We start from the raw sequence: 72089 nt of genomic DNA, 5'->3' as shown, positions 1-72089 counted from the left end.
ACTCTTGGAGTTGCCATCTGCTCCCCTGGATGTCCTTTCTCTCCCGGCCCGTACTCTGTCAGGTATAACGGAGAAGTTACAGAGCTGAAAGACTAAAAGCCTCATTTCATCCCTATTTTATTTCTTATCTATTTTAGATTATACCTTTTTCCCCCGCTGCATTTGAGAGGGACATTTTGCACTTTACTTCTTTCGACTGCAAAGAAAAGAATTTAAAAAAATAAATAAATTTAAAAAAAAAGGCTGTTGTTTGTTCAATGTGTTTTTCTCAGTCTAACCGCTGAATATAAGTTGTAATAATTTGTATATTTAAATTAATATTTCTCATAAATTTCTTTGGATACAATATAATCAGCCTTACATACATTGAGCCAATGTCAAATATGGCGTGTGATTGATTACTTCAATTTTATAATGACATTTCTTTTCAATATTGGTAAGTTTTTACATCATTTAATCAAACATACAGCAGCTACGATGTCATAGTTAAACACGTGCATCTGACATATTCAACAAAAATGTCATGATCACGCATCAAATAAGAAGGGCTACCTAGAACTGTCAGTGCCATAATATTCGTTCTGTTAATATTTAGAAAAGTGTGTTTCTAAGATGCTGCAAAACACTGCTGAGTCTTCTGGAGCTGTTGCTTTATTTAAAAAAATTTAAAAAAATTAAAAACACTGGCGAATGAAAGGAAGTGTCCTCTGGCTTATCAAAAGTGATAAATGAAAGTTAGAGCAGGTAAGAAGTAATTAGTGCCTTTGTTATGGTCCTGGAGGTTTACGAGGTTTATTTGAAATGCAAAACATGATGTGGACGTGTCCGTTTCTTTTTGTTGTCCTGTTAGTCAAGTTCAGCAACTGACAAGGAGGCGCAGCAGAGCTCGAACAATACCCTGCTGCGAATATTGTCGGAGCCCGTCCTGTAATGCTGCAACCACCCTAACACCACTCCCTAACTTTCTGACTGAGCTCCTGCAGGAGCTCCACTGTAAGCCTCCATCCCGAGTCACAGTTACAGGCCGACACCAGCGAGTAAAACAGGAATGTCTCTGTACTCTTCTGGCCTGATAGAGTGGCCACCGTTTAACTGTGATAACATCAGGCACCAGGGTCTGCACAGCCACAGGCCTCTGAGACACTTTTACGACTTAAGTATCTGGGACTGATATCTGCAGCCATCAGCTCAAAACACCCTCATCACATACTTATAGATACTCAGACACTCTATCACTGTCTTCCAGATGCACACGCACACACATGTACACAACCTCACTCTATTTATTGTACTTACCATTATTTGTGTGCAGAAACAGCCACGTGCACATCTGAGTTTGTATAATCTGTAAACAAATTCAATCTTCAGTCAATTTGCATTTCATGCAAACTGTGAAATTACTTCAAATCCTCACTGCTTAACCCTAACATAGTAACTTCAATTTAATCATCAACCAAACCCTAACTCCAATGATCAACTCTAATTTTAATCGCATTTAAACCCACTAACCCTAAAATGGACCAAAAAACTAAGCGAATCAAGTCCTCATATGCGTTTTTTCTACGTCTTATTATAATTGTAAAGATATTTGGTCGTCACATTGATAACATACAAGAGTAAACGCAGACACCTGCGTGTCAGAGCCACATCACCAGGACACGCGCAAGAAAAACAGCACACATTTTCATAAAATCACCAGTGACAATGATGCAGATGTGGGTTCATATATCAACCGGGTTAAAGGTGATTTGGCTGATTTTTCCATGTGTAATGGGATTTCCAGATGCATCGCATGTTGGCAGTCGTAGCATCCAAATAGGAGGCAAAGATTAAAGTCAGAATGTCTGAATTATGTCTTGAGTGGATTTGGGTTAAATGGACTTCATAAAACAGCGGCCATAAGAATGTCTATAAAGATAACTTTGAAGACTTTCATCTTGTACACAACTTTGACAAATGTATTGCATGATTGTGATTTCAGAATAGACTTTGCTTTTAGGAGTACAAGTAAAAGAGCAACCGGACTCCAGAAAACAAGCTGGTGTAAAGCCCACATTAAGGATTCTAATGGACTGGATGAAGTTATTTAAATGCCTTATTTGCCTTCCATGTGCACTTTTGTTGACAGATAACAAAATTACTGGAACCCATAATTAAGAATTACCTGTAAGAACCTACTTACTGCTACTTACACATCTTCAAGTGCTGTAAATTATTCTGCCAGTCAAAGGTTTTTCAGCTACACGATATTCTTCACACAATATGTGAACTTTCCTCTTTCACTGACATGTGTTACTGAATAATATTGTGCTTTCAAAAGCTGTTATTTTTGTGCTCTAGATTTATTGTGTGTGGCTGTGAAGATTTCTCAACTTTTAAAAATTGTTCTCCTTTGATCATTTTTATTTACATTTGTTTTACACCTCACATTAAATCTTAGAACAGTTGAATTACAACGTAAAAGAGCAAATAAAAACAAAAACAAAAAAAAACGTCTTTGTTGAGAAGTGAAGCTGTAAAATAAGTTGTCTTAAAAAAGCGTTTCATCCCGTTAGTAAGAGTTGTCTAAACCAGCACCGTCACCTCCGTCAGAGTGAGGAGACACCACAGATAGCCTTCACTCCTCTTTGACCCGGGGAAAGGCGGCGTGTGCCTTCGTGATGGACAGCACCACTTCACTCTCTCACACTGATGGTCAGTCACACAAACAAAAAGAGGGATGAGATGAGTTTCTCAGGGGAGTGAGGATAATAAAATCAGGGTGTCTGTGTGTCCTGAGAGGGGGCGATATTTGATGCTCTAACAGAATGAAGGTCTTTGGCGGCCCGGCCTGGCAGTCTTTTAGCTAAAGCAAGCAGATTTCTTTGAAGCCTGGCCACCTTGGCTGAAGAGCCATTACTCCCGGGCTTTTCTATACATTAACCATGCTACAGCAGCACAAGTGCATTACAGGCTGCCGCCCCAGCAGGGCCCAATTGTACTCCCTCTTGTTAAATATTACCCCAGCAGAGCTTTTGATTTTATTTTCATTTTTTTCTCCCCATGTCTCTTATCCTCCTCCCCTCCCCCGATCAGATTAGGATCGATTGCTGCGTGGCAGAGCTGGCCCAGACACGAGGACCAGAACAACGCTCCAGCGTGATTGTGCTCCTCAGGCCCCGCCTTGGAGACTATTCAGGCGACTAAATAGAATGATTTGCCCTTAGATGTCAAATTTCCTCCGAGACAAGGATGTCAATACCAATTAGATTGTCTGCAGTTGCCGTAGTTACGCCAGCCTGCCCCACACCACCCCAACCTCTTTCCCTCCAAAGATACACTCGCTCTCTTTTAACATCTCACTCACATCTCTTTTTTGGAGGCAGAGTGGTGGTCTCGGCACCAAGCCTTTAGCCTCAAATCAGTTTTATGACTGGCGCTGTGCAGACATTAGGCTAACTCCATTAGCCTCTCTGAAGGAGATGGCCTGAGGGGATACTGAGGGGCCAAGATGGGACTCTGTGTGTGTGTGTGTGTGTGTGTGTGTGTGTGTGTGTGTGTGTGTGTGTGTGTGTGTGTGTGTGTGTGTGTGTGTGTGTGTGTGTGTGTGTGTGTGTGTGTGTGTGTGTGTGTGTATTTGGTGAAAGGGTGAAGGGGTAACATTGTCTTACAGAGTCTTCTGGCATCTCTTTAAAGGTCACTGTCTGCTGGTCGGAGGAGGCAAAAGCCCACTGGAGCAAGAACATAAACAAGAAAGAGAAGTGGGCAGAAAATGGATTAATGAACAAATGTAATTAGGAGAAAGGGTGGATGGAGAGAGTGGGAGAGAGGACTCTGTCTCCACTTAGTATCGTGGCTCCTGCAGGCGCTTAAGTGCTAACATGACAAACAGATGTGGCCATGGCAGACCAGACATGGGACTGCACACTCGCACACTCACTCACATACATTTACATATGTTCAAACACCGGCTGTCTCTTTCTCAGTCTCCAAAAAATAAATGCACGAAATGAATACAAATATTATTTCATTAATGTACATTAATTGTTCTTTAGAATAGAAAGTGAGCAGAGGGATAGACAATATATATACTTGGCAAAACGCAAATAAGCAGCAGTGCAAAAGTTAACTAGATGGACTCGGAGACCTCCCCCAAAGGCAATAATCCACTCGTCTATGATATGCAAATCTGCAACTGCAACCAATATATACACCAAATCTGGATACTTACAATCATTGTTACAACTGTGCTGGTTCCGGTTCTCCTCTATGAAACGACCACAGAGGAGAGCAGCCATCGCGGCGGCTTGCTGTATTAAGTTTGAGCCACTTCATGTGTATCCGGGCGGGTTATTGATACCAGTGAATGTGAATCGTAATACAAAGTTATCGTATTTCTAAAAGTTGCCTGTTCTGTCTCTATTCAACTTTACTGCCATCTACTGGATTTTAAGTTGCATTGCATTTAGTCGGCCAAATATTCTATCTCGCAACTTTAATGACGGTGAAGAAAAAATGTGTGGATCTGCTCCAAAATTTAATGGGTTCTTCTTTGGCCTGTTTTAAGACCTTTCATGAAGTTTCATTAAAATCGGGCTGTATTTTTCCTTAATCCTGCTGACAGACAAACTTCACCAAAAACAGAACTTCGAAAACATAACATAACCTGGCAGAGGAAGTTCAGCCAGAACCGCTCTGGGATGTCATCTTAGGGATCACTTGAGACAACAGAATGACGTTACTATAGATATTTTTCCAGCCCTTGATCAGTCCGTCCAATGACAACTTCATTGTGTCATTGAATCAGCTGTCTATTAAACTTTTATGTGTTTCTGTGAAGTCATCTTGTCTGGATTCCAGAAGAAAAAGCTGCTGCTGATAATGTTTTCAAGACCATAAGAGGTACATCCTCAGTTGATAAAGTGCTATTTGCTTCAATTAAAATGAATTTGCAGATATTTTCTCGCAGCAATTTGTACATCAAATATTTATGTTCATTTCTGCATTAAATCATTCATATGTGTAGAACTTTCTCCTGTTTCATTTACATTGTATTTGTAACAGGAATATGAAACCTTATACTTTGTTTTCCAGGTTTCAATTAGCATCTACAGGCACTGTTGACTACTGTAATTTACTAAATCAATACCTTCCCAGAAAGCACCCGAAGCAGCTTGAGAAACATATCGTGCTCTTTTTTCAGTTCTCTATTGGTATTTTCCATCGGCCGTAAACGTGAGGGAACCTTTTGGAGCATATGTGATAGTATATCTAGCCAGAATTTAAACATTTACGTCTATCATAAGATTTACAGGAATATACTTGAACCACTGGTGGATGTTTTTGAGGTTCACAGTAAAAATGACTTCACCATTTGTAATGCAGCCCAGTATTCTCAAAGCAATGCAGATTCTATCCCTCGCTTTTTAACGTCAAAAGCACACTGTGCACAACCAGCAGACACTTGCAGACTAATGCCTGCCATGACCATTATTGCAAATCCCCTTCTTTCAATGCTTTTTTTTCTTTTCCTCTCCGAGCACTACGCTATCAACTGAGCAGCGAGGAATGGAAACAGGGCTTACATTTTGAAGTTGGTTTAACCTTGCGGTGACACCTATTGCAGATGGTTTAAAATGGTTGAGAAGAATAGTTTCCGCATGGTGGAATCTGCAATTAGGCAGTACATCTGCAGCAGCGGCAGCAGCACCCTCGCATGCCCCCCCAACCTCCCAAATCTGGCATTCTCTCCGAGCTTGGTGTTGGTTGGCAGCCAACACAAACAGTTCCCACTATACATAACTGTGAATAATTTTATGAGATGGATTTCAACTGGACAATTAGATGGATTTCAACTGTAAATATTTCAATAGCGCCACACGGTTCACTGTCCAATCAATAAAGAAGGGACAGATCAAGTGAGCAAGAGACACGTGGTTACAAGTTGCAGGAAGAGGAAGAGGAAGAGGTTGAGCGAAGTGAAGAGACAAAGAAGGATAAACAGCATGAAGGATAAAAGAAGCAGGAGAAGACGCAGCGACAGCCATGAGACAGGAATTTACAACCAGATCATCAGTTAACCACTCCAATCACAATGGATCAAGCCATTAAATGAAAAAAAAAATGTCCAAACGAGTTCCCGACTGACAGTAACTACAGATCATGAGCTCGTATTGAAGGCTGGTGGAACTCTACACAGTCCTCAAAGTCTGAGAAGTTCACTGTTTGTCAGTTAATTCGGCACATGTAGTCCGGAGCAAAACAAATGCCTGTCCTCTCAACTTACGTACGTCTCATTAAATGCAATCCAGTTATTTCAGGCTACAAGACTAATGCCTCCTGCTCTCAAGTTGGCATGTTTACCTTGCTCTCGTTTTTCTTGTGCTGAATAAGCACAGAATGTGACCATTAAATATATTGCTGATGGAGAGACAAGGAGAGGGAAACATCAATATTAAAGTGAACTGGAGTTACGGCCGTCTGTGTTACGTGACAGGCTGTCCATGGGTGACATCATCACCAGGTTAGATGAAGAATATGCAACGAATCTACACTTATAAATATGAATCAGAAACAGGTTAATTGACAAAAGAGGGTTTTCCGTTTTTGGGGGTTTTTTTTTGGTGTTGTGGTAAATAACAGACAAGAACAATCTAGAAGAAAAAAACAAGTCAGGAATCATTCATGTAAAATAGAAATTTACAATATTTTGAATATATGATTTTTTACTTTTGCTTTGCGTATTTTGTTATTCTTGTTAAATTCAAAAGATGAAACTGAGTATGGGATTCAACAACGTTTCTGTAACTAATGCTGACTTATATCAGAATCCACTAATGCTCCGTGAGATCAGATCGGTTGATTCGTGCACACATGAACTTATCTCCCAAAATCTGTTGAAAATCAGGAAAAAAAACAACACGTATTTACTTCCCCATTATCAATGCAATTAGCTTCTGTGTAATGAAAAGAACATGTGAAACAAAAGCACCTTAGACGTAGCATACTCCATAAAATCCTACTTTCAGCACCTCTGAAATTAGACCTAAAGTCCCCCAGAGACGCTATTAGATGACAAATCCTTGCTATTGACCAGGTTCTGGCCTCTTCTTGCTCATGACTGACGTCCCAACCTCTTTCATGTCCCTCGCCACAACAACACCAGCTCCACTTCCTCTTCTCTAGAAAGACCAAAGGTAAGTTTCCCCCTTTTAGGACACTCAAAAAGGAGAAAGTCTGAGGGGAGCAGAGGGGACCCACAACATTCAAAATAAGCCAGATGTTTGGGTCCCTCGCATGTGGAGACATGCGCTTTGCCGTGGGCCTGCATTAATGAAGGTAGAGATCCATCTGGGGGTGCTGATAGGCAACGGGATGCGGTGTGATAGGCCACGGCACATACACACACTCACCCGGTCACATGTGCTAGCAATAAGTTAGCGTCGCTGTCAGTCTGCTCAGACAAACAGATGCAGCAGGGCTGAGGAACGTTTACTGACATGGGAAGTAGAAGCATACTCTACTGAAATGCTGCACACGTTTTAATATCCCAGCTAACTCCATCAGCAAAAGAGCATATTAAAGTTATATATTTGTTAAAAATAAACATATAAAATCTGTGAAAGTTATTGTCATTCATTGCTGTAAAACAGTTGGTGAGGTGACAAACCTTTTTATATGTTGTATGTAACTTTAAAAAGGAAATGCAGGGTAGTGACGGGGCTTATTTAATCTGGGCATTGGTACTTTTGAGTTGAAAAAAGTTACACTGTGAACTTTCCTAAATTCTTTAGGTTAGTTTAGAAATAATTAATGTAATTTTACAAATGCAGTTTCTCATCAAAGTGGCAAAATGAGAACAAAATAAAATGAATTCGCAAATTGAAGCTTCTTCTGTCAATAAAACTTCTAATACAACAGAATAATATCATTGTACAAGAGCAGAACTTAATTTGTCTTCATATAATTCAGACATACATTTCGGGTATACAGTGAGGGATTCACTTTTTGAATGGTGGAGCAATACAGTGACGGATAGTTCAAGGTTAATATTTAACTTACTCCTGCTGCCTATTCAATCATAATGCTATTTCTGTGGACATTAATTATGCTCATTTAAAATTTATTCTGCTATCTAAACCAAAAGAAAAGTGCCATCTCAGCAAAAGAATTGTTCCATTTCAGCCAAGAGAAAGACTTTGTATGTGACACGGCGCACAAAATAGCAAATCAGTACAATATTAACTACAAATTACAAAACAATTTTTATTATTGTTGTTAGAATTATTTCCAAACTATTTAATATTGAGTACCTTTCACTTTCTTGCTGAGATAAGTAAAGAAATAACTGTGAGTGATAAGTAGTATTAAAAAAAAAAAAGAGCCTATGATGAAAGGTGAGAGTGAGAGAGTGAGTGAGAGAGAGAGAGAGAGAGAGAGAGAGAGAGAGAGAGAGAGTGAGTGAGTGAGTGAGTGTGAGGATGAATGAAAATGTAAAGATTGCATGGAATGCTCTTGCATGAACTGTAAATGAACCCCTGAACCTCCATCTCCACCTGACAAAATCGGTTCTTTGCCCTGACACACAACCACAAAGGGCTCGCAACCAGCATGCAGGAATGTCACATTAAGATCTTTATAGGCTTTAAAAATAAAGATTTCCTTCACACGTAAGTTTGCAGAAATTTGGCCCCTCTTTAGTCGGTATTTCACTATTCTTCTTTTTATGTTTGTTCGACATCCACTGAGGGAAGCGTTGACAGTTTGAGATTAGTTCAGCATATTTTGGAAAACAAAGAGATGTCAAACACATCACAAAAGAACAAAGACATAATAATTACCCCACTGGGATATTCCTCAAAAACATTTTGTGATTGTCTGACATGCTGGAGTTTAACAGCTCTGAGATGTGTGAGCACATCATTGGCTTTCTGATCCCTCATCAGCTGTCATCAGTGACTCATCACATTAGGCTGCGACTGAACTGAGCTAATGATAACCACAGATCCAACACTATTTAAGAAGCCTAATGCTCTGTTTGTTTTCCTTCCTCTCTCAGAGGTGCTGCAGCTCAGCCAGTGTTGTGATTGGTTGTTTTTTGTCTGTACTTTCAGAGACACTCCCTCTCCTTAGCTGGGCAGGCCTTTTCCCTCTCTCTCTCTCTCTCTCTCTCTCTGTGTGTGTGTGTGTGTGTGTGTGTGTGTGTGTGTGTGTGTGTGTGTGTGTGTGTGTGTGTGTGTGTGTGTGTGTGTGTGTGTGTGTGTGTGTGTGTGTGTGTGTGTGTGTGTGTGTGTCTCCCTCCTTCATCCAGTCACTCACTCTTTTCTTTCCTTTTCACTTCCCCTCTTTATGTCTGCATGTTTCCTCCTCCTCCTTTCTTCTGCCTCTCTCCTCCCACAAGAGCTGTGTGCATTCCTGCCAGGAGGGGCGGAGGTGTCTGCGATCGGGGCTCGATAAGGACCAGACCTCCCCTCCACGCTAACCCTCCCCTCGTGTTCCCCCTCACCCCCTCCCTGGGAAAATGGGTGCACCCTCCTCCCTGGCAGGGCACCGACTCCCCTTTGAGTGTGCTGCCAGCCATGGCAGCAGAGACTTAACATGATTTGTTTGTCTGCTGCTGCGTGTTTTCACCAAGCCCCTGCACCAACCCCCATTACTCCTGCTGGAGATCCAGAGGGCTGGTTTGCTGGTACAAATCTGAGGTGAGGCTGCTGGGGGGGCTGTGGGTGGAGGGTGAAGGGGGTGTTACAGCGGGTGAGGTAAGTATGTGTGTGTGTGTGGGGGGGGAAGGGGGTTCGATTAGGGGTTAAAATAAATATAAATTATAATCTACATGATGGAAACATTTCAAAGAAGTTCAGATGAAATGGGCCAGACTGGAGATAAAAAGAAAACATGCTCTCTCTCTCACACACACACACACACACACACACACACACACACACACACACACACACACACACACACACACACACACACACACACACACACTCCTAAAAGTATTTCACTAATCACTCAGTTTGCATTCACAACGATTGAGGGTTTTGTCATTCTTCCTTTTTTTGTTTTTTTTTCTGGTGTTTTGTAATTGGCCGGCTTCCTGGTGCAGTGGCAGACAGCAGGCACAGCAGCGGCTGCCCAGCCGGCCCATTGATCTTTCATCAGCCCATAGAGTTAAAGCTGAAGGCATGAGGGAAAGGCTGAAAAGGCAGCCCCTTTTTATGGCAGCCCGCTGGAGCCTGCCGAGGATTGTTCCCTGTTTCCTCAAATTGTTTTTCATTTAGTCAGGGAGCAGCGCTGTGCTGCTCTGAGGAGGTGAGGTGGAGTGTTGCAGACATTTAGGGGAGCACGTAACAGCTCCAGTCTGCATAGGTGGACACAATGGGAGAGCAGGGCTCAGGTCGGCTGATAACATTTTAGTTTTATGTGTGCGTGTTGGACTTTTTGGTTGCATGCTTTATTTTAAATGTGGGGCTGTGGGACATCTCGATTAACTGACCAGGATTATTGTAATAATTTCTTATGATCATTTTTAATATTTAGGAGAAATCAGGTGTTCCTACCCTGAAAGACTGGCAATGAACTCAGATGACAAACAGCAGTTCCAGTAATGTAGTGGAGGATAAACTGTTTCACTTGATATCATGAATCTTAGACTATTTATCAAAACCATTTTACACTTCGAAAAAGTAGTAAGAGCTCTTAACACAAATCCCATTTCACTTAAGGGGCTAAAATTACCTTGATCAATTTGCATGAAAGCCATGGTAGTGGTCAAGTCATCCATGTGATATCCAATCAGAGGGTCTAATCAGTGTGTGGGTGTGGTCCGTTGTATCCCCAACAGTATTCCATTGATCTGAGCTCCGGCCCTGAGCTTCAGCATGCATGTGGGCCTTAACTTGGTCATCTAACTGATATGTGATATTAGGATCCTTCTTCATGGCAGCTCCACGGGGATCTGGTTAGAGAGCGCGAGACAGAGAAGAGAGAGAGAAACAGACTTCAGATCAGCAGATCAATTTTCACTGGACTTTGAATATTTCATGTCGGGAGTCTTGCAGCAGACACACAGATGGGCTAAATAACAACAACCTCATCCAGTCCCTCGCATACATCTGATTGTGTATGCGTAAAGGATATGAAAATAAAAGTCATGCTTTCCATCTGATTTGAACATACAAAAGAGGAGTGGAGGTCAAATGTGGCCTCGCAGCACAAAAAACAAAGTCCTTCAAATGAACCTCCCCAACAAATAAAAAAAGGAAATAAACTACCACTTTAATGTTATTCATATCAAAGCAAATATATTACAACGATCAAAAACAAAAATATCTGTGAGAAGATGTTGCACAGACACACATACGCACATGGCCGCTTCACCCAAAGGGCCGGGTTAGGGGAATCGTGTCTGGATTATGTTTCTAGTCCTGGCGAACATGTGGTCGATGTAAATCTGTGATACTGACTCAGCCCTGGTCCTGAGAGCGGACACGAAGGACAACATGTTTAAAAAGCCCAAGATATAGATACACCAGATATGCCTGTTTTAAACATAAACTTTGTTGTTCATTTGGACATTTTGTGTATTCAGTTGATTTAGTCTTTGGTATTTAATCCCCACTAAATGGTGCAAGATGACAAAAATCTGGGACATAAATGTCGGATGTATCTGAAGGAATTCAAATTTAAATTGCACCCCATGTAAAACAGACTGTAAATCTATCCAGAATACCAGCAATAACAATACGACGGCACGACACGCTCTTGCAGCAATAACCCACACCTGACCCCTAAACCTTCGCCCACAGAAAGGATGTTGTTTCACCGACTGTCTTCAAATACTTTCCTCTCGGAAAGACATCGGTGAAACCAGAGCTTGTCAGGCTCTGTATTTGTTTATTAAGTATGCTCTTGCACTGGCTAACTCCCAGGATGGCTGTAACTGAGAGATTTGTTCATGTAGGCATTAAGGCTGGCTATCAGTGGTGAATTATTTATTGAAAAAAATCGTCCTTTCCTTGACGGATGAGAGAATATGTAGGACTGCTCACTGACTCTGCCACATATTAAGAGGATGATGAAAAATGGTTAAGTACTACACACTGATGCTGAACAGTTTTTGGCAGAATCTACTTCTGGACAACAATCCCCAAAATATTGAGGGTGAAAAGTGCAGTTAAAGAAATACACTGACATGACGTGGAGAAAGATAGAACTGGCAGTATGCCGGCCATAGTTTGTTGAATAGCCTGTTAAATTAACAGATTTATCATTCAGATTTTAATAACAGAAATTGATTGCTACATATTTTTGTTTGATTATTTAGTATGGTAAAGTTATCTAAGCAGTTGTGTTCTATACTTTCATTATTTCAAAACTCTCCCAAAGCTGTGTCAGCCTGTCAGTGCTTCGTTAAAATGTTTGACTGATGTATTTTTACAAACACTATCTTCCAGAATAAATACGATAAACCTCAGTGAATGCTGTTTATTCCCACTGACAGGACCGTCAGGAATTCCACACAGGAGAAGCTGTGGTTGCAAAATAAGTGCTCCGAGAACCTCACATTTTTGGTCACGATCAAATGTGAGCAAATAAAATGTCACAAATCTAACAAAATAGGACATCAAGACATTCGGTTGCTATCAATATCTCTTGTCAAAATTAAATCACAACTGATTTGTTCAAATCAGAATAAGTGGTAATTTTCTCTGTCCTCTTCACTACCTTAGTTTTTGCAGTCTGCAGCAGTGAAAGAAAAAGAGACAGGCAAAGGGGCCTGGCTATTGTCATTCAATGGCCGAGCCATTTTAGAAATCACCGCTCTCTGTTTGCTCCTGCTGCCTCCCACTCTGTATTCCCTTATGGCTGTAGATGGAAGGCTTCCTTTTATAATTTCCAAGTTGCACATACGCTGCCAGTCCGCCTCCGTCTCAGAAGACCAGACATGTAAAATGATTGAATGATGGGAGCAAAAACTTAGGAGGAAACTGTTTAAATGTATCCAATAACTTTCTGGAGACATCAGGATACATAAAGATATTTAATTTAACAACAAAATACAAGCTGGGTTCTCTCAGGATAGTTTACAGTTAGAGACCTCTACATATCTGCTGAAACCCCCTCTCTTACCAGAACGGACAAATAATCTCCCTCGTGATCTATGCCTATTCACTCAGCAAATAATCAATCATGCTTATTTAGTGCCTTTATAGTGGGATTATTCTAAGGATTTAACAAAAAGATCTCCAGGCTAACCATCATCTTAATCCTAATTTATGTGATGTTCAGGTAACGTGATCTGAAATACACTATATCGTTGGATCTAATTCTGGTTAATGGAATATGGGAGCTTTGTAAGCCTCAGACCTCATTTGAATAAAATTACTCTGGCCCTGTGACCCGGGCTCATCCAAACAGTCTCACATTGTTACACAAAGAGCCACTAAAAGGGGCCCGTGACCCATTTTGGGTCTTAGCCCATATTTCAAGAATAAAGTATGATGCAAACAGTGAGTCAGCATCCTGACTGAAAAAGGAAAAATTCAAATATATATATGGAAGAGCTGAACATGTGGATGCTGACAGTCTGCTGCCTGCAGGTTTTAGAACAACCTGCACGCTTTAGTTTGCACAAATCAGGCAGAACGTCCACACTTCCAATCTCACACCGAAGGGGATTCATTCTCATCGAGAGGGAATGAAATTCACTGGCGTGACTACTGGACACTCTGCCTGTTTGGAGGTCAGCAAAGTGACCACTGACCTTACACGCCAGTCTCTGCAGGTATGTTTGTAGATTGAGTATCAGTCAAAGAGAGAAAGAGGAGAGGAAGACAAAAAGAAAGGCTGGTGGTATTTGTGCTGATTTTAAAGTGAGTAGGGTTTTTTTTTTTTTTTATTTTTTTTTTTTACCTTTGCAAGTAAGAGGGGCTTTTAGGGAGTTTTAATTCTGTTTGAAATTGTGACAAACAAAATGAAATTGTAAATGTTGTGCCATCTAACTTAGTCATTTTTGGTCAATTGTTGAATATTATTTGCATATTTTCTGTTTATTTCCACAATTGAATTAAAGCTCAAAATCTGGCATCACACACTGTATTTTCAGAGTTACACTCATCACACTGTTATTTAGGTGCCTGCATGCAAACAGACACCAGGTGATACAAGAGGAGAGAATATAGACATGTCATCAGCCCTGTAAGGTGCCTAAAGGTGCTGCCAGGAATGCTGGAAGACAAGATGAAAAATTAAGATCTGATGAACTAACGATGACACAGCTTCTGCTGTAATGTGATGAATGGATTTCACCAAGTTGAAAGGTTTAGAAGCAGACATATGCATGCACACTATCACTCATGACAGGTCAACATGCTGTAACAACCATAGTCACCTCAGCATAGTTTCTAAGCCCACAGGATGACAACCATCATCTGTTATGAGGAGGAAGCAGCAACAGGTAAAACCGGGGTCAGAACTTGGTATTAATGTGTTTGTCTTCTATTTATAATGTCTTTGTAATCATCTTTTAAATTCTGGGTAGGACATGTCAGATATTGTTTAATCAAGCTGTTTAATTATCAGAGCATAAGGTACATCCTTAAATAAATGTCTATATCAGCATCCTGCTTAAATGAAGTGTTATATCGAGACTCTGGGGGTTTATGGCGAAATAACTCGTTATCTTTTTTCCAAATGTCCATCAGCGCTTCCCAGGAGTCTCTCAAACACGTAGCGATGACATCAAAGGCTCATCAGTATTTCCGTGACCGGGAAGTATCCAGAGAAGTGTGTGGAAATGAGTGAAAAGCCAAACAGTGCTGCTGCGGCTTCATCACAAGACTGCTGGATGCGTCTTGCCTCCAGCGTGGAGTTTGTGCGCCAGGCGCCGAGGAGAATAATCCGTTTACAGTGTGTGCGTTGATGGTCATTTTTTATGATGTTGTTTAATCCACAGTGGAGAGGGGGAGGAGGGATAGGAGGAGGGGGGGCTGTGTAGCAGAGCCCCAGACAAGCTGGCTCCAGTGGCCATCTCTGTAGGCTATAGGCTTCTCTATTTGAGCAGAGAGACAGGTGTAAATCTCTCCTGCGATCTTTACTCTGCACTCTGCGCGACACTCACCTGAAGGTAAATAAATGGTTTATGGCAAAGTAAATGAACCACCTCGCTGTTTTGTGGGTTTGTGCGCAGAAAGAGAACAGCCCCGGGGTAGATGTCATTGTCATGCACTGAGGTGCAGGGAAAATGGACAATATGGTCGATATAAACATGAATGTTTAAAGTTTAGATAAGATACTTAATATAATAGCAAAATGAAGTGAGAATTGCGCCAATTGATTAATAATGAATCTTTTTTTTTTTTTTTTTTTTTTAACAATTTACCCCAAGATACTTCAAAATATTACGAAAGTAAAAACAAAACAAAAATAGAGCTGCGTGTGCAGTTAAAAGCTTAGTTGTGGATATAGGCTATAGGCTGGCGTTATATAACTTCTTATAAATAAAAGCTGGTAAAAAAAAAAAAAAAATGCTTTAAATTAGAATTAACATAAATATAATTAGTTGTATTTAGTTTGCAGGCTGTCTGTATAATAACTGGAGGACATGCTTGAATATTTGAATATTTGAATACTCTCGCGGTAAATATTCTAAATGGATTGAAAGGTGATCTCACTATTCCAGGATCACTTGTCACATTGTCTACGTCACGCAAAGTGTGTGTGTGTGTGTGTGTGTGTGTGTGTGTGTGTGTGTGTGTGTGTGTGTGTGTGTGTGTGTGTGTGTGTGTGTGTGTGTGTGTGTGTGTGTGTGTGTGTGTGTGTGTGTGTGGGAGAGAGAGAGAGGGAGGGGAGTCGGGGGGGGGGGGGGGTATTATACCAAAGTTCTGCAAAGTAGGTCTGTGCCATTCTTGATTAGGCCTTGTTCCAAAAAGATGGTTGCAGACATGAGATAATGAGGTCCTGTGATAACGCGGGCCTCCTTTAAGTTTTTCCCATGAGTCGAGACTGTCGCCAGTCCACAAAACGACACTGTGCATCGGCACCACGCTACTCACTTCTCATTTGTTGAGCACAAAAGCTGATCCACCCCAAATCCGCGCTAACAAACCAGGGACCGGGAGCAAATCATATAATGTTCAATCGTATTCACTTCTCCACTAATTAACTGGAATCCCACCTTATTCCTAAATACAGTGACCAATTAAACTGACATGTATGCCAAAGGTCTCTGGGGCCACACTCGGTCGCCAGGAACATTTGTGAAGGTCTGCGGCTTCACTATAGGGAATGGATCTTATTAGGTGAATGACCTTAGCGAGGAAAGGTTACAGGCTTTTTCACTGCCCTCGCTTGGAAAACTAAGATGTTTCCTAATCGGATTTTAATTGGTTGGTTGGTTGGGTGGTTGGCTTATGTCCTCCGGTGTGTGCAATGGGATGAATCTGATGTTTGTATTTCACCGTGGATCCACAGAAATGTGGATAGCACGGGCTATATTGGATAAAAACGATGAAATAAAAATGTATATTTCATTAACTTTTCGTCCAACATGTGGTTTTATATGCAAAGGTAAAATCAACAGGTGTTAACAGAATCTATTCTATTGTAATTTTGACACCGTTTTAACGGTTACCTCTCAGAGCTGCAAAACTTTTACTGAAATACTCTGTCTTCTTTATAATGGGCTCCAAAGGTCTAAAGTTACCTAGAATAGTTATGAAGGCGGACAAAACCACAAATGACCATCCATCCAACACTCAGTCCCACTAAAGGAGGCACACACATTTTTTTTTTCTCCTGCAAATAAGAGCCATTTTCTTGCAACAGTTGCACGAATTCAGCCTCCCCGTGCTTCCTCGAGGTTACTGTAGAATCATATAAGTTAAGCCAACCAGGTTCAGTTTACGTTCAAATACTCCCTCCCTCATTACCCCAAAAAATGTCTTCATGCAAAACATGTGTAGGGACTTCAATAAATGAAAGCGCAGCTCCTAACCGCATCCTACTTATTTTGATTTTTCATGTGGTTTTCGTGTATTGTCTAACTCAGTAAATACGGCTAGGCTCGTATTTCAAATGTCACAAGTCTCTGACGACTTGCAATTTGAACATGAAAAAGCAGCAAAGGCAAACAGCTAGTAAAAAAAAAAAAAGAAAGAAGAAGGAAAGGGGAAAAAGGTGGCTCTGAAACTGTCTAACCTTAAGTCACATTTAACTTATAATAGATCGAAAGAAAGAAGGGGTTTTTTTTCGTGCCACGTCGGCAGACTACAGTCTACTGTTTTTATGTCAAATCTAATAGACAATTAGGATAACTGGTGGCTGTGTGAAGGAGGCGTTTTCAAAGCACACGCTCGTATCAGTGCGCACCATGCCAGACAACTGTTGATGCACGACAGCGGCTAGACCATAACAAAGACGGCTTAATTTGTATTAAGTGTGTTAAACATTATTTAAATGATCCAGATCATATTCTGAATATAGTCCATAAGACGCATTTAAGTAACAGCAGGGATAAAGTTGCAAATATAATAACGCTTTTAACTTTACATTTGTCAAAATGTTGGTCAAATGAGCTCCTAAAAATATGACGCGCTTTAAATATTAATATAGAACACGAACTCTTAGATAAATCTTAAATTTTATGTCGTTGCTGAGCTCTGATAAAAGAAAAAGAAAAAAAAATCAACTCCAAGCAATGTAAATGCAGAGCTCCACACTCAGAGGAGGTTTCCGCAAACATTTACGAGGCATTATAGCTTCAGCAGTTAGTGGAGGGATCCATCCATCTGCACAGAGAAGCATGTGGGAGATTCAATTGACCGCACTCAACTTTGCCGCCGCTTGAGCTTGCCGCATACACTTCAAATTGTTGTTCTCGCTACTGACAAAACCGTTAATTCACCCAGAAACGGGAGGTCAAGTTTCAGCAGGAGCAGAAAAAAAAAAAAGAAAGTGGCCGACAATTTACAGGAACATTTGTGTCAGACCGCAAAGGTTTCTGCACACAAAGAGCTCCCTGAGCTCCCCTAAAATATCCAGCGAACAGTACACACATTTAACACCTGTTGCTTTTATTTTTCTGTATTCTTGAAAAACTCAAAATCAGACGATGAAGTGTGGAAAAAAAATATCAAGAAAACATCTTTTTTTTTCTGTCACAAAACAGAAGAAAACGGGAGATAATCTGATGACAAATGGTCTTTCATTTAAAGGGCTACTTTTTTGTCATAAATATTTAAGAGTGCAAACTTAAATAGTGGATTTGTTGTGTACTGTATAGAGTGTGTTGTATGGCAAAGAAAATTGGAAGTTTTACATGTTAAGTTGAAACTCAGAGACATTTTGTTATTGAGGTCACAAGATTTTCCTCCCACACACTTGACAACCAGCACATTTGTCCACAATATGTGACAAAATAAAAACAAATGCTCGTTGCATAAGTCTATGCTGTTATACCTCTTCAGTTGCTGCTTCGCTTCAGCAGTGTAAAACAAAAGACCTAGTGGGATGAGGTGCAGCCAAATCTTCACTGAAAAGGGTGGATTATGGGCTCAGGCCTGCACACAGCACCTGTAGGGAGTGGCTGGACAATCCTGCCCCAAATAACCCAGTAAACTTATCCCGGCAGGTCTGCAACGAGGTTCAACAGGAAAAATGACAGACCACCTGAGGCACCAAACCAGGAAGACCTGGACTACCCTGAGGTGAACTGGCACCTAAATTAGTTTTTACAAGGTCATTTAGGGATGGGGTGTACTGCTGTTTATGTAGCATAACTGTGCTGCAAAATTCCTAAACTGCATTTAAAGATCTCCCTTGAAGCTACACTCACAGCTACGATGTGGTTTATTTCTGTGAGCATAAGCTCAATGCCTGACCCCTCCTTATTTCTTTCTATCACAGTACTTACTGTGGATTTACTTTAAAGATTGCACTTGATCCATTTACCTCAATCACCATTCTCTGTAACAAAATGTCTGATTGTGGGACAGAAAGACATAAAAGACATGCATTCAATCGTCCCGTCAGTGGAAATCAGTGCTGGTTTCTTTTACCGAGCCTTCCAGACTGCATGGCACTTGCTTTTCCGCCTATGGTTTTCCATTTCAAAGCCCTGTGTCTCCATGTAAATACCAAAACACAGTAATCCAATCTGACCCCATTGCAAATTTTCCAGAAACTATTGGGGGGTAGCGGGGTTGACATGAGCCACACACTTATCCCACTTAACCTCTAGAGAGAAGCCACCCTAGCCCCTCAGACCGAGGTTCCCCTGGTGGAGGAATGCACTGCTTTATACCACACTCCTGTTAGAAGCACTGTGTCTTGAGGTTATCCTCAGTGGCCAAACCCTATAACTTTGTGTGATTGTAAAGTCAAAGCGGCACAAAGTAGCTGCCAACAGTGGGGAAGCTAAATGGACAGCAGAGACCCACATTAGGGCACCTCCCTGCTCACTGCACTGCGCAAAACCAAATTCTTTTTGATTCAAACTCAAAATAGTTCCCAACCGATGTCTCTCATGAGCGTAGCAGGAACATACAGTATTTATACTGCGCTAACTTGATGACAAATAACCTGAGGATTTTTCTGTTTTTCATTTGCTATTGTTTGCTTTTTAGCGTGCAAAACTAGTTCCAGTAGGATTCCCAGTGCTCAGACTACAAGGAGGAGAGATGCTTATCTCCCACGTTGGCGAGTGGTGGCACGTAAGGCAAGCTAAAGACTTTTGACACATGGTCCACATCTGAGACATTTGCCACGGAGTGTCTTGATCACACAGCTTGTAGCTACGGAGAAAGCCTGACGGCTGTTTATGGGGCTGAGCAGACAAATCCCCTGCATTATGCTCTACAGGTGATGCATGCCACTGGACTGGTTTGTTCTAATAGGCCTGTGTACAATGTTCCTTCAAAACGCAGCTGTCAGTCCTTACTCTATAGCAACAAGCGATAATGAGCATAGCTTGTTTTATGTGAATAGGAACCATTAAGCACCCTTTTAGTGGGCTTCAAGCCAAACAATGCAAACTTATGTATAAACATGAAAAACTTTGATTCTGTCATTTTAATATTTACAGTGTGCACGAGAGAAAATTGCTTGGTAATATTTTAAAGGTATAGTTTGAGTCTGATGAATCCATCGTGACACTGCTCTCATATTTAACTTGCAAAATTATGAATGACTTGTTTTTAAAAAGAAGAAAAAAAAACCTTTAAGTCTTTCTGTTGTGTCTCCGGAACCTTTTAGCATCAATACTGTCATATATAGAAAATGGATGAAAGCCTACAGATTCCATTTTCATCTTTCAACCGCCTCCTTAACTATGTAGTAATAAGTTAAAAATGATGAGCCTGCCTCACTGTTGATGAACAACCACAGCCGGCAGCACACCACCATTTTCCTTGTCAATCTGTAGTCAATGAAATGCCATCAATAAGCACATCCCCTAATTAACTAAAATAGTATTTCATCAATACCCATAACTGGTCAGTGCAGGAATTGATGAGAGCAAGGGTTGACTTGACTAAAACTGCCTGCTGGGGGACATTTCATCGACAGGAAAGGGAGTTTATCATTCTTCCAGTCAATTGACTAAAACACGTGTGTGATTCTGGAAAGTGCATTTTACAGTCTGCACTCTTTTGGGGCAGTAGAGCCTGAACGGATCGATTCCAGCTCCACCTAAATCTTTCAGGTAAATGGTTTGCATTTAGAAAGTCATTACGCTGTCAATTGAACATCTCCCCCTCTTCCACTTCTTGTCGAGATGAACCTAACCAAGTTTGGAGTCATTATGGTCGTTGAATATACTAATCTTGTGATGTTTCCTTTCCCTATCATGTCATGTTAGGGCTGATGACTCTCACCAGACAATCTCCTCCATTCAGGAGCGGTGCCACCAAGTCTGTCCTTGCTTATCATTAACAATCTGCAAATAAACAGGACAGCATACATTACATCACTTGCAGCTCCGTGATCAATTCCAGGAATGTCTTTGAAGCTTTGCCTAATGAATCTACACAGCGTAGCTGTTGTGTAGTCATAGCAAGGAAGCTATACAATCCATGACCCTAATGCAGATTTTCTTCATCGATAATATTGTGAGGTTAAACAGGGATGTAAATAGTAACAGGAATATGCAATAAAACCACATTGTGGTTACAGTTTGAATTGAGGTCACTGCAGAAGCACGTGAAAGATTCTGCCTTTCCACTTCATTTTACTTTCCTACAGCGGATATTTTGTGCTAATTATATTGACAGTACAGCACAACGATTCTACATATCACAAAGGTTTCAAAACACAAGCATCCCCCCTCCGCCCTGCCAGAAATCTCCCACCCACGAGTGAGAAATTTTTAGAGGCTGTCCAGTCAAATATACTACCCCTTTTGATTTTGATATGCATGATCTCTGTAGATGTTTAAAGGGAAGCGCTGACAAAGTTGGCTTCATCAATCAGTAGTGTCAGCTCAGACCTTTTTATAGCTTCTCAAAGTCCCTCAGAGCCCTAACCCTGTAAAAGTTTATATAGTGTATTGACCATTCTCTACTTGCTTAGCTAATGAAGCCAGCTTGGCCACAGAGCCTGAAAGGCTGCCACAGTGTCAACACTGCTTCCTATTTGATGACACCTTCCACTAAATTGAAATGTGCTGCTAATGGGGGCGACTGTTTAAAGAAGAATAAGCCCCAGTAATTGACACAGACCTGACCTCACTTAGACAAAGAGAAGACAGCGAGGTCCCGTGCAGGCCGGGAGAAAGCAGCACCGTAACGTCGGGGCCGATACTCAGTGGAGGGCTTCAGCTGCTGGGAGACTTTTATTCAGTCAGATGTTGCTGCAGCTTATCAACAGTGTTTCATTTGTTTTCTATAGCAAATCAATAACAGCACATAAGCCTTGTGTATCTCCTCGGGGGAATGTACTGTATGTGCATACAGACCACTCCACTTTACACACACACACACACACACACACACACACACACACACGCACGCACGCACGGCAGGCAGGCAGGCAAGAGGGGCAGTTTCTAAGACAACATCTCTAGAATGGAGAGCGAACAGTGACATTCAGTTTTGAGCTAAACTATGAACACAACCTGCAGAACATGAGCGCAGTGGGCTCACTGGTACCTGAGAGCTGAATGTGTGCTCAGTAGAAGTAAACCTTCCCGTTGCCTCCTAGAAGAAGCTTCGAAACTGTATCCGACTTCTTTCAGGCCCTAAACTTCAAAATCAGCTTCCATAAATTTCTAACAACCAGCGTGCAACAAGTACATTACACCTTTTGAACATCATAAATATGAGAAGAATTTGGCCAGGCTGCAGATGCATTAATATTGGATGAGTGATGGGAGGTATTAAACGCTGCACATGATTCAATATAAACAGGCCTATTGCTTCTTTTGTAAGAAGTTGCTCTCCGTGTCCCAAACATCCCCCCCCCCCGCCCCTTAAGGACTTTCAGTCCCTGCTCAGGTCCCCGCCTGCATCCACGGAGACAGACAACTGACTGAGAATTGATGGTCAATGTTTATCCAAGGTGGCTGACTGGCCACTGCTCTCGAGTTTACTTGCGAATTTGTGGTTAAATTGCATTTCGAGCGCACTAGCGTGGCTTTGTCTGGCGCACATCGAGACGCTGTGCAGAGAAGCAATGCTATTTCAGCAAATAATGAGCCACGTACTTCTCATTTTTAGCTGCCTATTAAGTACATCAGGTTTATTCATATCCATGACTTGAACGTAGCCCAGTGGCAGATCTTAAAGGGATCCAATATTAGAGTAAATATGTATTTATTTATTTTTTAAATTACGATAACTGTTTTCTGCCTCACAGTAAAACCGAAAAACATTTGCCTAGAAAACATTTAAAAAAATATCCTTGTATCGTGAATAACAATTAGTTCGTGAAAGTGTCTCTTACAGACTTGGACTGGAACGGAATAGTTTCCCAGAGACAACTGTGCCGGGAAAGCGCGCTATATTTAACTACCGAATTGATTGGTATGATTCAAACCGCAGACGTTTTGATAGAAGAATAGATAACGCGGGACACAGTTTCACTGCACTCTGCTCCTCTGGCTGTTTGAGCGCAAACGTGTGATAGGATAAAAGATTATAGGTCCACCTATAAAATCCTCTTTCCAGTCAAAATGAAAATACCCACGAGTTAGAGACGATTCGCCACACAAATAAAGAGACTCATCAGTTCCTCATGTTTCATAAATAAAGAAAATACATTTCCACACATTTCCTCCGACTGCTCGCACTGACTAAAATCCAAATTTAAGATGGAGAGGAAAAGTAGAAATGCGTAATCGCTTATCCAAAATATGAAAAATAATAAATACACCTTATAGCAATAAGTATTCTAATAATAAGAAAGATAGCTAAATAAATCAAAGTGAAAATAATATAATAAATAAATTGTCAAACGTCTCAGAGGCGTCATAACATTTCCACTACATGAACTTATCATAGACCGCTTCATCCGTCATCCGGTCACATTTTCCTGAGCTTTGATTTCAGAGGAGGATGTTTCAGGAAACGTTGCAACTCTGCTCTTTGGCGCAGTTAAAAGTGTGTCGGTTCTGTGGAATACGGAGTGACTAGTGTTAAATCACAAAACAAATACAATTATGAATGAATACAATTGTGTTCGCGATCATATGAGAGCACGAGAGCACGGCCGGGAACGGGGCAGAGAAGGAAGTCAGCAGCGCAACGCATCACAACATCTCGCCGACAGAGCGAGCCGGTTCCCCGGCTTGGCTCGTCTGCTCGCTCCCCTTCGCTGGAGCTCACACGCCGACCGAGAGCGCAACCTCTATAACGATGTTGACATATTCACACAACACTGACTGAGGCAGGGTGCTGTTTCACGGCAAAGCCCTTTTGAGTTTCCAAACACCTTTTTATAAGTCTGAAGTCTGTCCCCTCCACCCGACCTGTTAAAACCACGCCTACGCAGCCACACAATTGGTCCGAAAGCGTCAAAGAGCCAATCAAACGGAGCGCTGCTCCTCGTAACATGCAACACATCCATACAGTATGAAGCCCTATGGCCCACAGAGGCGATAGGAAAATCACGGAGCTGGGACCTTACCACCTCTCTCTCTCTCTCTGGCCGTCAGCGGACTCCTTTCTCTGCACACGTCTTTCCCTGAAATGTGTGTGTGCGTGAAAGAGAGAGGAGGGATAAAGTGTGTGTGTGCGTGTGAGGGTGCATGTCCGGAGCAAGTAAAGGCAGAGGGATTATTCGGCGCTATCGAAATATTTCAACACGTCGCCCTCGCTGCAGGACTGAAGCCAATAAGAAGGAACCCATTTTAACAGGAATGCCGATATTGTAAACAGCAGCAGAAGAGAAAGAATGCACTGCAGTCAATTAAGTGACTCACCCCAGTTGGTTTAATTCGCCTAATGTCCGAAAGTCAGCGAGGCACAGAGAGGTGTCCGGTGCGCGTCAGCCTCCGAAGAAAATCGGTCTCGCAGCACTCTTGAAGATTAATGGAGAACATTTTTACATTTCACTTCCCAGACTTTTGATCAAAATTCAGCAGAGGACTGAAACGATTTCCCGGCAACTTGTGAGAATTTGGTGGATGCTTGTTTCTGCCGAGGAGGAATTTCCAAAGCTTTCCAACTGCACATTTATTTGTTCTCTTTTTATTTGGTCTTCATTTGCCTCTCTCGTACGTCGGCTCCACTATTGTCAGAAACATTGTCCTCTATTCAAGCAGCCGTATACATTTGTTGCCTGCTCTTGGATGAACTTCCTGATGAGAGATCCAGTCATACAAGGATCAAGTATGGCATATCATCCGTTTATACCTCACCGGGGTCCGGAATTTGCCATGAGTGCAATGCTGGGTCACCAGCCTCCTTTCTTCCCGGCCCTGGCTCTCCCTCACGGCGGCTCCCTCTCGCTGCCGGGCGCCCTCGGAAAGCCGATCATGGACCAGCTGATGGGAGCCGCGGAGACCGGCCTGCACTTCTCCTCGCTCGGGCACCAGGCTGCGGCCGCCCACCTCAGGCCTCTGAAGACTCTGGAGCCTGAGGAGGAGGTAGAGGACGACCCAAAAGTCCACCTGGAAGCCAAAGAGCTTTGGGAACTCTTCCACAAGAGAGGCACCGAGATGGTGATCACAAAATCCGGAAGGTGAATATCCCAAAAATACCAAATTTGACGTGCAGATGCCTGTTTTTCATATCGGTAGCTCATGACCGAAGAATTTGTTTATTATCATTATTATTATTATTATTATTATTATTATTATATATGCTGCTTGGATTGAGAGACTTCTCTATAATTATTTCATGCAGCCTTACTACAAGTCTAACTTGTAATAATTGAATTTGGGTTACACCATAACTGTCCCACAATTGTCATGCAAAATAACCTTTATTGCACGATATGTTTTCACTATAAAATAAAAGTATGACCCAGATATATATTTTTTTTAGCTTTTTAGAAAAAGATTCTGCAAAGTCAGAGCTCCGTGTTGAAGTTTACAAACAAGCCATAATGAGAAATGCAATCAAATAAAAGGGATTATGCAGCTGCTCTATTCTTAATATTAAAGCGTCATTTTAACTTCAAGGTTCTACAAACACGTTTTGGTATGAAATCATTTCCCAAATTTCCTCCTTTTTTTTTTAAACGTTAGTTGACGTATTATTAAAATGTCAACTTTGAGTGCGTTGAGCTCTGACTAAATTATTTTCGTCATCGTCTCAGTGATATGCAAAGATGGCTGCTGTGCAGGCCTTTCACTACTTTAGAAATCAAGACAACATTCATTTACATACCGTTTTATGGACAAATCTGGGACTTAGTAGAGAAGGAACAGATTTATTTGGAGATTTAGTTGCACACGTTTTCGGTTTACAGACATTAAACAGATGAATTAATAACAGGCTGGTGGCTACGTCACATAACTTGTCATACCGATATAACACACTTCTTAAAATGAAAAGAAAAGGCGATACGTGTCTATCTACCAATATGACCTTTTTGGTTTTTTCTATAGTTGGATGTTTTACCCAAACTTGTATTTGCCACTACGTGATTACTCATGGTTTGTTTCCTCTGAACAGGCGGATGTTCCCTCCGTTCAAAGTGAGGTGCACTGGTCTGGACAAGAAGGCCAAGTATATACTCTTGATGGATATAGTTGCAGCCGACGACTGCAGGTACAAATTTCATAACTCCCGCTGGATGGTGGCAGGAAAGGCCGACCCCGAAATGCCAAAGAGGATGTACATTCACCCGGACAGTCCGGCTACTGGCGAACAGTGGATGTCAAAAGTCGTCAATTTTCACAAACTCAAGCTGACAAATAACATCTCCGACAAGCATGGATTTGTAAGTTCAACTAATGTATGTCAATTTTCCTATTTATCAAATTACAGTTTTAGTACACACACACAATGATTTGCATTTCATAATTTTGTATGTATTTTATTTAACTACAGGAAGTCCAATTAGATTTGTTTTTGTTTGTTTGTTGGAGGAAAAGCTGAAAGAGATAGTACATGATTATAAAAAAAAAAAAAATTAAAAAAAAAAAAGGATTATGCCGCGATAATCTTTTTTTTTTATAATCCTATACTATTTTAATTAGTAGGCTTGACACTTAAGCCAATACCTCTACAAACAGACATTATTGGATCTATTTTCAGTAAAATCACCTCTAATTTCAACTTAAATTTAACTTTTGTTGAATGTTAGGATATATTCTGGTGCACAAATCTCTATATTTTAATCTTCCAATAATCTTTGTGACTGTGTGTGTTGCAGACCATTCTTAACTCGATGCACAAATATCAGCCTCGGTTTCACATTGTGAGGGCCAACGATATTCTCAAACTCCCGTACAGTACCTTCAGGACTTATGTTTTCCCTGAAACGGATTTCATTGCCGTGACTGCTTATCAAAATGACAAGGTAAGCTCAATTATTGCTCAGAGGCCTGACGTTATGTAGCCTTCTGAATATTCTTTAAAAACAGATATAAATAGCTGGTGTGTGTGTGTGTGTGTGTGTGTGTGTGTGTGTGTGTGTGTGTGTGTGTGTGTGTGTGTGTGTGTGTGTGTGTGTGTGTGTGTGTGTGTGCGCGCTGTCAGACATCTTTCATGCTCTGCACCATTTTGTTGTCATAAAATATGAAAGACGTCATATTTGTTTGAGGCTGTGAGAGTGGGGTATCATGGGGGGGTGGGGGGGGGGACGTTGCGGGTAAGTGCCACATTCACCAGCCTGTATGAAAGTAATAATTCTGAGGAATGTTACACAGGTTATCGTCTTTTTATTTAATCACGTGGAAAGGATTTGGCACAGACCCAGACTCTCTCTTTCTGCGCGCGCGCGCGCGCGTGTGTGTGTGTGTGTGTGCGTGCGTGCGTGCGTGCGTGCGTGCGTGCGTGCGTGCGTGTGTGTGTGTGTGTGTGTGTGTGTGTGTGTGTGTGTGTGTGTGTGTGTGTGTGTGTGTGTGTGTGTGTGTGTGTGTAAAACTAAAAGGGATGGGGGTTGAGAAATGAGAAAAAGAAGAGGGGCAACGCAGGTTAAACGGAGAAAGAGAAGGAAGGAGGGGCATTTTGTCAGGCTGAGCAGCGTGTTTGCGTTTTACTCTGAGAGGCAAAAAAAAATCATGAAAATCATCCCAGCTGCTCTTTGAAATCGTTGAAAAACGATGGCACCACTTCTCCTCTCCCACGTGGGAACACAGCCGGAGATGGAGGAGAAGTCAAGTTTTTCAAAAGTTTCAAACAAAGTAGCATATTTCACTCTGGCGGGGAAAAAAGAAAGAAAGAAAAACCGTGCCGATAAGAAGACGAGTGCGTTTTCTGTACGCGTTTGCGTGCCTTCGTGTTTTGCTCGATGTGTGTTGTATCTATAAATACCACAAATATGATACTGTACAGCTTCGGGACATTATTCCTCCTGTATTGTTAACTTGCACAAAAGAGCCTCGGCTTCGGCGCTTTAGCTGACAGAGTTTCATTTGACTTGCTAATATTTACGCACAGTTTGAACTATTTCAGATAACCCAGTTGAAAATCGACCATAATCCATTTGCCAAAGGATTCCGTGACACCGGCAATGGGAGGCGGGAAAAGAGGTAAGACAAGAGGGGAAACGTGCGCAGCAAAAAACTATTGAGGATGTCTTCAAGTTTACAAGCAGACAAACAGGGATCTCGCTGGATTAAACCAAGTTTCCACATGAACCAGCAGGGAGTCTGGCACGTGTGATCGAACATCTTAATATACAATAGGTTAACATGATTAACATCCTAAAGCATGCCGCAAACAAAGAAGAAATGGTCAGTAAGCTCCCACGTCATTCACCGTGCTGCTGATGTTGTTTGTGACCCCAGAGCTGTGACTACCACCTATAATAACCTGAGCACTTGTGCACAGGAAACAGCTGGCTCTGCAGTCCATGCGTTCATACGAGGAGCAGCAGAAAAAGGAAAACGGAGCTTCAGACGACTCCTCCGGAGAACAGGCTTCTTTTAAGTGCTTCGGCCAGGCCTCCTCCCCTGCCGTGTCTACAGTGGGGCCCCCACACCTGAAAGGTAGGCTAAGAGATCCCAAGGTCAAAAATGACTACCACTAGGGTCATATTTATGAATATATACCAATATTTTCACAAGGTTTGATGCGAAGAATAAGAGTCAACTTCCTAAATGTAAGTCTCCGTAAATGAGTAGCTGATCATTTGTATACAGCACAGTCACACAAGGGAAATGAATAGTTCTGGCCTCTGCATTGACTGTTGAATTGAGATTAACAATATATCAGGAAAAAAAAAAAGAATATTTCAGTCATCTGCTCAGAGGAAGCTACAAGTGTTTTGGAGTAATCTGCAAAAATACATTAAAACACATTTAAAAACTGAAACCATGTGGCAGGCACTAGCTTATAGGCACTGAAATATTATTGGGAAATAAATATAAATATTAGTGCATTTTAGTCACCAATATGTTGTGCAATAATCGTCCTACACGCTTATTTTCTATTCCACCTCTGAGGACAAACTGCAGCATGCACATAATGGGAGTTTTCAGAATTCACCAAAGTGCAGAAAGACAACTGATATTCTACTCCTCCTACTTTAACAGATTTCTGCGACAGCGACGAGGACAGCGACGATGAGAGCAAAGATGGACACAATAAAGACGGTCCGGACTCCAGCAAGATTTCCACCACCACAGATGATGGGAAGGATCACGAGGCGAGCCCAGCTAAGGGGCATCTCTTTAGTAACAGCGACTCGACCAGCAGGAGCCGCGACAGCGGCCCCAGGACTGAGAAAAGCCAGGCAGACTCACGACAGAGCCCCGTCACTGTCATCTCCAGTACCACCCGATCTGGAGAAGACCACAAGAGCCCGAGCGTGGAGCAGCCCAAAACGGACGAATGTAGGTCAATAAGCAAGGACAGTTTCATGCCTTTGACTGTTCAGACTGAGAGCGCACACATAGGCCACAACCACCTGCATAGTTTTGGATTTCCAACAGGCCTAACAGGACAACAGTTTTTCAACCACCTGGGGAGTGCGCATCCGTTTCTCTTGCACCCCAGTCAGTTCAACATGGGAGGTGCGTTCTCAAACATGGCCGCGGGCATGGGACCACTATTAGCAGCCGTGTCCTCAGGAGGGGTGAGCACCATGGACACGGCGAGCATGGCATCACCTTCGCAAAGCTTGACGGGCGCGCCAGGTCTGCCCTTTCATCTGCAGCAACATGTCTTGGCATCGCAGGTAAAAACCTGTTTTCTTTGGCCTCCTCGCAGCTTCGCGTAAAGCACATGTTGGGCTGGGCAGAGCAGGAGGCGTTGGAGGCTCTGTGTTCATGTCAGATACCCAGATACCTTAAATGTTTGAACGTTCATGTGTGTGCGCGCTTTAGATGCAACTGAGTAAAGGGTGTGCTGTATAGTTTTCGCGCACGTTTGTATATTTTTCTTTTATTTATAATTAGGCTGCAATTTAGAGTAAAGTTACGCAACTTAAAGTACATTTGACTATTAGAGAACACGTTTTATAAACTTTCTCTTGGAATTACTGTTGTGAACATTAGCACAATTATCATTCCGTAAGAAAACCGGATTTTAAGAGTCAGAGACCACCTTGCTAAATGTGTTGGGTAATCTTTGAAGTCTGGATTTTAGAGCATTAAAATGCACCATTGGTTCAGAGAATAGATCGTAAATTGTCACTTTTCCTCTTGTTGTCAAAACAAATGTTTCACAGCTGGTATTTCTCTTGTTTGATGGCAGCATCAGAAAACAGGAATTCATATTTGCGTTACAAATTATTGAACATGCACAGAAGTGTTTACATGGAGGAGCGTGTTAAATCTTTCCTGCAGAATATTTTGTCAGATCTTTGTGAAAAGTCTGCGGAAGCACGGGAGCTAAATTAAAACGAATCTTGTAAATTGGATCTTCGCTTCAGGACAAAGTAAAAGTCCAAAGCAGTTCACGTTAAATGATCGTTTTCACGCATTTGTTGCTCGACTTTAATCCACAACTTAGGCTACAGATGCAGCTGTCTAATAAACTCTTTACCGTCATGCATTTCTCGGTGATTTTTCATTTTTGCTCGGCACATATTGTGTTATTGTGGAAGACAGACGTGTCTCTGTTACCATCCTTGTGGCTCACTGAGTTTCTCCGTTTACCCGCAGGGCATCGCCATGTCTCCGTTTGGCAGTTTGTTCCCTTATCCGTACACGTACATGGCAGCGGCCGCGGCAGCCTCGTCTGCTGCCTCTTCCTCGGTGCACCGGCACCCCTTCCTGAACGCAGTGCGCCCCCGACTCAGGTACAGCCCCTACTCCCTCCCCATGACGGTACCGGACAGCACTCTGCTCACCACCGCCATGCCCTCCATGGCCAGCAGCGGGGTCGACCTGAAAGGAGACGGGATTGTCCCGTCCAGCCCCGTGTCTGCCGTCACCCTGGATTCCACATCGGAGGTGACCAGTCACTCGTCCACAATATCCTCCGGGTCGGTCTCCATGTCCCCAAAAACTTGCACGGAGAAGGACGCCGCCAACGAGCTGCAGAGCATCCAGCGCCTGGTCAGTGGACTCGACTCAAACCCGGACAGGCCACGGAGCGGATCCCCCTAGGACGCTTTTCTTTTCTTTCTTTCTTTTTTTTTTTAAACACACCACCTGATTCTCGTTTCGTTGTTGTTATGAAAGGTGAAAAGTGTTGACGGTAATGAAGAGACATTTACAGCAGGAGGACACTCGTAGATTCATGTAGGTTTGAAAAGGAAAACAACAACTAAAAACCTGAACTGTTGGACTTTTTAGTTTCTGAAATGCACTTTGTTTAATACACGTATATTTCTTTCTCTCTTTTTTTTTTATTTTTATTTTTTTAAATTAAACAACACTTTTATCCTGTCATTTGAATACCGTACAAGTATTGAAACTGAAACGTTGGCATGGGTGTGACTTACAGATTTAGGAGAAGTTGCTGCTGTGTCCTGTCTCCTAACGTTATTGTACACGAGGACAAATGTGTTTTAATATGCACTCTGAATTGATTTGATTTCTTTGAATTCACTACCGTTGACCTACCTTTTTAAAGACTGCTGTATTTTGTTGTAGACTATTCATTGATTGATTGAACAAACGTTGCATGCCCTCTAAAACCAAATCGAATGTTATTTTAACACAAAAAAGTGAAACGAAACGTATGAAAAAATATTCCGTTTTGAATAGAATTAGCACCCACCCTTTCATTTTCCTTATAATTATGAATTTTCAAAAACAAAATGGTTTCATCTTCACGCCTTTTTTGAAGCCAGGAATGGCTGGTGCTCCGGGACACAACTACGACCCAAGCATGCGGAATTTAACCCAAAACAGGCAAAGGGAAGCAGAAATTTAAAGTAAATATAAAAACAAAAAAATTTAAAAAAAAAAAACGAAAGGTAGTATCGATCATCGGTGTAAATATGGATATATAAAATATTTATGTAATTATTTCATATTGTTATTGCGTGTAAATACAACGGAGTAGTTTGTTTCTAGGGATCTGTTCTTAATTTATTGTCGATATACCTGTGTAAAGATAGTTTGTGGGCTATTATCCTTTTGTTGCCATCTGCATTTATACCCTCCTTTTAAAATGTGGACTTTTATCCCTTCCCAAATATCCACTGAGCTAGTTATTCTCACTCATGTGCCATTGTATTTTCACTTGTTGTCCCCGTGTGTGAAGTGCTACTGTTTAAAACGAATGAAAAGCGACAACGCACTGCACCAATGGCTTGAAAAATATCTTATTTTTCCACCTTTTTTTTTGAGAACAGTAAAAGAAGTCGTTGAAGTGTGACAATAAGTGGAATTTTTTTTCTGCTATGAAAATACTTTGCGAACCGACTCGTAAAAGTGCCGCATAATGGAGAATATGAAGGTTTCTTTTTGTGTTTCTTAAGTTGTCCGTGGGTTATGTTGTATTGGAGTTATGTCTAGTTTACAACATCGACATCGTGTTCTTGAAAGTTTCAATAAAATATTGAAATGCCATTTCCTACTGCTTGTCCCTCGTTTGATCTAATAGACCAGAATAAATGTATAAATGTAAATCCGCCTGCAGGCCTTTTACATGGCGGCATTACAAGACCAGTAAAAGCTGCTGCTGCCACCGTGTCCGTGCTGCTGTGGGGGAAGAGAGGGATCTGTCTTTGTCCACTTCAGTAAACCCACGTGGAGATAACCGTCTATCTGTGTTCAAAGAGTCCAATTAAGATAAATGAGGGCGAAGACTCCAAAAACCCTTCAAATTCCAGAGATCATACCTGAGATTTCTACCTGAACAGGAGGCCGCGCGCTGACGGAGCTTCTTATTGCTCTCAGTTACCAGGTTCAACATAAACGGAGATAAGGTTGATAAAGGAACTGGGAAGATGGGGGGGGGGGAAATAATCCTAAAACATATATGTGGAAGTTATATATGAGGCCATCTGGAAAATAGGCTGTTTTTTGGAAGTGGAATTTTGTGTCCCATTGAAAAAGAATTTCCACCCAAAAGTTACAGCTCGACTGATTCCCTAAAACATTTCAGAGGTTTTGCAGAAAAATGACAGCAGCAGAAGAGCCAGGTGAATTTAGCAGCACTGTACGAGGCAGCACGTTCAGCCTGCTGGAGGTGTGACTTTCAGACAGTCAAAAAGACCGTGACATCCTCTGATTATCTTCTACTGCACCTCCAGTCAGGACTTTATCAGCTGCATATCTTTATTTGTATGTTGTCTGGTTAATGTGTAGCGGGCCTGACGCTAGTGAATAGGTGCAAACATAATACAAACTGTCTGAATTGGTCTGTCTTATTGCTCACCTGGCGCCTTCCTTCGGCATATCTTCCATTTTATTGCACGGAAGGCGACAATGCGTCTGTAATCGCAGCGAGGTACGACGCCCCCAAGCGGCGACGCAGCGCAAGGCACGACGGACCAGAAGTCCTGGGCGAGATTGTTTGACTTGGTCACACAGCTACTGTAAATTCGATCACTAATAGCGAATACAGATTTGCGTAATGAGCCTGTTACATACAACAAAAACATTCATGTAAACAAAAGAAATAGTCTGGCTGGTTATCAGCCTTTAGCCACATATTACTGCATGAATTATGACACCAGATCCATATTTAAGAGGACAAAGAAGAAGAAACAATACATTATTAAGGATTAAACGTGGCTAGATATCAGCAGCTCTGACTCATTGCCAAAGCCTGTTGTTTTTTTTTCCCGTGTGCAGACATGCTTGTTATGATATTCTAATGAAATAGCATACACTTTAAATAGAGTACATTTGAAGGTCTTGCTCATTAGGTTATTGATAGAAGAATCTGTTTCAACATGATCTCTGAATTCTGCCGTTGCTGACAACATAAATTATGAGGGTAGGAGGAGTGTTTGTGCACATCAATGGGGAGATTTGCCAAAGTTTTACTGTTTGCTTGTATGCAAATTTGATGCAGTTTTTGATTATGTAACAAATGTGATATCAGATGTCTTTATTATGTCTTCAGATTGCATAATGGACAGTTTGGACCGTGCGGTTCATCTGTGGTTGTCCTTTCTGAGGTTTTGAATATTACCATTTTCACATCACAGTATGTGAAAACAACACTTTCAATTCTTTGTTTCCCTTTTTCATTTTTTATCAATGTGATATTGCACATTTGTTGCTTCACAATTTTGAGATCATTCTCCACAAACCAGTCACATGAAATAAAATATGACACGTTCACACTGAGCCAAGCATACAGTCTCTATTTATGACAAGGTAGTGACGGTCGGAGGCTGTTTCCTGCTCTGGTCTTTACTCAGGAGGCTCGATGTTTAATGTTGGGTTGACCTTCCTATCGAACAGGTTGCTTTTTACTCAAATATATGTCACGGGTCAGCTGCGCCATCTAGTGGCAGCAAATCGTGAATGACCTTAAAATACACCACTGCTCCTGTTTCTCTTTTCAACATCAGCCTGCCGTTGCTGAAGTAAAATCACCCCATTAAAAAGCACAATATTTGTTATCAGATTAACTCTTATTTAAAAAGTGCTAAATTGGTATATGTATGAAATATACACTTCAGAGGTTGTTTGGCATAATTAAATTTCACCCGTTTAAATCTTTTATCTTATCTTAGTCACCAAAAACACTAATCTGAGATCTGAATATAAAAATGTGATATCTCGAGTTAAATCTATGAAATGCACGCAATAAATAAACACTCTAATGCAAAGGTCAAAGTCACATTTTAAAGCAGCTTAGCTTCTTTTTTTAAACCCAAAACAGAAAATCAGCATTGCAAACTTTTTAAAACCTAAAATAATACTTACAATCTTTTTTTTTCTTCTTTTTTTTTTTTTTTTTTTTAAATCAATACAACCTGTGGCCGGCTGAATTTAGCCAGGAGACTATTTAAGTTATCTCAAGTCTGTAGCAGACTGCAACACGATGTCTGTGAAAACACAACACTTTCAATTCCTCATTTCCCTTTTTCATTTTTTATCAAAACCCCATAAACTAGCTTGAAATAAGAGTCTGGTTTTATATTTGATACTCTATTTGCAGTAAATTTCACCACTTACATAAAATTATTGATGTAATTTGTAATATTCAGTACTATGAATTTGTACCACAGAGGTTTGATGAAACATTTACACACACAGAAGGGTTTTAAGTTTTAAACTTACACCAACAGTTGTTGAAAAAACGACACAACCAAGAACCACTGAAATGTAAATTACAGCTGAGGCGGCTTTTTTTCAAGTGCTACGATCGAGCTGAGCTTTTAACATTCCCATTGTTGGATGACAGTTGAAGTTTTGAATTTATTAGTAGAATATTCTGAAGTGCTGCCAGTCCTCGTAAGAATCCCACAGGTCATATTACTTAATTATTAGTGATTTAATATTCTCAATATAATTGGATTGCCAGTCAACATGAAAGGTGCATTTGTTATGCTGAAAACAGGTTCCTGCTCTTTCACACGCACCCTCACATGCATTTATGATGATGAGGATTGTTAAATACAATACATAAGAACTGAATTTTGAAAAACGGGCATCACAATCCCACAATTTTTTTTTAATTTTAACTCCTCTAATTCCACTGAATATTTCTAATAGTGGTGGTGGTCATTTAAAAAAAAAAAAAAAATCCCCTGGTGAACTATGAGCAGGTGCTACATGAACATTTCTGATGTTTTCACAAACAGTGAAAGTGTGTTTTTGCAGTATGAAGGAGAACATTTCACATTAAAAGTCGCTATTTATTTACTGTAGACTTTATAATTACTTTGTTAAATTTAATGTATTTACATATAGATATTATAGGAGTGGTTTGTTTGTCTGAATGAACATTTTAAACATAAAAGCAATGATTGAATTACTGTTTTCCGTCTCCATTAGTGACTGCAGACACCATGTTTCCTCCAAACACCATGTTTCCTCCAAACACCATGTTTCCTCCAAACACCATGTTTCCTCCAAACACCTCACCTGCATTGCCTGTGTTGAATGTGAAACAGCCTCAGCAGTTTGTCTTTCTTTAAGGTGGCAGTGCCCTCTAGTGTCCAAACAATGTTACTACATTTCTAGTTTGCTGGACAAAAAAATCTGAACTGGTGTGTCCTAAAAGTTTTGCAAAATCTGCAGCAAAGTTCGACTGAAGGAGGTGAAGTGAAGCTGTTTTCCTCTCACGTACATCAGGTAACTAACGCTGCAAATGCAGTGATAGTGTGGTCTCAACATGCAGTTACTAACTCTTAATGATCTCCGGTTCCTGTGACGTTGTCGTCTTTTCTTGTCAAACAGCTATCTCATCAAGTTTGCAAAACATTTCACTGATGGAGGGCAGATTTTACACCAGAGTCTGTATTTATCTATTTATTATTCATGTTCTGTTGGTTCATTTGCTGTGTGAGAATATGGAGGCAGAGAGCCTTTCATTCTATAATTAGTCAACCATCAGCAGCAGGGCCATCTAATATAACTGCTTAAAAAATGGACGCAAAGAAAGTGGAAAAATCAATGAATGGCTGCCTCCATGGCCAAGTGCTTGGATTTATACCACAAAGCCAAAATACCCTCAGCAGCAGCCGAGTCCCCAGTTTGACTCCTGTCACTCCCCTGCTGTCTTTCCACGGCCTATTTCTACTGCAGCTGTCCAACAAAGACAACAAATATTCTTAAAAAAGAAAGAAAGCAGTTATGATGAACGAAAAGTTGGAAATATTACCTGCAGACAAGTGTTGCAAACTTTGTGACCTTTTTCATTTTTAATAGTTTTTTCAGAACGAGTGTTTCTGAAGACAGGATTTTGTTTTTCAGTAGAAACCTTTTTAAAAAGTTAGTGTTGCCCTAAAGTGGAGCATAATATCCAAATAAAGTTATTTTAAATCAAATAAACTAAGATTATTAACCATGGTTTAAGCCTAGAAGGTCTGGTTGCAGATCTTAATGGGAGCTTGGTGTTGGGAGGGTTCATATTCAGAGAGAGGGGGTGGGGGGGGGGGGGCTGGGCGGCAGAAATCTTTTCCTGTCAGAGTCCCTTAAAAGGACATAAATCACATCATTTTTATTTTCAATTTTGTGTCCCAACACTGACTGCATGTGTAAACTCATGGTGCGACTCCCAGTGCAGAGAAAGACGTCTTGTGTGAGGAGGTTGTTGTTGCTGTATTTTCAGGGTAGTCAGATTTTGGCAAATTGAATAATGAGTTTAGAGAACTCTTCATTTGTTGTTATGATTTATGGTAGGTTGTTTTTTTTTATTTTTATCAAATACTCTTTGAACTGTGCATTTGTTTTTCTAATAATGCGTCAGAGCTTTAGTACTTCATTTTTATCCTTTTTTATTGAATTGTTAAAATCACAATCGTCTTAAAATTTACATTTGCCAACAGTTAATCTGTTATTTAAAAAGAGATTTTACACTCAATGTCATAAGTTATTCTGCAGTAACATTATTGTTGTTAGTATTATAATTAATATTGTCCCTCATTTTAATTCAAAGTTTCAGTACGTAGTATAAAAATACTATTTGTGAAAATTTAGGAGAAATTCAATCATTTAATGTGTACGACCTGCGATTAAATCTGTGGACATGATCAATAATACATGCAAAGTTTATTTTTAAATGTGCCTTTTCCAAAACGATGACATCTAATATAACTGAGAAGTATAAAATATTCAGAATGTTCATTACCTGGTTATGCAAGTTGGTGCGTGTCGCAAAAAGGAAACGGTAGTGTGTGCCAGGACTAAAGAAAACATCAAATATACGGAAGCTGGAGGATCCCACAGAAGTTGTAGAATAAAAGCAGGATTTCTACCTGCGGTTGTTTGTTTTAAAGGAAAAAGCCAGCGAGGAGTACATCTGACTTCGGTGTTGTGAGAAGGTGCAGCTCAAAATATCTCCTTTCAGGATAAAGTTACGTCTTTCTGAAGACGTTTGCAGCTCACCGTCATGCCTGCTTGTCAGTCAATGAAATTCTCCATTTCTGTTGCTGTCAGCCTTCAACTCTACTCCGTGATAATATGCTGCCCTGCAGCTGTTGAGCTGTTACGGCTTGTTCAAAGACGTGGTAGTACAAGAATCTACGGGTGAATTTGTCCACATTATATTACAGTATGTAGTGAGTAAAACTTTAATGTCCCAGGTGACAGCAGCTCATTATTCCTCCAAAAGATGACAAACTATTTGTCTGTAGTTTGTCCATAAATCTGCAATAAATACATTCAACTTTAAGATTTCCATTCTGTGCAGCACTCTTACAGAGATTCACTTCACTCCTCTCTGAAATAATTATTGTTCAGTATTGGAGTCATTCTTGATACTTGAAGTGTTTCTTGAACAGCATCAAAGTGCCAAATCCATACGTTGTACAATAAAACAATAAAAACCTGAAAAAAAAAAAAATCACTGGTCGCGGTTCTTTGGAATTCACATTGAAATAAACGACCCATCACTCACTAACTGTTGAGTTTTTTTGAAATGTTCATTGTATTTCTGCAAGTTATAATGGTTTTAAAAGCAAAAACAGCAGGATACACACACGCCTAACGTCAATATATAAAACATGCATATAAAGTAATGCACTAATATAATATGAACAAAACTCAGCTTCATGGCTTCCGACATATTTTTTTGATTGTAAAAGGATTTATCCTTCAGTAACTTTTATAGTAAACCTTCAAAATCACCCCAAAAACGTCCAGATGACCCAGACACCATATAAAGAACACCTTTCCACAAGCTTTCCATTAAACTCCACAATAATAACACAATTTGAATCATTAGAGGATCATAGATTTACAAAAAGGTTTCAGAAATGATATCATTATGAAGGAGGCTAGATTCTCCTGATCAATATTATAATAAATGTAACTTTTTCAACAGTACAGTCGGTATACCTGACATCTGCAAACCCGGAGAGTACAATGCCAGATGGATCGGAAAAACCGGCCACGTGTGGTACTGTATGTCGCGTGAGGCATGATGCATTGTTTGCACATGCGAGCCCACCGCTGCGACGTTGTCTCCCACTAAATGGGTTCTTTACATGCTTTTCACTCGTTCAACTTTCTTAAATAGAAGGCCAAGTCTAGCCGCAGAATCCCTCCACCGAAGAGAAGACGTTTAATCTCCACCATCAGATGGAAGTTTAAATGAGCTGTGGGGAACAGGAGAAGACAGCCAACTCTCCCTTCACGGGCCTAATAGTCTCCACCGTCAGCAGCACTTCATACACAACCACGGGCTGGCAGATTAGAAAGAGGGCTCGCCACAAACACAGACACACACACACACACCAGTAAACATGCGAGTGGATTCAGAGCTTATATGGTGCACGTCACCGCTCACTAGTAAATGCACAAATTACGCAAATACATGTGTACGTGATGACCTGCTAATGAGCTACGCAACAAGCCACCCACATCAACACACACACATGCACTTCCTTTGTATTGACTAGGTGGGTTTATGACAGCAGCTCTGTTCACAGCACAGTCACTCCATCTTTGGAAAATTGATATCATGCTTCCAGGTTCTCCGTTTGATCTGAGATTTCTGGTTGCTTCATACACACTCATCTATCAACAGCAAGAAGGTTATGATGTAGGAGACGTGCACATCCTCTGAAAGCAGCAGCATCGATTATGAAAAAGGAAGACTTGTAACTGATCACAGGTGGAGCTTCCACTCCTTTACTGCACTAAAGAGATAAACCAGGATGTAATGATGTGGAAGCAGCTTTTTACTGTTGTCGTTGTTATTATTTATGATTATGATTAATCAATTAAACACAACAGGTGCGCCATATTGCAATATTACAATATGCACAATATTACTTTGTAAAGTAAGAATTAAATGCAGTGGACTGAAAAATACAATATTTCCCTCTTCAGTGGGGTAAAAGTATAAAATGGTGTGAAAATAAAATACCTCAAAACTGTCCTCAAGTACTTGAGTGAGTGGACGTAGTTACACTCCATTATCGCACGCAACCACCGGCTCCTCAACCATGAAGGACAAAATCCAAGTCAGGCATGATCACAAAGAGGTCGTTGAACATCCCACTGAAATAAATCATCCTGATGCAATAACACGGCACAATTTAGAAATCCCATCAGCTCCTGGGTGGAGAGTGGAAAGAGCAGAACCATAACAGACCACATCAGAGGAAGTCATCGAGATTAATAACAGCTACAATCAATATACTCACTCCTATTGATCATATTCATCTGAGGAGGGGGTCCAGACTGAAAACAGACCAAATATTGAACCTTCACCTCCAATATAACGATAATGTTTCTGTGTTACTGCTGGATGGATAAATTAGCAACAGATATACAGTATATTTGGAGAGTTACACATTTTTCTGTTCTTGAGGCTCTTTGTTTCAGCAAATTCAGTTTGAAATAAAATAATGGAGGCTTGAATTTGAGTAGAGGAACATCACAGGAATAAAGAAAGAACTGTTCAGGTAGTGAAGTCGCTGTGATACGTAGAGGCCGAAGTTTAGGGGTCAGATGTAGTTGGATGGATACTAATGACAAAAATCAGCATATCTGGTATTAATAATATCCTTTTCAGGAAAATGAAGGTCTGAGGTCTTCAACCCACATCATCAGACACCCAGTATCTTTCCTGGTGCTGCTCTCACTGCTACCACCTTTAGTTCTTCTGTTCATCCAGTGGAAGGAAGCTCAGCTGGACTCAGATCATGAGACTGAATATTCCACCTCTCGTCTCTGAAAACGTCTTCAGTTGCTTTGTTTGTATGTTCGGGATCGATGTCCTGCTGACTGATGACATTATTTTTTTAATCAGTAAACAGAACTTTGGTTCAAAACTCTTTTTGGACCGTTTGCAAATGGAAACCTGTTTTTTTCTGTTTTTGAGGTTGCCGAGCGGTTTAGAGATGAAACCTTCGAGGTTATCCTCGTGACATCATCTCTTGATTATCGACATGAAAACATACGCATCTGCATCCTGGAGAAAATTCTTGACTTTTCGTACAGTCATCGAAGGTTTTTCTTCACCATGCAAATTGCTTTTTGCGGTTTTAAGACATTTGTTATTTTGTCGTTTTCACCTTCTTTTTTTTTAGAATGAAACCAACTGTTGATTTTGTAAAATGAACTACCATTAACTTGCAATTTGGGGCGCTTTGTATAAGACGACTTTTATCTCTCACACAGTTCTTTCAGTATTGACGTAAATCTTCTCTCATGAAAACTCAGACTCGGCACTTTAATGCAATGTCTTTATTTCACATTGAATGTATTCAAATGTAAAGCCTGAAAAACAAAAACAAAACCCCCCAAAAAGTGTAACTGTCCGAATACTTATGGTCTGCAGAGCATGTTGTATTGTCTGGTCTGGATTTCTGTGGTGCTTTAAAATGAAGTGATGAAGTTTAAATCACTGTTGCCTCATGCTCTGGGAGGACTGTCTGCAATGGCTGCAGGGTTTAGTACTGAAACCCACATCACAGGGAAATATTGCTGATTTATGTAACTTGGATGAGTGATGAATGCAAACACGACAAAAAGCAGCCGCCAATTAAGAGCACGCACGCTGAAGAAAAGCAGAAACGCCCGTCACTACTCGCTGTGGCTCTCTGAATTAAACACATCACATACTGATCACAAGCTTACAACATGTCCTCCAACCTCAACAACCATACGGGTCTTCTGTCCCTCTGATCGATTCCATAGAAAGAGACCAGCACTGTAAAAAAAAAAATCACTGTTGAAATAAACATAACTGACCTTTTAATGGTGCATTCAAGTTTGGTTAAGTTTAGTAACAAAAACAACTGGTTAGGTTAAAATAAGAACTCTCCTAATGTCAGAGAAACAGGACGAGACGTCACTTAACAATAAATCTGGACTTGTAACAAGCAGCGGTCACAATGACCTCGGATGTCAGTTTTTAAACGTTCAGTTGTGGTTTAGGGGCAGAAATGGAAAATGATAATAGCTTCACAATTGTGTTTTTATTCATTTATAATCACCTTAAATTAAGAAGCATTGTGTTTTCATCACAGAGCTTTTCATGTTGCAATCCTCTTCTTTTTTACAAAAACTATCAAATCATTCAGCTCTCCGTCTTCTGGTAAAAACTACAGGAAACCGTCGCGCCACGGTGGATTCCCCCAAAATAAAACAACAAATTACAAGTTTCTGTGACAGCTACACATTTAAATAAAAGTCGGACAATAAAAACAGAATCAGATGGTTTTAAAACTGATTCCTTCAAAGCGTTTCTTAGATATTACCTTCACAAGAATGAGACTGACGTACGTGGACGGACGGACAGACAAACAACCTAAAAACATCCCTACAGCCACCGCAGAGCAGCAGAGCAACATCTGGATACGAGCGAGATGTTTTGAGGGTAAAATGAGCCCTTCGGCTGCAGTCAGACGGATTATCAAAGATCCAGTATGTCTGGAGGAGGAGAGGAGCAGCAGGTAATGAAAGGAAGACGGACACGTGTTCAGCATGCGGGTGTAAATATTCTGCTTTGTGGTTGTGTGGCAATCATTAGAAACTCTGAAGAGAAGAAGGATAAATGGAGCGACGTGTTCTTCCCCTGCGGTTTTTCCAAACAACACAAGCAGAGATACGTCTTAAACAACAACACAACATTTGCTCCCGCTGTCTCCTTGAACAGGTGTTCATTTATAAGGCCGAGCAGCTGACCGCAACAGAAAAGGACCGAACAAAGGTATTTATAGAGTCCAACATCAAACAGACAAACCGTGTTGTGTAGAGTTGGTAAAAACCTGTTTAAGCTCAGTGCTAGGTCCAGTACGATGTCCCGTCCAAACATAACAAGGTGTCAACAGTTTCACAGACATCTCGCTTATGAAGATGTTTTATGGGGGAAAAGCTGAACCCAAACCATCAGGGGACAGAAAGGCTGAGTGGCGGCGCAGTGTTCAGCTCCTCCAGGCCGTCACATCGTACGACAACAGAGCGGAGACGGGGCAGTGCGCAGACATTACAGCTGTTGCCGTGGTAACCATTCACACAGCTGAAAACCTGAGTTTACCAAGAAGAACAATTAGCTGCAGATATTTTGCAGAAGAAGAATTCTCTTTGTGGTGCTTTTCTTTTGGTCTTGCACAAAATGCACAAAGGAATATAGTTTGAATGAAGAAAAAAGACATCTTGGATTCATGTATTGTCTTGAGATCATGTAGAGATTTCCAATGCCTGTTTTTTTGGCCATTTCACCACAATAACGTGAAAATGTGAATAAACAAACCTAAGACAATGCAGCATCTATTACTGTATAAAATTGAAATAAGAGGAAACAAAAGTCTTCCAAAAGAAGAAATGAGAAGGACAAGTCTGCTCTTTTTATGCCTCTTTCAAGTTTTTGCTTTCTACGGGTGAAAACAACTCCAGCTTGTGTTTGTCAGCAATTAACGGATCACGTAGCTCCTCCTCAACAGCAAACATCACTTCATATGTATGGAATATAAGACGAAAGATATACATCTGTTCCTAAACCCAAAAATATCAAAATATTTCAGTCAACAAAATATCAGTGCAAAGGCTCAACATCTTCTTAAAAGACAGCAAACCCGCCTCTTTCTCTCCCGACCTTCAGAATGTTCCCCAAGAACACCGAAATAAAACAAATCAAAATATACTCAGTGAAGTTTGGAGAGGAAGACTTGATTGAAAATGTTCAAATGAATATAATCACATCATCGAATAGTGCTTTCATGCGTGTGTGTAGAAATGCATCTTACTTATTTTACAGAATATTTCAGGTATTACAGGAATCTACTGAAGGCAGGAAATGATTTTGGAAAGCTGTGATCCTCAATCTTTGTTGGATTTTAATTGTAATTCTTCTATTGTTGTTTATTGGCAGTCGGAAACAGCTTTTAATCACATTACCGCCAACCTTTGGATAGAAAGGTGACTTCCTTCACCCCCTTGGTCCAGTGCTCTCCAGAAACTGAAAGTGATCAGTGGATCCTTTAAAACTCTGCTGCAACATTTCCTCAAATGTTACTTCAAGTAAGATATATATATATATATATATAGATATATATGAATATGAATCCCTTCCCTTTGTTTCTTGAACCCACTACGATCACGTACCATCTGTCTTTAAGGTTCAGTGTATTTCTGTTTTTAATTTCTTGCTTTGTCCAATATTTTTCTTCAAACTGACTTTCCAGTGTAATACCACAAACAAATCTTAATACCGCAAAACTGTGGAGCACATTGCTGAGTGTGTTGACAGTTATCTCAGATTAAACCTTGACAAATCAAATCAAATTTATTTTTTATTTATTTTTTTTAAATGTCATGCTTGTTTAAAAATTCAGACAGGTTAAAGTTTTTTCTTCCTGTTCACAAAATGTACATTTTGAACATTTTCCGATATCGTTCTGTATTTCATAAACCTAGATTTGGTCCGCGGTCTGGTAAAGGAGCCTAAAGATAGATGTTCTGTTAATACGTCTCGGCATTTGTTCTTTATCAGTGCTTGACTTATACCCGCTCTATGTTTCATCCCTTTAGTGAGCTAGAAAATAACTTCCCAGGATTCGAGGCCATTCCTGAACATTCCAACGCGTCGGAATGACGCAAAGGAAATACCTAATTCATAATTTCTGGATTTGACAGAGTCATAATTTGTGCATTGGAACATGTCAGAGTTGAAGCTGCTTTGACCTGTGTGAAGTGAGACATGATGGCCTGCAGGCCCCCGGGGGTCTGTGAACGGAGCAGACCACACCACATGATTCGCATGCTCGTTGCCTCAGCTTTGTAGGTGGCTGGGCGCCTGTGTGTGTGTGTGTGTGTGTGTGTGTGTGTGTGTGTGTGTGTGTGTGTGTGTGTGTGTGTGTGTGTGTGTGTGTGTGTGTGTGTGTGTGTGTGTGTGTGTGTGTGTGTGTGTGTGTGTGTCTGCGCTGGCAGTAATGTCAGCATCTCTGTTTGAGTACAATGTGCGTCAATATTTGTTTTCTCTAATATTGTTTTTCTGTAATAGAGCTGCAGCCGCATCAGATGAACAAATTCATATAAAACCACGAAACATTTTTAAAAGGTACCGTATTAATCTGTAATCCAATCAAAAGTACTGCTGAGAACACTTAACTAATCATCCCACAAATACAATATAGGAGACACCACATACACTATATTCCTCTTTTATTTTTGTGGTAATAAACTACAGAAAACCCTGTCATTATAAATATCCTTAAATCTATATTAGACTTAACATATCACTATTACAGTCACTACCCTAAATAGTCATATCATTTTAAATTTTGCTTCTTTTTTTTCAGTTTTTTTTCTCATCAGTTTAAAATACAAAGATGTTTAAATATATAAAGAATTACAAAAGATAAATCAGATGTGGTCATATGGTTTTCTGCTGTATTTTGTATGTATTGTTTTAATTATCTGTAAAATGTGTGGCAGTGTTGGTCCTGACACTCGATAACATATCAGCACTAAGCAACTGCTGCTAAAATAAAAGTGTACAATATAAAGTCAACTTTGAATACCGTGTATTCAACAGCAAATTAGTTGGTTTTTTTGGTTGTTTTCTAATCTCAGTTTTACATTGACCTCTTTGAGTGTCTCGTAAAGGGACACTGACACTGGTGATCGGTCACTAGAGGGCAGCAGAGTACAACACATGCAGCATAACAGTCCCACAAGCTTCACTTAACTGACGGGCCATAATGTCAAGATGAACTAGATCCAGATGTTTGAATAGTTTTAATTTAATGACTTTATTCTACAAGATTTCAAAGTGAGGTCTGGTGGTCAATCACTCGCTCTTTGATTAATGAAAAAGATTAAACGATATTTTTTTCCGCTGTAAAGTTAAAATCTCTTTCTGTAAACAATTTTATGAGAAATTCTGTGTTTCTATAATCTCCGAGTACAGTCCTCCACACGGCTGCACCGTTTCCCTGTGGGGGGAGGAGGACGACTGCTGCGGGGTGTGTGTGTGTGTGTGTGTGTGTGTGTGTGTGTGTGTGTGTGTGTGTGTGTGTGTGTGTGTGTGTGTGTGTGTGTGTGTGTGTGTGTGTGTGTGTGTGTGTGAGGGGGTCGATCAGGAAGTTGGAATGTGGGTCCCTGTGTGTGATGTGATTGTTAGCAGAAATGTGTCAGCCCCAAGCTCACCGCCACCAACCCCCCACCACCCCCCCCCCACCACCACCACCACCACCACCCCCCCACCCCCACCCCCCCCAGTCCACAGCCCTGCTCAGGTTGTAAAAAGTGGAGCTCTGCATGTGAATATGCATGTGTGTGTCTGTGTGCGTGCATATGCATGCACACAATACCCGGCTTGGCCCTGCGTTGCCATGGAGGCGCAGATACCTTATCTTTGCCTCTTCTAGTGGAACAAGGGTAAACTCATTCACGAGGTCGAGGTTTGAGGAGGCGGGAGGGGGGGGGAATAACAAGACAGCCAAAAAGCCTCTGGGCGGGTGGCAGACCACAGGCCCATGTGTGGCCATGGAGGGTGAAACCATACTGGATTAGTAGAGTTTGTAACTCACCATCTTTATATACAGAAAGTGAAAGACAGGAGGATGGTGGTGGCTGAGGGGGAGCGTGCCCACTACTCACCAGCAAATGAAGCATCAATCCGTATAAATCACTTTACAGTCACTATAACAACCTAACAAGCAGTTCTGTCATGGATTCTATTGTTTTTGGCAATTAAACATCTTTTTGTCACAATGCTTTTCCACAATTTACTGTTCAGCCATGTAATACTGTCAGCTCATATGAAATAGGTTACATTTTGTGTTTTTTCGCTGGCGACTGGGATATATTTTAGAAGGAGTGGGACTTTAAAGGTGCAGTCTGTAGAAAATGTGTTTCTTCATTTGACAGTGGAATATACAAACAGCTGATTGCTGTGCATTCAAAAGCAACAGAACTTAATCTACACAAGCATGAGGCATAATATTCCTTTGTTTGTGTTTTAGAAATTGGTCCTAAAATCCACTCCATGCTTCGAACCATTAAATCTACAAACAGGAAATAATCATGTCTTTCTTGAACATGATAGCTGAATCTGAAGCGGTTTAAGTGTCATTAGATTCATACTTATATTATCAAAGTTATCTACTGCTTCATAGCAGCACCTGGAAAAGATTAACCCTAAAATACCAAAACTCTGCAGCTTTTGTTTTCCTTCTCTCCCTCTTCCCTCTTGGCTCTGCTCCTGAGAGCCAAACTGTGGATGGGTTTTCAGCCACAAACCTCACAGCTGGTCTTTGGTGCAGAGCATCTGGGCACGCAGCTCTCCCTGATCCAGGAGTCCTGGCTGGCCCGGTGGTTAGCCACACCACGCAGCGCTCTCACCTGCCCGGCTGCTCCAGTCTAACCAGACTCTAAACAAGTCCATCAGATCACACACTCAGTAGCAGTGGACGGCCACGAGGTAGGAGGCATGCACACAACCCCTGTGTGTGTGTGTGTGTGTGTGTGTGTGTGTGTGTGTGTGTGTGTGTGTGTGTGTGTGTGTGTGTGTGTGTGTGTGTGTGTGTGTGTGTGTGTGTGTGTGTGTGTGTGTGTGTGTGTGTGTGTGTGTGTGTGTGTGTGTGTGTGTGTGTGATGTTGAATTGTAGAGCATTAGATTAACAAGATGACTTACTTCCTTGAAGTCCTACATTTGGGTTTTGTTCACTGGTTGTTTTTTTTCTTAATGTTTTGACTTTGAAAATTTCACTCTAATTTTTGCCATGTTGGGATTTTTAAGGTTTTTAAGAGAATTTCTTTGACTGAGCAAAACTAATTGAATCTTTAAGGTTCAGTGTTATTGGGCTTTATAGGGCACTCTGTGCATGAAGTGGTTTGATTGGTATGCTGCATATTTACAGTGCATAAGAAGAGACTGTTTGGATGCCACTGGTCAGTCTGCAGCTGGCTGACTTCTGTGGTTGATGCCTTGTATGTCTCCCAGGCTGGATTTAGATTTTATGTTTCAGAGTAAATACTAATTAGCTAGCATGGTCACGCAACATGTTCAGATTTATTTATTTTTTTTAGAAGTGAGGACAGGTTTTATGTACTTTACAGTACTCATTAACAGGCTCTTTGGGTGCTCAGTATATTCTGCCATAGAGAAATTGGATTAAACATGTAGAGAAGCTGATGTGCAGGTGCAGTTTTTCTCTGTTGCTTGAGTCGAGTTGTTTTGCTTCCCAACATCACTCAGTGTTTCTCTCAGTCAATAATAATTTGGTCCGCCAAGACTTTTTAATGCAGCTCGTCTTTTCTGTCATGAATGAGGCTGAATGAGGAATCAAAACAACATTTTGATATATTTGCAATTTCACTTTCAAAGTTAATTGTGTTGCTGTCAGATAGAATAAAAAAAAAAATACTGCATGTCACTCTGACAGGTTTTAAAGTCCAATCACAATGAAATTCTCAAATTTAGAGGCTTACTAATGGGGCAATATTTTGTCTTATTTTGTGTTGGGGGAAAAAAAAGCTATAATGTTAATAAATACATATATTATGTAAAATCAAATTAGCTTTGTGTTTTTGTGTCAAATAGAAATCTGTAGCCGTTTTATTTGTTCTACAAGGCAACAGATTTGTAGTTGTACTTTATTATTTATCTGCTTTTTAATGTATTAAGTGAACATAGAAAACTTCATAAAATTGCTTCTCATCATGTGATTCCATTTACCTATATATTGATATTTTACTCTGATTGTCTTTTATTTTTTTCACTGTAATTGTAATGTGTACTGGGATCATTTCAATGGTGATTTTGCAAATACATTTAATTGAATTGTATCTGAGACATTTTACCAAACTTTCCAAATGTGGTTAAATGTAAAATAGTTATGATGTGCAGCGACTTTAAAATTATTCTTTGATTTTCTAGTTTTTCAAATATAGATAGAGAATCAAATTTTTGATGTTGCACTAAGCAAACAAATGATCAATGTTGGTTGTTTTCGAGATTTGATTTATCATGTTTCCTTTTTTACTTGTGCATTTTACTTTTAAAAGAAACTGCATCACACTTTGTCTTCCTGAAATCCTTTTGTGTATGAAAGCTTGTTAGTAATGAAAGTTGCTCTGAGCAGCTGCCTCAGCTGAACTTTAACCCATCTCACACAACCTCTTTAATACACCAGGATGGTTTCTGAACCATCTTATATTGTTGTTATAGTTGTAATAAATTGGCAGCAGCGAATTTAATACAGTTTATTCACATTTCACATTCTGCCGATTTTAATTTTTCTGTATCAAACAATAAATGACGTTTGCTCTTTCATTACTTTTGTAGGGTCAAATTCATTACCGTGCGATTATATTGTTTGTTGTTGGGGTTTTTTGTTAGTGTGTGTGTGTGTGTGTGTGTGTGTGTGTGTGTGTGTGTGTGTGTGTGTGTGTGTGTGTGTGTGTGTGTGTGTGTGTGTGTGTGTGTGTGTGTGTGTGTGTGTGTGTGTGAGAGAGAGAGAGAGAGAGAGAGAGAGAGAGACAGAGAACTTCTCTTTTTTAGTGCAGTGTCTGATTTTGCTTTAATGTGACTGGAGTATCTTTGCCCACTTTGTTGTGTAGATGTGGTTAGTGTGACGTGTCATTAACGCTTCTCAAGTGAAAGGCTCCAAGTTAATTATAGCCTGAGCAAAGTTTTCATGGTGCACCTACATCCACGTCATCGGTGTGAGAGGGTTGACTTTAACTTTAGAAAAGTCAAAAGGTAGAATAATTTCAGGCTTCTGTGTTTTTTTTCTGACCCATGAAGTGTTTGGTCGTTTCCACGTGGTTATTTCTCCTTTAATGAGTTTCGAAGTGTTTTTACTTAATTAAACTGAGAGCAGACATTTTGTTTCGGATTTTGCACTTACGTTTTAATTAGATTTTTTTTCTCTACATACATCCAATAACTTAACTCTTACATAAATACAAATGAGCTCTTTCAAATGAGCTCTCTTGAAAATCTGGCCAAAATGGAACAATGACAAATAATTGTTTGCAGGATGAAATGCACGTGTGTTAGGTTCCATTCCTCTTTTTTGATTACATTTAAATTGTAGAAATGGATTCGGTATATTGATGGATTTGAATTAATCTTGACTTCCATGATGTGACTTCTTGTATTTCTTACCGTCGTTCATTGTTCAGACTTCAATATCAGACCGAGTTCTTGGTTCGTTCACTAAACCAATATCTTAATCTGTAATTTGAAGTCATTTATATTTTCCCAAATTGTAGCCTATGTCATTTTAAAAAACACCACGTGCCATGTGTCTGCAGAGTGAGGCAATTATATATCTTCTGATTTGCCATTTAATACATTTTTAATCATTTTAAATTAATCCACTTTAATGTAGTGGGGGGTATTATCATGCAGTTACTCTGTGGTACCTATCAGACAGTGCGCAAGGTTATTGGATCAAATGTGATATTCTGCATTCACAAAAATATGATTTAAAAAGGAGTGTGCATGCGCTGCAGATTCTTCGTTGTTTTTGTTGATACAGCAACCTAATCATGTCTTGACTCTGCGCGCGCCAGCGTGCGTAACAGGCCGAAAGTTATACCTTTACATCTAAACTCTGCAAAATATTTCAAAATTTGAAAACTTTTCTGACAGTTTCTAAAGTTTCTTTTAGTTTTGTTTTTGATAATATGTTCAACAACACCAAGGACTTGCCTGAAGAAAGAAATATCAACATATTTATATTTTAGAAACTAAAATAATTGAATTAGGCTTCCAAGTGCATTGTGCCTTTTTTTCAGGGGAAGGTTGTTGCACAAAACCTAAAACATCGGGTCACAGTCAAAGAATCCAATTTAATTCATTCGAAAATCATTTAACGAGGAAAAATGCATGAAAATGTAGCTCCATACTTTTAATGTTCAGGCCAAGGATCTCCCATTACTCTGCGTTTTGAACCAAAGAAAAAAACTTAAGGCTATACTGTGATATCTCAAAAAGAAGTGTAAGAATTGACAGCGTGCTAATGAAGAAACAAACAGCTCATGTTGTTTCTGTGTATCAGTGACTGGTGGTGAAAGTCACTGAGCGCCTGCGTAATGAGATAACACCCGAACATGCAAATGAGACGTTTCACTGCACACACTGCAAAAAATGACTGCTGGAGCAAGTTACGGATTATCATAGTGCTCGTGTATGTCTGTGAAATTAAATATTCTGCTTTTAGGTTAACACGAGAAAGACAAGTTAAAGTCCATCCACTAAATTACAGCAAAATTATAGAACAACGAAGACCAGAAAAAAAAAAAAACCAAAAAACTCATCTGGAACCGTGAAATGTCAACCGACCACCTCCACCTCCTCTAAAACAGGCTACTTTAGCAGGGATTTAGTATCTATTTGCATTTCCACAATCAAGTCAGGTAAATAAATACACGTCTGTGTGGATGTATAATAAACAGGATTCTAGCTGAATCTAATTTTTTTTTTTTTTTAAACTGGCAGCGTGTTGTGATCCTTTTCCTGGTCAGAATCTGAAGTCTATATGAAACCGTCTGCGGTGTGCAGACTAAACCTGCGTGAAGCCACAGGCCTAAAGATAGTCTTCAAAGACTTGCCCACGTCTACGTGTGCCCCCTTTTGAGATAAATATATCCAGTTTAGGTCTATTTTGGTCTTATCTGCGCCGTGAAATCTGTTCTGCACCTTGTTCTATTTGCGGAAATAACAGGATAGTAAGAGACTCATTCATAACATTCAGAAACAAACTCAGCAAACGGTCTGGTGTTAATTGCCCAAATACCCACAACAGGCAAAAACATATGGTCGATTTATCAATACACCGCAATAATTCATTTGCCCATAAACAGAGACAACCTGTTGGCCTGTATGGTATCTACTGATGCATGCATGGACATTAGACTGGATGATCTGCTTGATTAACTTGATATGATATTGTCAGAAAGCTACACTTTGGAGAAAAGGAGGTTGCGCGTAATGGCGCACGAGACTGCAAATATCCGATGGATTTAAGACATGGAGACTGGGATTACGGAGAGGGTTAGAGTGGATCAATAAAAAGACCTGGGGTGGGTGCATTGAAGGAATTATTATTTGGGATATAAACCAATGCTATTCCTGCACAAGCAACCCCCTCCTCCCCCTCCCCTCCCCCCACACCACCACTTCTACGTCGCGGACTCAGTTTCCGCTTCGCACGGTTGGTCATTGATGCGCAGTGGAGGGTTGGAGAGGAAGCGCGCACGAAAGAGAGGGAGACGTCGAATTGGCTAAACAGAGACTGGGCGAGAGAGGAGGGAAGAAGGAGGTGACGGACCTGCTCCATTGGGACTCGGCTACAGCTTACTGCTGCTGCTATCGGCAGGCTCGACTCACAAAACGGACCTCGTCGGTAAAATGCACAATAAAGCCCCGAGCAGCGCCTTATAGCGGTCACCGAGCTCCGAGAGGATCCCGCGGTCTCGACTGCGCTTGTGGGAAATCTGGACTAACTGTGATAGAAAGAAAGAAAGAAAAAAGAAAGAGGATTCATGGAGATTCGGTGCAGCTTCATCGCGCAAAACGCCTGGATTATCTGATTTGGTTTTGGACGCGTTAAAGGCGAGGCGGCGTTGCTCTGTTGTGCCACCGACGTGTCCAACTCGAGCCACCTCCGTGTTTTTGGTTTTAGGTAAGATGCTCCCGCTCTGATCCAGTTACGTGTAATACGTGATGACTGCAGTTCATAGTTGTTTGCATCGTAGTAAACGCGGCAGGGATCGCTGCTCTCTGCAGGAGGGACACCGTCTCAGTAGAGGATCGTTTTTTAAGAGCCACCATTGTGTTTCATTTTGTTCTGGACTTGTCGCCACATAGCCGAAAGCTCGGGGGTCCAAAAGGCACCGGAGTCCTGGGCCTGCTTCAATGTGCAGCCTTAAAATCAATCACCACAGTTCTGATGCTGTGACAAGTGCAATCAGATATCCACTGATTAAAACAGACTGTATTTGGGACAAACCTTTTGCAATAAGTTGATTTAAAGAGAGAGGTTTAATTCATGCTTTTACTTTGAAAGCCTTCACTCAAACACCAAGTTTATATTTGACTATGTTATGATGTCCTGCTATCTGTTGCTGGTCACATAGTGTCAAATAGTGACAATGAGGCTCATTTGTGTGTCGTTATGTTCAAGAGCAGCTCGAGCTCCGCACACTGACATTTCTGTTTCGGTCTTCCAGCTGGGACGGTAGTTTTCGGAGTTCCGGTCATGGCGGACCAAGAGGAGACTTTTGTCCTCCAAAACTCTCCAGGTGGATCAGATTCAAGGGAATTACAGAACGATAATAAATCAGAGAAACCGAACGGGACTTCGAGCAAATCTCCGTCATCGCAGACAACTTACATCCAGCAGGTGAGTACCGGGTCTGCAGGCCTCAGGCCGGCGGGCCGCCGAGTCCTGCAGCACACTCCTTATATCCCGGCACACAGCTAGGTTGGGTCTCAAAATACACACAGAAAGTCTGCAAATGAAATAGGAGAAATACATTTACTTCTGCTGAAGTTGATTTCGTCGAGAGGTAGCTAATAACTTATATTGCATCTGATTTTTATTTAAAACAAAGAACTTCATCTTTGTTTTAAAGCGTCGCTCAAGGAAACTGACTTCAGAAAAAGAAGTGAAACATTACCAACAAAAAAAAATCAATGCAATTTTGTAATTTCTTAGACTTAATCATTATTATACCGAGTTATTGATAAATGCAGTGAGTATCTCTGGCCTTGTATTGTTTGCAGTTTAAATGTGTGCTAAAGACTCGAGCGGTTTAAGACTACAGAAGGACAACTCGCATCCAAATTATAGATTGCTAATTAACCAGATTGTCATCACGCTCTGCATTATAAATTTACATCTACAGCAACTCGGTGCTTCGCAGGTTTTTGAGTGTTTTTGACATTTAAAATGAATGTTTTACATGAAGCACTGACGTTTATAATTTCATCTTTGGAAGCTGAAAACTGATGTTTTTCACAAAATGCTTTGTGACCAACTCGGAAGACCTCCAAGCCACGAGACCAGTGAATGGAACTACTTCAAGTGTTATGAGCACTAACATGTTGTCTTTTAAAGGGAATGGAGGGAATAAAAGTCTACCTGCACGAAAGGGAACTATGGACGAAGTTTCATGAGGTGGGGACGGAGATGATCATAACCAAAGCCGGACGGTAAGAATATCTACACAAATATCTATTATGATGATGATGATGATGATGATGATGATGATGATGATTGGAAAGTTCTCGCTGTGTCTGCCTGATTAGATAAAGCAGCTCGTTCAGTTGATTTTGATTTTATCGAGGTCCACTCACGAGTTTAAGTGTAAACTGTGGGTCGGATTGGATTTTTTATATTTTTTTTTTTTTTGGGGGGGGGGGGGGATATACACAGAGGAAGCACAGGGACAACACGGAGCATCTGGTGGAAGCTTTAACTCTTCATACACAGGCTGCATCTTAGTCTGGGTGGCCTTACTGGGGAAATGCGATACAATCGACCAATCAGAGAGTCTCAGTGCACAACTGCCCTCTGGTGTGAAAAATTGCTGAGTCGGTGAATAAAGATATTTGAGGAGCATCTGTTCTGCCATTTTCCTTCTCTGTGTCTCTGCTGTGTTTAATTGCATGCAGACACTTGGTGTGATCCGACACTTGTGCAGCAACATGTTGTGCAGGTCTTTGCCTGTGAACGTGTCTCGCTGTCAGCTTCACGGTTGCCTTCACACTGCATGCAGTCACAACAGCTCACATTGGCTGAGGGTGAAGCTGCATATATGCATGACGGCCGCTGGTGTTTCCTCGTGTCAAATGGCCCGTGGCTCACATGTGTATTATAAATGATGAGTATTTATAATTTAACATGGCTACATTTCATTGTGCTCTCCAGCGCGGCCAGGAGGCAGTTGTTTTGTCACAGCTGCAGAAAGTCTCCATTATACTCCCGTCAATCATTCCACTCCTGTTTTAGGCGAGAAATGATATTACACATCCTTCCTCGTCTCTCCAAGCTTTGACTCGTGAGGCTGCCTATAGGCTTACTCACGTTGTGTGTATGTGTGTGTATTTTTCTTCAGTGTGGCAACTACCAAATATCTAAATGATTTACTAAACGGATCTTGAAAAAAAAGAAAGAATCTGGCACAGAGTGAAAAACGTTTCATAATGGTTCCTCTCAGACTAAACTCCCTTCCCTGAAAGGAAGATTTTCCTCGCCAAACCAAATAAAGGCATCTATATATTTTAAATGGCCCCACGTGAGCTTACCTGCATGCATTAAATGTTGTTTAGTTTAGTTTCCAAACTAGAATCATTAAAAAAATTAAAAAAATAAATAAATAACCCCCATAAGTTTTAGGTTAGGTTAGGTTAGGTAGTTACTTTATTAATCCCCGAGGGGAAATTTTATTTCAAAGAATTTAATTTTAAAAAAATTAATTTGGGAAAAATGTGAGTTTTTATAAGGTTTGAAAATGGAGGAGTTGAGGCACATTTTTGTGATTTTTTTTTTCTGCAGAGCAGAAAGCCTTGAAGACACACCACACTCATTTTTGTTCTTGCGTGCGTGCGTGCGTGCGCGTGCGCGTGTGTGTTGCCCACTTTTGAGATCAAATGAGCGTCGTTTGTTCTTTACAGGAGAATGTTCCCCAGCTTCAAAGTGAAGGTCACGGGATTGAACCCCAAAACGAAATATATTCTCCTGATGGATGTTGTTCCTGCGGATGATCATCGATACAAATTCGCCGACAACAAATGGTGAGTTCCAGAACAACACAGAAAACCAATTCTGAGGGACTTTAAGCTGAAACGAACATTTCTTGGATTTTTACGCACAGACAAAAATGGAAATCATTATTTTGGGGGTCGCAGCTCTTCTCTTTCGGGAGCTAAATCCAACAGGACATTTTATATTGTTCTGATGAACGAGAATGGGAAGTGAGCATATTATTTCCCCTGAAATTATGAACTGTGTATTTTCTAATGGTTGCCAAGAAATGTAGTCAACAGGGAGAAATGTTTCTGCCGGAGCTGACTGTTCGGTGTTGAATGGATGCTGATGACTTTTCCTAGAGAGGTACAGAATGTGCGCAGCGACGAGGCCGTCTTTCACATTTGGGTATAAACACAGTTATTTGTTTAGTGTCATGTCGATCTCCGACCCCGCAGGAATGCCTTGTTTGGGTCAGTGCCTTTAAATGAGGGGATCCTTAAAGAGGATAATCACATGCCAATACGGCCGATAATCACCAGCCCAAAGCTGCAACTAATTCTTTCCTTGATTTGACAATCTTGGAAAACTTCCAGCTCCAACTTTAATTTCTAAAACAAAGTTTTGAGACGAGGTAAACATCCATGGCCTGGAGGTTTGTGCGTAAATGGCCTACGTGTGCAGCATTACTCTGGAATTACACAGTCTCAGTGTTTCGTAACAATGTCCGTTGATTTTATTTTTATTCTAATTTTAATATCTTCAATTTTATTTCAATAAGTTTAATTCAGTTCAAATATCCGTCTGCCTTTTTCGAATTTGCCGTAATAGTTTTGGAGCCTACATTTGCAGAATTGTGTGTATGTCTCCGCTTAGCTGCATGTCGGTGTCAGTGGTGCCGCGGTGTAACTGGCTGTTACTGTGCGTCAGGTCTGTGACTGGGAAGGCCGAGCCCGCCATGCCCGGGAGGCTCTACGTCCACCCGGATTCTCCCGCCACGGGGGCGCACTGGATGAGGCAGCTCGTCTCCTTCCAGAAGCTGAAACTGACCAACAACCACCTGGACCCGTTCGGACACGTAGGTGCCTAGGCCTATCATCTATACTCTCAAACACGGACCGTGTCTCTATCAATGCTACAGTGACTCTGCTTGTATGGAACATCCATTTTGGTTTGCTCAGTGACACTTCAGCAGTGTGACATCGTCCCTCATCTGTGGGTCGCTTTCTTTCTCCCTGTATGATGCAAGTTCTGCTTCTCACAGTCGATGGCCGCTTTTTTAATTGAGTTAAAAAAAATAAAAAAAAAAAATTTCCCGCATTTGCATAAAACACAGACACACACACACACACGCGCGCGCGCGCACACACAGAGCAGAAAGGGAACCACAAAATATTACAGGAGGTGGCAAGTATTATTATTATTATTATTATTATTATTATTATTATTATTATTATTACTGATGGTATCATTATTGAGAGGAAAGTTTTTTTAAGTACATTCTAAATTCAGGTTTTTGGAATTCATTAAAACTTTTACCCCTCAGTGTTTAAATTAAAAAAATAACCCCCTCCCCCCTTCCGCCTCCTCCTCCTTGCTTGTAAAAAAAACCCGGTGATTTGCAGGATTAGGCCCTATTAAAACTGGATTTTATCTCTCACGTTTACTTTATAACTCAACAAACTTTCAGTCACTCCAACAACAGGCCCTATGAACTCAATGACCTCGAAGTCATTAAGTTATCCTTAAATTATTTTAATATAGCCTATTTTGTGCAAAACTATTTTTACAAATTCATAGAAACTATTTTGTTTATAAATCTTTGGTATACTTTCCTTTCATATGTTTATCTTCTTTTAGTTTAGATTTGTTTGTGAGACTGTTTGAATATTCTGTCCTAAAATACAAAGAGCAGAAGAATATTCCAAAACATAAGAATACAGGTTATTTTCTTTGTCGAGTTTTCAATAAGTTATAAGTGCTGCTAAAAATGAAATACAGCAAATGTAAGTGTTTGATTTACCACTACAACTTTAATGAAATCATGATTTTAGTTTTTACTATCAGGGAAATGTAAATATTTATTTCTAAATACTAGAAAAACAATGGACGTAGATTTTCTATTAATTTCACAAATTTACTCTTTATTGAAGCTCTGAGTTCTTTGAAAGCACGATGAGTTAAAGAGACAGGATACCAGATTAGCTGCAACAACAACAACAAAATTCTTTAAATAAGCTTGATGTTCTTTTGGAAAACAAGAAAGAGAGGAAACCTTGTCACATGTACAGTTTTGTCCAGGAGAAATACATATTAATAAATGCTTTGACAAAGTCAATTTACATTTAAAATACTATAAATATTTAACTTTGTCCTTAGAATGCAATTGTTTCTGGCGGCCCTTTGTCCTTTACAACGCATATTAAAGAAAATAAAAAATAATAGAGTATATTATTCTATCATGTTTCGAGAGAAACTTCAGTTTCACAACAGAAAATGATTTGGATCATTCTCTAAGATTCGTCTCTTTTCCGCCCGTCCTCATTTAAAGTGGAATATGTTTGTTGTAAAAGTGTCCTGGAAACTCTTTCCGTAGCCCGGCTTTATTATAGCACCCTCTAGGTGCATTATAGTTAGAGACCTCCTGGAAGCCAGCTTGCATAAATAGAGGGGAGCAGTTTTTAGCAAAAAGGAAAAAGGCAATTGCACCTCCACCCACTTCCCCCCTCACCAATGAGGGACTGGTACCCATTTCCTAGCTTTAACTCCTCATTATTCTGCACTCACTATCTGGCCCCAGGCTTTTGTGATTCCTGTCTTACCCAAAACAGAGAGCATAAACATCACTTACTTCATCAACAAATGGGCCTGTTGGCGGCAGGTTTTCATAAAATGTTGAATTGATGGGCACATTGAGGCCTAATTACATGTCTTGTTGTAGAAACAGTCACTCAATTAGTTTTCTTACTAAGAGACGTCGCCATTAGAGGGAGAAAAAACGATTGGGTTCGACAAAAGGGCCATCAAACGGCCTGTTTTTAGGTAGAATTAGTAAATAATGTGGAAAAAATACTAAATTTACTTAACAAGTTTACTTAAGTTAAGGCTCCAGATGTTTTATTTGGAGGCGTAATAGTGCATAAAGTTCAAATCGGTACTTCTGGATGAGAAAAAAATTCACATTTCTTTCTGTAAATATGTCATTAAGAGGCAGCAATATAACTTTTATAGCACAATCTTATGATACGATTATTATTCAATGTATTTCAATTATCCTATCATTGATTGCAGATTATCAATTATTTAGCAGCTACTAACCAGTGTATATTCTTCTACAACCACTCATATCACTGGTTATAGTTTGACAGTGAATCCAAAGACAGACTGGTGTCAGCCTTTCACAGTTATCCAAGCATTAATGCACATGTATCCCAGCCTACTATCTGTCCACATGGCACCTACAGGGATCGCTGCCTCGCCAAAGCCCAGCTGGTGAAATGAAACCGGAGTTCAGTCGGAATGTGAGCAGCGTTGTAAATTTTGGGTTAAAGTGCGTTTATGATTGGTTGCAGTGGTTCCTGGCTCGCCCTCCTTCGTGCTGGGAGACGGCACCATGGGATTCATAAATGAAAACACTGGTGGCTGGCCAGAAATACACTCCATCAGCTTGTTGGTCCAGCTGGTTGAAATATCTTGTAGATGATTTATAATTACTAGCAGTGAGACATGAGACCAAAACATATTGCTGATGTAGATTAGACCCGTTCGGGACGGGCCCGCTGCAGAGGGTTTTCTTCAGATATGTCTGGTGAATTAAATGCACGTTGGCGGGCTGAGCCGAGCCGAGCTCACCGGGTCGGGACTGTTGGACGAGTTTACGGAAAACAAGGAAGGCTGAAACCCCAAAGTGTTTGTCTGCAGTTTACTGTGTAGCTTTGTTTTTGTTCTTTTTACACAAATAAATCACGTTAAAGTGAAATATGAAAACAAACGTAATATTTTTGTGTGACATTATCATAGTTCTGAATAAGCTCATGTTTTTTGTTATCTTATTAATATTTTCAGGTAAAAAGATGGTTGACATTGAGAGTGTAGTTCAAGTGTAGTCAGGTAATATGTTTTAAATATTTATGGTGAAAATGGTTTCATTTATCATTGTAAACATGAATTTTTTTAACAATAATAACCTTCAGCAGTTTGTGTGAGTAAATAATCAACAACTTTACTCAAGTATGAATTTGAGCTAAATACATTTTATGCCACTTTGTGCTTTTAATTTGACAGCTGGCTAGTTCCTGTCAGAATTTACTCACATAAGCAGCTTATAAAATACGATATGAAATTATAAATTAAATCAAATTAGCTTCACTCTGACCATCTGCAACATTAAAATGTTGCTTACTGAATACATGAATTATAATAATCCAATAGTTTTGTATAGATATAATAACACCAGAGTGGCATTGACCATTAATTATTCTTATTTATGACATATGTAAATTTGTTGCATCTATAAATACAACACCTAGTTGTATCTTCAGATATATTGTTGGTATTTACATCCGGGTATAAATACTTTTTAAACTATTGCACTACAGTACTACCTTAGTTTCATCCTTTCAGAATTAAATTTCCACGGTGGTGGAAAATATATTTCGTTTTTGTCTCCGTTTTTTTTGTTGCTTTGATCTCCTTCTCGACTCCCAGAATATTCCTCAGCGTTATTCATCTCCCTCCTCAGTTTGCTGCTGCACTCGTCTCTCCGTCTTCCCACACATGTTTTGGGGAGGAGGGTGGAGTGTGAGGATCGCACTGTTTATATTCTAATGGCAGTGTGTGATGAGCAATAGATGGTGGTGTACAAAGCCTGCTAATCCCGAAGCTCGGGGAAACTCTCTGATGTGGTGGAACTTGAAAGCAAAGGGCAGCTGCGTGAGACCCAAAGTGATCCCTCACTATCATTAAATACTATCATCCAGGGGGCGGGGGTGGGGGTGGGGGTGGGGGCAGAGATACAGAGATACAGGGAACCAGGCAGGGCAGCGACTGGGCCACGGAGACGAGGCGTGTGCTGGGGTCCCAGTGGGTGGTCTGTAGCTACGACCCCACCACCACCACAACCCCCCTACGAGCACACATACTGGATTTTGTCAGTCAGAGTCAGTGGACCAAATGTGCATACAGATACGTCCCTGCAACTTCTCTTGTTGGAAGACCTTCTTTAAGCTTCTTGATGCTGCGTGATGAATGACATGTTTGCGCTGATGGACTTGTTGTTGTGGTTTTGTCCCAATCGTGGATGGATCTCTGCAGACCAACAAATAAGCCAGTAATGGACGTACGCAATATAAAAAGCTTTGTTTAACCTACTTTTTCTCGGCACTGTGCTCAGAAAGCTTTAAGAAGCTCTTTCAGAAAACTGTCACTTATGAATCCAAAGACAAATAGAGAGGCAGCGCTGTTTCATAGACACGTCGTTTCATTTGCACACTGACTTAACGCTAAGCTACTGGAAGAATCCACTTAAATGTGAAAATTATGACATTTAATGACAAAATGAGGAGTCTGCTTGTCTATCAGTGTTACACTCAATAAATCCTGACGGATATTTTCTACATGGTCATTAACTTCCATTAAATCATTTGCATTTACAAGGTGCATGCAGGCAGCTGAAACACATTTTTATCCAATTCCTGCCCATTACAAAAACCTACTGCACCATGAAATGACATCAAGTTCAACTTGGAATTAATAATGGAGGACCATTGTATCTTGTATGTATGGGCCTCTATGGTTCACTCGGCTCTGAGAAAAGACCCCGGGTTGTGTTTGTGTAGTACCGCAGGATGCCCCCACAGGTACTGGAGGTCAGGGCAGTCCCTTGTCTCGTCTCATGCTGGCAGTGACAGGCAGGTACAAAAACAATCTTTAAGATAACAGATAGGAGGAATGCCCATAGGACAGAGAGGTGTGTGTGTGTGTGTGTGTGTGTGTGTGTGTGTGTGTGTGTGTGTGTGTGTGTGTGTGTGTGTGTGTGTGTGTGTGTGTGTGTGTGTGTGTGTGTGGTGGTGGAGGGGGGGCGCGCAAAAAAAAAAAAAAAAAAAGAGGGAGCAGTGAAGAAGAAGGCAAGAAAAAAAAGCTTCTTTTTTTTTTTTTTTAATCTCTAAATGTAAGTGGATCTGATGACAATAAAAAGCATCAAGGTTGATGGCCATGACTCCCTGATCAGTCAGAACAATTAGACTTAAGATCCACGGATGAAAGGGCCTCAAAAGAGAAGTTCAAGGCTCAAGTTCAGCATCTTAATGTCGCCAAGCGAGCCGCTGGTAGTAGTCATCACTTAGCACAAACTGGGTTAGTCAGGTTGGAGGAGAATAATGAGAGGCGACGTGTTTGTGTCAGTCTATTACAACATATGTGACTGGGAACTGTACTGCAAGAAGTGTAATTTAGTGGTGAATTTATTTCTGTTTTCAGACTGAAATAAAACAAGTCAGACTTTATTTCATTTAAAGAGGAATGTTCTCTTCAGTCTTCTATAAAAAATAAAAAAAAATAAAACGCGGCCTAATTCTGTTTGAAATATCTATTAAAGTAATAAAAGTTTCATTTTGTAGTGCAATAAAACTTTTACCTTTGGTCAAAGTTATTTGTCCAGAAAAGTATATCTGAATTTAATTTGATCTGTTGAGGATCTGTGAGATTAATGGATTATATTACTTTAGACCCTTTTTTTTTTTTTTTTTGCCTCCAGCGCCTGAATTCATGCAAAAAAACATGTCTATAAAACTTCTAAAGTTTCTGCGTTGAAAGATCCTCCTCCTTTTATCTGTGTGAAGCTTATCAAACCCATGTCTTGCCTAAATTTGCTTTTCTTTTTATATAATGGTTAAGTGCTGGAATTAAGTCCTGAAATATATTGCTGAATGTTGAGCACTCATGCTTCACCAGCGAGTTTAGATCTGTCTTGAAAAAAACAGTAGCAACACAGGAGCAACAATTACCTTCACTTTCAAAATAAAACAAAGCCTGTAATATGCCCGCGAGGATTTAAAGGGAAATTTAAATTGCTTTTGCATTGTTTTCTGAAATTGTTTTGGCATTTTATTCTGAAATCATTTCACTCCAAGCAGCTCCGGAGAAAAACAGATTTCTGCTTTTTTTTTTTATTTATTTATTTATTTTTTTACCACGGATGCTTTGCTGTAATAATGTCATCAGGCAAATAACACCACTTCTGCTTTATTCTAGATCATCCTAAATTCGATGCACAAGTATCAACCGAGGATTCACATTGTGAAAGCGGATGAAAATAACGGCTTCGGCTCCAAGAACACGGCCTTCTGCACCCACGTCTTCCCGGAGACAGCCTTCATAGCGGTCACGTCCTATCAGAACCATAAGGTAAATCCTCGGGCCGTTTTTGCATTCTTATTTTCTTGCACTTTGTGACATAGTAAAAAGACAACTTCAAATTGACGGTGTATTTCACGAGGTGGTTTAAATTGTAATAGTTTCAAAGAAGGAAAACAGGAGGAAACGAACAGGACCAACAAACCGCTTATTGCGCATTCAAAAATGTTCCAGTAGAAAATGGAAAATTGTGTAAATGTCAGCTTTCCTGTTCTAGTTATTTGTTTAAAAGTATGTAGCTTCTATTTGCACACAAGGCTTCAATTAAATTCGACCCATTTCGTGTGCAGCTCTGTGCGGCATGTAAACTGAGGGAGAGAAAATGAAAGGCACGGTTCTGTGGGAGTTTAAAGTCTTGTCACTGTCAGCTGAAAATCGCTGATATCACATTGAGTCACTGACAGACGAGGGAAAAACTTCAGATACCGACGAGACGACGTCTGACCTCAAGCGACTTTTTCCAAGTTACAGACTCACGGCGCGAGACAAGCTGCAGATAAACCAGAGAAACCTCTGCCATGACTTTCCCAGTAGCTCAGCATCCTATAAAGCTAAAACGTATAATGATAATAATCATAATAAAAATGTCATAATAATAGCACGGTATTAGAGATGGGGGCTAAATAAATCAATAATAAATGTGTTAGTTGCTTTGCTACTTTATCGACGCTTCGAAATAGTTTGTGCTAATTATTTGAATAAAATGTGTTATTAGTTTTTAATCCATTTCGATGCAGCGGGGCAACAATAACACTTGTATCTACTTTATTTATTATTTCTCTGCGTATTTGCGCACAGATGCGCAACATAAAAGTCCAAGTTTCAGACTGTCCTGCCCTGGGTTAGAAGATTTTATTTTCTATACCCGCACGAGCAAATATTCTGTTTTATATATATATATAATATTTGTTTTCTCCGAGTGTTGACCTTTTTATCTTTAATGGGAAACTTTCTGTTTCGGGTTTCTTGGTTTCTACGATGGAACTTGAATTAACGGTTTGTGATTAAGAGGCTAAATTAAACGTCTTTCCCTGCTGTTGCTACTTTCTGTGTTTAAAAGCTAAAAAGTCGGAAAATGCCCTTGTTTTTTTTCCACATAAACAATATGGAAGATTGTTGCCTAATAACAATAAATTAGAGTCAAATTAATGTGGTGTCTTTAGGCCGTACAGCCTCACGGTTGTTTATAACTTCAGTTGGACTTGAGTGTTAAGATCTGATGAAAGAAGCAGGAATAAAACTCAATATTTACGTTGTCTTAATTTCTGAAGGGAAACAAATGTTGGGAATACAGCTATCTGTAAACAGCGTCTGTTTAACATCATTTAACCGTGCAGGCCTATAAGTTTTTAGTTTGGGGAATATGGGAGGAAGGGGCGAAGGCTCATAATTCCCTGCAGCCAATCCCAAGTCTCTGCGCTTCTGGGAACAGGAAGCACAAATGACCAACATTCTGTAGAAACCATTCATTATTTTTAAACATGTTACTGGGGGCTGAGATCGTAACCTCGGGCTAATTATTGGGGCTTTCCAGACCTGCAGAAAAACAAGCATTTCTGATTTGCAGGCGCTTTACCACAACTGTCTAATCAAACAGTCTAACATCTGCCAAAGCAATATGTGCTGCAGGCATGGGTCCAATTCACCTGTTAGACTCTCAGCTAATGAAAATGGCCGAAGTCTCTGGTTTCTCCTCTTTCCTTTCACAGCTGTAATTAAAACATTTTTCCAAACTGTGTTTCTGAAAGAGTATGTTTTCTTAAGAATTTTGTCAAACTGGAAAGATGAATGGAGGCCAGCAACACTACAGATTATATTTAAGTTATATTTAATAAATCTTATTTTACTTCTTTTTCGCTAAAATAGCCAAAAGCATCTGGAAATATGTTTATGTAGGCCTCAGTTATTTTAATGAGCATAGTTTGGACACACAGCACAGTAAAACGATGCTCTTTGAAGTTGAGAATAAATTTGTCCCAATTGTCTTCAGTCTCGGCCTAAATTATTTTTAGCTGTATTTTTTTTAATTCAATTTTTTTTAATAAATATGGCTCCAACTCTCAACAGAAGTCATCTCAGGGAGTTTAATAAAGTAAGTTCTTGACAATACAACTTTACAACATTAAAGAGAGGAATCCAACAATTCAACAACTCCCACATGAGCGACTGTTTGCAAACCCTGCAGAGCTAAATAAAGGGCACACTGAGACTTTTTATTCCAAACTTTTAAAATGATGAAACAATTTCTAAATGATGTGTCGGGCAGCGTGTATTAACAAGAAGCTAGCAAAGTGTCACATGAGAGATTTTACGAGGTTTGGTGAAAGTGTCAGCCAGCGTGCAGACAAACCTCCCGTCTTGTCAGAAAGCTGGAAGCTTGGAAGACCTGCCAACTAATTACCTGCCAGAAGCGGCTGCTGGAGAGGGATATCCCTGCATCGGGTTTAACCTCGGCGGGGTTAATCGCTATTTTGAGGTGGTTCTCCAAAGAAATTCTGCAGTTGTTTTGTTTTGTATTGACAGGGATATTTTTTACCAAAACATGAAGTCATATAATAAGTCATATTTGCATTTGTCATTCTCAAACTATCTGCTCAGCCAGACATCATCTAATGCAACATTATAAATCAAGCCATAAAAATATGACTGATTGAGACATCCAGATTTTTGGAAATGCGATCTGTTATTTTCTCTCTCTTGGGGTAACTTGGGAGCAGTTAGACGCGTCCAAAAGAACATCAGTTCTGAAAAAATATGCTGTAATACTGACATCATATAAGCCTCAAGTTGAAGAGGACTTGTCTTGTCTTAAATACTGAAATGTTGCATTTAAATAGTTGTCTGTGTTTGTTTGTGGGGCCATTCAACGTTTTAAAATCCAGCTGACAATCTAACAATCAAATAGCATAACTAATGGATTTCACTGCACAACGTATGTTATTAATATGAGGCGTGTTTGCTGTTCCAGATAACCCAGCTGAAGATTGAGAACAACCCGTTTGCAAAAGGTTTCCGTGGAAGCGACGATATGGAATTGCACCGGATGTCCAGGATGCAAAGGTAGCTGAAGAAAACGTTCAGAAAATAACCTTTTGTTCACTTTGGAGTATGTTATTCATAAACTATTTCTTTAATTGATCTCAGGCTCTGATATGTGGAAATACTGACACATACTGAATGATGTCAAATGAGTAGATAAATGTTACCTCAATTAGGCCGGGATTACTGACATCCTGGTCACACTGTCCCTTAACAAGCCCTACTTTAATCCTTCAATCACCCAAATGCGAGCCAGTCATGAGTGTTATTTTCAGTGAGTGTTATTTTCAGTGATGTAAGTGTAATTCTTGATTTCCAGCCAGTTTTCATGCTGAAGACTTTTATGGCTGATCTGGCAGAACCTCTGAAACATGACTGTAACATCTCTCTTCCATAGAGCCCTGTCTACCAGGATGTTCCATATGTGTGTGTGAGTGTGTGTGTGTGTGTGTGTGTGTGAGTGTGTGTGAGTGTGTGTTGAACTGGTGGTATCGCCTGGTCAGGCAGCCAAGGCAGTACAAGACCACATTGCGCTCTTTCTCTCCATTATTCAGTCCAGATGAGGGATAGAGTCCGTGCTGCACGGAAAACACTTTTTCAAAGGAGAAAATCTGGTTTTGAAACAACCCTCCTGCCCCCCCCCCCCCTCTCTCCCCCTTACCACCCCCCCTCTTTTGGGCAGCCACTACAGACACTGTGTATTCAAATGAAGAAATCCCAAATCAGACGAAACTGGAAAAGCTGTTTGGCTTTTCCACAAGGTGCTAAAATCCTGCATCCTTCCTGTAACCTTTCCTCGGAGCCAGAGCAGAGAGTTCATGGTGATCAAGCTTTTCAGATTAATGTCATGGTTTATGCTGCAGTGAAACTCCCCAAACAGTCAATAGATTTCTGTACTTTCAAGTAGTTTGTAAAAATGGCCCGCGTGATTGTGGCAGACACACGTTAAGTTCCTTTAAGTAGGTGCGTGCCACAAGATAATACGACGTTTTGAGTGAAATGCATTTCAGCTATCAAAACGTGCAAATATATAGGACTTGGTGAGAGTCCAAACCACACTATCAATCTTACGGGCCTTCGTCCGATCCTGCCGAGTACAGTAAGCAACGCACGTCTGCTCTTGGTTACACTTTTAAGGAGAGCGCTTATTGCAAAACCAGGTCACTTTTTCAACTGAAGCTTTCCGTGAAATCAAAGAAGGAAAAGTAGCAAAATGATGTATTGATGGATGCTGTGGATTAATAGGAGTGAAATACATGCTTGCATTTTCAGCAGAGGGGTTTTCCCCACAGGAGTGTTCCTCTGAGTGGGAGTGAATCACCGATGGTGAACGCTGTTGATCGTCTTTCAGAACAGATTTTATGGTTAATTGAATTGTACAGAATTGAACTATTTAAACAGTTGTGTCATATTGAACTTTGACGTGTTGCATTTAAAGTGATATTTTACAGGTAAATTGCAGAATATTGCTAATAACTGTGTTTGTGTGTGTGCACCCACACAAGCACCAAGGAGTATCCAGTCGTGCCTCGCAGCACAGTGCGACAGAGAGTGGGCTCTAGCCAGAGTCCGTTCAGCGGGGAGGTCCAGGGCATGGCCACGCCGAGCACCCTGAGCTCCCAGTACTCCCAGTGTGACAACGGCGTCACAAGCACCTCGCAGGACATGCTGCCTCAGTCGGGCTCCTACCCGCTGCCCCACGAGCACGGCCCCGAGTACCACTGCATCAAGAGGAAAGGTAGGAAACACTGCAGCCACGTGGGCGCCAAAAAGGACTAAAATAAACATAAGCATATATTTTATTTAATATGGGAGACTGCAGAATCTAGAATATAGATTTAGTTTTACAGCAGTCTTTCTCCATATCCACTGCTTTTAACATGATGGCTCTGTTGCAGTAAAATTATGTTTAAATAAGATTTATTGTGCTTAATTTTTAAATTACTGTCTTTAAATATTAGCACAACATGTGCTTCTGTTTTTATATAAATTAGGGACACCTACATACATACAGATTTTATACAAAATGACATTAAATTTGGGATGTTTCACAAAGAGTATGCCAAAATATACCTGCACATTATTACACTATGCATTATATTCTGCACAAGTCAAATACAATATGTGGCTCTAAACAAGCACACACAAGGTCTCTAAGGAACATATGAGGACAATAAAAGGAGCCAATAAGCACGCAAGCAAAAGAACGCTCATTAAACTTTTCAGGCTATAATACTTTTGAATATGCCAGGAACTATTTATGGAAGTCCTTAAATTATTGGTTGTAGAAGAGTAGTTTAGGTGTCCCATTAGTGACATAATTAAAAGACAGGTTTGCACTACTCCAAAAAAAGTGATCACAGGTTCGTGAAAGAGCAGCTTCATGTGAGTTTTAAGATACTGAATGATAAAACGTGACTAACGGTGTTGTTTGTGTAACTCTTCCTGCAGTGGAGGACGACTGTCACTCGGGTGAGCACAGCTATAAGAAAGCCTATCTGGAGAGCTCGTCCAGCGAGGAGGACCATTACTATCGCCCTGTTGGCTACGCCCAGAGCCTCAGCCTCGCCGGTGGGCCGTACCGCAGTGAATCCAGCCAACGGCAGGCCTGTATGTACGCCAGCGCCTCGCAAGGCGCTGAGCCTGTTCCCAGTTTGGAGGACATCAGCTGCAACACTTGGGCCAGCGTCTCCCCCTACGGTAGTTGTTCCGTCACCACCATGCAGCCGATGGAGCGGCTGCCCTACCAGCACTTCTCCGCTCACTTCACCTCAGGCTCTCTGGTGTCCAGACTAGGCGGGGTGGGAGGCCACGCCTCTCCACAGCTGGGTGACGGCCACCACGCGGCTATGTACCAGAGCTCCATGACCCACCAGACTCTGGGCCGCCAGTGCAGCCCCGGGGCTGGGATTCAGTCACCCACCGCCGGCCTGCAGGGAAACGAGTACCTCTATACACACGGCATACCACGTACGCTATCACCACACCAGTACCACTCTGTACATAGTGTTAGCATTATGCCGGAGTGGAGCGACAACAGCTAAAACAGCTTTTAGTTACACAACTAAATACAAGTATTCAAAGGAAAAGACAGAAAAGGACCAAAATAAGGCAGGGTTTAGACACATTTATATTTATATTTACATTTTGTTGAGGACGTGTTGCTGTTCATCTTAATGAGATCAGTGTTGGTTCACTGACAACATTGGATATTTGTAGAATGGTGCCGACTTGGAAAGGAGGCATCTTATCACTTAACTTGTTGTGACATCATCTGCACTTAAGAGTCAAACAGAAAGGTGAATAGAGACGAGCTGGACCGGAACATGTGCAGAGAACATTGACACAGAACAGAAGAGAAATGCTTGAGATGCTCGGCCAGCTGTCCCCAGCTCTGGTATGTTCTCGTGCAGTGGTTTGTTTGGATGTCAGTGTTTCAAGTGAGACAGTAAATATATCCTCAGCTTTTTTTTAAGAAACACAAAACTCTTGTTTTGTATTCACAGACTGAATTCATGTAAAAAAAAAAAAAAAAAAAAAAAAAAAAAAAAGGACATTTGTCTTCTGTCAAACTTGCCCAAGTTCTTGTTTCTTATAAGTTTTTGTAGTTAATAAGTATAAAATTGCTATAAGTTTAAAAAAAATGAATAAGCAGAAGTGAGCTTTTGTTGTGGCTCTTTGGTGAATTTACTTGCTGTCAGAAGGGTGATTTTTATTTCCTTTTACATGGATATAATTTAAATGCACATCAGAAATGTTATGAAAACTACATTATGAGATACATGACAGTAAAAATCAGGAGCAGGACGACTCCTGAGAGTGATACAACCGAGCACTTGTAAGAAGTGCAACCATGTAAACAGGGACTTTGACGTTAAAGAGTAACAATGAGAGGATTTTTAACCTGAACCATATTTAACCCAAAGCCTGGCGCCGCTGGAAATTACTCACAGCTTCAATTTTCTTTGCTGTGATTACAGTCTGGAAACCCTGTTCGCATTAAGGTTTGCACAGCCACTCTGAAGGGCAGGCCAATCAATGACTGGTGGGCGTGGCTAAATGTGCTGATATTGAAGTCAAGTGGGGGGGGGGTTCAAATGTATTTGCAGCAGTGGTTGGGTTTTTGAGGAATAGTGATTGGTCAAAGGCTGCTCCAATAGTTTCAAAGTTAACCCGAGGTCTATGCCCAGTAGGATACAAGGACAGGGCGGATCTGGATCTGTTAACACCTAATTTACTCCAGTAAATCATCAGAAATTCCATCAGCTGCTTGATGCCATTTCGTCTGCAGGGTGCACTGCACGAGAGTCAAGCTGTATAATGTCACTCAAACCCAGAAAACCCAATAAAAAGTATCTTTCCGGCATCATAAGATCCACATCGCAACTTGACCTGCCTACATCCAGACCTCCGACCGGCTCTCAGGTATATAAAGAATGAATCGGACTCACGAAACAAACTTTGAAGTTATATCAACAGAATATGGCCTTGTTCTTTCAGTACGATACACATGAAGCAGAGGAATCCAATAATGTGAAGCAGCAAGTACATAAACAGTGATAAGAAAGCCAAATTGTACTATACTATCAATATTCAATATCCCCAGCCACTAATCAATATTTTTATATTAACAATGATTCGTAAATAAAAGAGGGAATAAGACCTCAAGTCGTCAGGTGGCCAGAAACAACAACAACACAGATAACAGGTGAAGATATGTCGGGCCGGCTGTCAGTTGGTCACGCTGTCGAGTCCCTATTTGGTTAAAAAACAATGAATACAGCTTTAAATGTTGAAATATTCAATCACAGCTACAGAAAGAACTGCAGCTGGAGACATATCTAACTACAATACATGACATCATTAATGCTACAATTAAAGCATTACCGAGGATCAAAACACTTTTACTACATTCATTGCTTCGGTGCGTCTGATCATTCACATCTGAATTATTGGGTGATGTAGAGACCAACTACAGCGTGGCAGTATTACATTGTAATATCAATTTTGCATCTAAAACACTCGTAATATTTTTCCCTCTTTCTGACATTAAAGCCCTGCAAATTCTGAAGGATATTTCTTATGTTTGTGTAAGTTCTTATTGTGTGTTTCATGCAGTCTCATGTTGTACCCAGTGAATGTGTGATTAATCCTCAAAATGGCACTTCTGACAATCAAACATGTAAAGTAGCAGTTGGACACAACACAGAATGTAAATTTGAAAATGCGAAATTTCCTTGATACACATCATGAAGCAAAGTTTCACCATCCAGACAAGTGTATGTTAGAGGTGTGTTTTACATGTGGACAAAGGCTAATCTTTAAATGCTTGTAGTCGGTAGAATGATGTTTGTCAATAGTATTTATTTTTCAATTATGTAAATCCGCTTGCTCCTGCATAACATAGATGGTCCCATTTCTTTTTTTATAGCCTGCTTTTTACGATTGTATAGGATTTTCTAATCATACCTATATAGAAAACAGGAGATTACTATACCGCTGTCAAAAAGTATTAAAATAAGATTGAAAACATGAAAACCTGCATAACTTTGTAAATAAACATGTACATAACAGAATACTTGCAATAAATTAAAAAAAACAAAATTAAAGCATCTTGCTGAATTGTGTTCATATGTTTCCAGATATATCTTTACAGTTGAAATGTGAGTCCACGCAAGTGATTTTTAACCCTCCAGTTAGTTTGGGAAAAAAATAAATAAATAAAAAAACTCCCTCTGATTTAATGAAGGCTGGGAGGATATGCTTATTGATCGATTCTGTACGATCACAATAATTGGGTGTCGATTCAATTATGTATTCACGTTTTTTTTAAGTGTTGCCGATTCTTCAAGTATCCC

General features: G+C 40.5%; 2 protein-coding genes across 3 annotated transcripts; both read left to right on the top strand.

Moving 5' to 3' along the window:
* Positions 1-24091: 24091 nt before the first annotated feature.
* On the top strand, positions 24092-32557 carry tbx3a (T-box transcription factor 3a). 2 transcript variants are annotated; one of them, XM_069713791.1, is made up of 7 exons: positions 24092-25158; positions 26097-26364; positions 26800-26946; positions 28044-28120; positions 28422-28579; positions 29126-29769; positions 30698-32557. In XM_069713791.1, exons 1-7 carry the CDS (start codon positions 24602-24604, stop codon positions 31142-31144), a joined length of 2298 nt encoding a protein of 765 aa, XP_069569892.1. In that variant the 5' UTR covers positions 24092-24601; the 3' UTR covers positions 31145-32557. The 2 variants fall into 2 exon arrangements, with proteins under 2 accessions (XP_069569892.1, XP_069569891.1); XM_069713790.1 differs by having other exon boundaries at positions 26097-26379.
* Positions 32558-53286: 20729 nt separating this feature from the next.
* tbx5a (T-box transcription factor 5a) lies at positions 53287-69275 on the top strand. Its single transcript, XM_069713775.1, has 8 exons — positions 53287-53430; positions 54148-54242; positions 55707-55826; positions 56710-56857; positions 63031-63183; positions 66161-66252; positions 67737-67969; positions 68683-69275. The coding sequence occupies exons 1-8, from the start codon at positions 53287-53289 to the stop codon at positions 69273-69275; spliced, it is 1578 nt and encodes a 525-aa protein (XP_069569876.1).
* The last annotated feature ends 2814 nt before the right edge of the window (positions 69276-72089 follow it).

This window comes from Brachyistius frenatus, unplaced genomic scaffold (assembly GCF_029030835.1).
Source record: "Brachyistius frenatus isolate BFR_SWC_R1_liver_20210118 unplaced genomic scaffold, ASM2903083v1 Contig_122, whole genome shotgun sequence".
Taxonomy (NCBI): domain Eukaryota; kingdom Metazoa; phylum Chordata; class Actinopteri; family Embiotocidae; genus Brachyistius; species Brachyistius frenatus.
This window is presented reverse-complemented; position numbering and strand designations above follow the sequence as displayed.

Excerpts from the sequence above, each read along its gene's own strand:
- tbx3a (XM_069713790.1), top strand. The coding sequence starts at position 24,602 with ATGCTTGTTTCTGCCGAGGAGGAATTTCCAAAGCTTTCCAACTGCACA. Across the intron at positions 25,159-26,096 it reads GTGATCACAAAATCCGGAAG|GCGGATGTTCCCTCCGTTCA; the intron begins GTGAATATCCCA and ends TCCTCTGAACAG. Across the intron at positions 26,380-26,799 it reads GATTTGTAAGTTCAACTAAT|ACCATTCTTAACTCGATGCA; the intron begins GTATGTCAATTT and ends TGTGTGTTGCAG.
- tbx5a (XM_069713775.1), top strand. The coding sequence starts at position 53,287 with ATGGCGGACCAAGAGGAGACTTTTGTCCTCCAAAACTCTCCAGGTGGA. Across the intron at positions 53,431-54,147 it reads AGACAACTTACATCCAGCAG|GGAATGGAGGGAATAAAAGT; the intron begins GTGAGTACCGGG and ends TGTCTTTTAAAG. Across the intron at positions 63,184-66,160 it reads CGTCCTATCAGAACCATAAG|ATAACCCAGCTGAAGATTGA; the intron begins GTAAATCCTCGG and ends TTGCTGTTCCAG.